This window comes from Ostrea edulis, chromosome 6, assembly GCF_947568905.1.
Source record: "Ostrea edulis chromosome 6, xbOstEdul1.1, whole genome shotgun sequence".
Classification (NCBI taxonomy): Eukaryota; Metazoa; Mollusca; class Bivalvia; order Ostreida; family Ostreidae; genus Ostrea; species Ostrea edulis.
This window is the reverse complement of record NC_079169.1, coordinates 35,878,752-35,950,840: the sequence shown is the minus strand read 5'-3', so window position 1 is coordinate 35,950,840 and position 72,089 is coordinate 35,878,752. Positions and strand designations below refer to the sequence as shown.

General features: G+C 35.6%; 2 protein-coding genes and 1 long non-coding RNA gene across 23 annotated transcripts in view; 1 reads left to right on the top strand and 2 right to left on the bottom strand.

Moving 5' to 3' along the window:
- The window catches only part of LOC125646905 (prefoldin subunit 5-like), a 29,518-nt gene extending 27,843 nt beyond the window's left edge, over nt 1–1,675 (bottom strand). Inside the window, exon 1 of one of the 5 annotated variants that reach the window (XM_048873504.2) lies at nt 1,479–1,675. The gene's annotated coding sequence lies outside the window, so the exon portion shown is untranslated. Of the gene's footprint in view, nt 1–841; nt 1,148–1,478 lie in introns of those variants that run through there. The other 4 variants (XM_048873506.2, XM_056139450.1, XM_056139449.1 and 1 more) reach the window with 4 other exon arrangements.
- A 12,514-nt stretch (nt 1,676–14,189) lies between these two features.
- Nucleotides 14,190–59,429, bottom strand: LOC125683572 (uncharacterized). 17 transcript variants are annotated; one of them, XM_056139444.1, is made up of 8 exons: nt 59,129–59,385; nt 46,734–46,800; nt 46,518–46,637; nt 21,728–21,788; nt 21,430–21,622; nt 19,239–19,300; nt 18,536–18,772; nt 14,190–14,575 (listed from the first exon to the last, which is right to left on the bottom strand). In XM_056139444.1, exons 4-8 carry the CDS (start codon nt 21,764–21,766, stop codon nt 14,561–14,563), a joined length of 546 nt encoding a protein of 181 aa, XP_055995419.1. In that variant the 5' UTR covers nt 21,767–21,788; nt 46,518–46,637; nt 46,734–46,800; nt 59,129–59,385; the 3' UTR covers nt 14,190–14,560. The 17 variants fall into 17 exon arrangements, 16 of the variants coding, with proteins under 16 accessions (XP_055995419.1, XP_048780817.2, XP_048780819.2 ...); XM_048924860.2 differs by lacking the exon at nt 46,734–46,800 and adding an exon at nt 16,179–16,287 and having other exon boundaries at nt 21,728–21,791; nt 59,129–59,382; XM_048924862.2 differs by lacking the exon at nt 46,734–46,800 and adding an exon at nt 16,179–16,287 and having other exon boundaries at nt 59,129–59,382.
- On the top strand, nt 51,508–52,708 carry LOC125683584 (uncharacterized). The gene is made up of 2 exons (XR_008795739.1): nt 51,508–51,912; nt 52,250–52,708. It is a non-coding gene; the product is annotated as an uncharacterized LOC125683584 (long non-coding RNA).
- Nucleotides 59,430–72,089: the final 12,660 nt, after the last annotated feature.

Sequence of the window (72,089 nt, the reverse complement as noted above, 5' to 3'; positions counted from 1 at the left end):
TCCCATATTTATGTAGCAATATTCGTACAAAAGTTTACTCTGTTCCATTCAAAGTTCTACATACGTTATTTCAAGAAGCCACAGCTAGTTTAAACTTGGATTTTTCAACACCTGAATATAGACTGATCTCTATGATTATGGATGTTGCCAATCACAGGCTCTTTAAACCACAACGGGTCATTGATGATATTCCTTCCAAATCATGCCGCCAGTTCCTTAAGCTCAAACAAATGACTAGATACCGTCAACATAAGCAACATTCTTCGTCAAAAAAGGGTTCAGTCGTGTATTCCAACTTATTTTAAGTTTAAGTCTACACCCTGTATTTCCTACAAATATACTTCTACTATTGCGTCCAAACTTTTCAATTATAAAAAAAAAACTTTGCAGTGCCTATATATAGACCATCTTATACGTAATCCGCCTACATGTTCTTCATCATCTTTAACAATAGTCCAGCTGGACATGGCATTGCTGGTGATGTTGATTTAGTTGAAAATTAGAACCTCAAATCACTTATTCCAAAAGGTCCTAAATACAGAAAACCTCGGTCTTTTAATTGACGACAGAACTTCATCTCTATTATGAATTCTGTCGAAGATTATATCCCAGACGATGGGCAAAATATGAAAAAGAATATCTTGATACATTAAGAACGTACCATCTATTCTTCTGTATTAAATAAACCAAAAGTGATAAAAGAATTAGATAAGTGACATGAAGAATATGTTTTGGTTCCAGCTGACAAAGCAAGTACATGTAACAACATTGTATTTGTTTGTAAGGCTCATTAATGCATCATGACTTTCTTGACTACATGTTAAAATGTTGGAAACCTTACTTGAAAACAGATTGTTGAAACCCCATTACGTCAACGTATTTAACAGTAGCCTGTCGTGGACGTAGAACAGATGTTCACTAACATTAAACGAGCCCCATGCACCTTATTGTATCTTATTTTCGTACACACGTTTTCACATGCACTATACTATGACACTTAAGGAGCATACTTTGATATCTAACCAGTTTTACATTTTGCTTGATTCCCTGTCTGCGATATGTTGTGGTGATAAAAATCGATAAATTCAAAGTATGAAATAAGCGTCCAATCACTACAGATCAACGGCGAACTAGTTCAAACAACCAAGCGAATTTGTTGTTGCTCGTACCAACTTTCTATTTTCTAATAGTATATTTGTTCTAACTAAAAACCAATGATTTGGCGAATATTTTGTTCATTCGAGGTTTTTTTTTTCCATATTCGTCATTAAATCTGACTTTTTTTTCTTTGCAAAACATCATTGTCCATGTCCTTAGAAACATAAAGTACAATGTACTCGTTCATCATAAGTAATCATTTCACTAATTATAAGCAACAATTCGGACTAAATGATTGATGGGAATTATTTCATTTAAGAAATAGTAAAAAAAAAAAAAAAAAGATTTAATTTTCCTCTTATCATTAATAAACCACTCACCTGCGTTTAGTTGTGACGGAAATTTTCAGATATTATCTTTCTAGTCTAACTTATCACACAAGGTAAACACAATGTGCAATGCTGTATCTCTCTATTATGTTCTTTAAATATTGATGTATACAACGCGTCAAGATAGAAGGCTGAATTGCAGGTGTAACCGGTCAACAACTCATACGTACACACACACCCCAGCCTAGCGATCCCACCTCATGTGTTTCTAGGGGTCCGTGTTTTCTCTACTCTTAATCTTGTATTTTTATTGGATTGATGAGATTGATCATTGTTCGTTATCTTCACGTCTCATCAGTGTAAAGTCAAAAATACAACCGAACAAATTTGATAATTGGAAATACCTTCCTGGGTAGAAAGCGTGCTTCATCTTACATGGTATGATTAAAAATCGTTATGGCACATTTAGCATACATGTGTGCCATTTAGAATATAATTAAATGGGGGCATGAAAATCCACCGTAGCACATTAGAAAAACAATTGAAAATAAGAAAAACCTATTTATCAGCTAGATAGGTTACACGAAAATGTCTTTCTCAGTTGGATGAATGCAATCACTTTTTTCACTGACTGCAATTAAAATTTCCTAGGATGAGCATATATGGTATGGAAAAAAAAACGAAGAACAAACTACATAGCTTTTCTTAACTTTTGAATGTGATGTCTCCATATGAGTGAAAAATTCTCGAGAGAGACGTTAAACAAGATACAATCAACAATCAATTGAATGTAGTTACATTTCTTTTCATCTATTCGACTATGTGGTTACTTTTATTTTCATCTATTGGGAGATGTTTTAGTCTGGATGACCACAAAATAAAGATGGCAAACACCTAACGTCGACGTTCAATGAAATATACAAGTAAGAAAGGTGAAGATAACGAACAGTGATCAATTTCATAACTCCTATAAGCAATACAAAATAAATAGTTGGGCAAACACGGACCCTGGACACACCAGAGGTGGGATCAGGTGCCTAGGAGGAGTAAGCACCCCCTATCGACCTGTTACACTCGCCTTGAGCCCTATATCTTAATCAGGTAAACGGAGTTATCCGTAGTCAAAATCAGTGTGCCAAGAACGGTCTAACAATTGATATGAAACACGTAAGACAGCATTTGGCACATTGATAGGTTGTATTGACGAACTAGATCGTTATAACGACCATAAAATTTGCAAAATGTTGACTTTAAAACGAGACTGTTGAAACCTCTGTACCATCAACTTGTTTGTCAGTAGCTTGCCACGATTTGAAAACTGAACATACGCAGAACAAACCCTTGTGTATCGAATAAGTTGAGAAATATAAACACAATATGCAGATGATGATGGAATATTGTGAAATGAAAGACGAAGATAACAAACCGTGATCAATCTCATAACTCCTATAAGCAATACAAAATAAATAGTTGGGCAAACACGGATCCCTGGACACACCAGTGGTGGAATCAGGTACCTTGGAGGAGTAAGCATCCCCTGTCGACCGGTCGACAGAACGACGGTGAACTCTGTATCTTGATCAGGTAAACGGAGTTATCCGTAGTTAAAATCAGTGTGCCAAGAACTGCCTAACGATCGGCATGAAACACGTCAGACAGCATTTCAGCCAATGATAGGTTGTATATAATAATGTATAATATAGGAGTATCTAAATAAATATGGGAAGTTGACGATGGAGAAACTGAAATCATACCATTTGTCATAAATTTGAGTTGTTAGCTTGCCGCTAATATCTACTTTCAACAAAATATCTAAGCATGAAGCAGAAGTGGACGACTCTGTGGTGTCTTTTATTTCGAACTCACAAGGATACATCAAATCGACATATGAATGAAAGTTATTATAGTTGATAGAAAAACACGTCGTCGATATATCAAAATGTCGAATTGAAGGCCAGAACAAGAGATTTTTCTTCTCACGTATACTTTTTTTAATAAATTCTACTTCATATGAATTTAAAAACAGATTAGCTAACAAAGAAGCACAATTCATGCTCATGGGATTTCCAACATACCATTGGAAGACTTGATCACCAAAGTCCACGAAGATTTTGTCAATGAGCAATTTTTTATTTCAACTTCAGAGAACTTGTGCGTGGCATCAGAGTGATATGTAACAGTAATTTCTTTGGACGATTGATCACTAGATATGAATATTTCCGTTTTCCATTTTTGCCTATGATGTCACAAAGTCTAGTTTAAATTTATCCTGAGGAATGGTCGTGTAAAGTATTGAAAAGTAATAAATTTTGATGTTGATTTGAGAAAAGTTTTGTAATTTCAAGTTTACTAAAAGTTCTTTAGAATTTTTTCGAATCCACATTTGATTTACACTTCTGGCATATGTAGTTGCACAGTATGTTTGAAGTTTCTCCTTCACAGCTGTTAATATTTTCGTGAGGAGCAAAGATAGGGGCTTGGTAGAGCACTTACTGAATCCAGTAATGTAACGTTCTTTGTAAGGGTTTTTATGTAGTTTAGGAATCCAGTATAGGTGAGGTAACTTATATTCATTCGACCCAGTGACTGGGATATCAAATGTGTCTAAAATTGAAGCATGGTTCTGATTGATTGATTGATTGATGTTTTCCGCAACACTCAACAATTTTTCAATTATATGGTGGCGCCCAGTTTTTTTTTTTCGGTAGAAGAGAGAACCCAGATACAATGTACCTGGGAAGAGACCACCGACCTTCCGAAAGTAAATTGGGACACTTTCTCACTTACCGGGGCGATCGGGATTCGAACCCGCTCCGACAGAGGTGAGAGGCCGTGTGATATTGAGCGCGATGCTCTAACAACTCGGCCACGGAGGCCCCAACATGGTTTCGAAGAATTTCATCTATTGAAAGAATAGTTAGAGTATAAATACAATTACCAAACGTGGAATTAATTTCGTTTAAACTACAGTTGTAATAATTAGCCTTACAAACAAAGACAATGTTGTTACAAGTTTTGTCGGCTGGAATCCTTATGTAACCTATCTAATTCTTTTATCACTTCTGGTTTGCTTAGCACAGAATGATAAATTGTACGTACTTTTGTTTTAATGTCTAATGTGGAATTTTAATATTCCTCTTATACCATTATGACAATGTATTAAGTTCTTCTTTTGCATATTTAGCCTATCGTCTGGCATAATATTCGACAGAATTCATAATAAAGACGAAGTTCTGTCGCCAATTGAAAGACTGGGGTTCTGTGTATGCAAGGTGAAGATAACGAACAGTGATCAATCTCATAACTCCTATAAGCAATACAAAATAGATAGTTGGGCAAACACGGACCCCTGGACACACCAGAGGTGGGATCAGTTGTCTAGGAGGAGTAAGCATCCCCTGTTGACCGGTCACACCCGCCGTGAGCCCTATATTCTGATCAGGAAAACGGAGTTATCCGCAGTCAAAATCAGTGTGCCAAGAACGGCTTAACAATCGGTATGAAACATGTCAGACAGCATTTGACCCAATGCGAGGTTGTATTGACGAACTAGATCGTTATAACGACCATGGAATTTCCGAAATGCTGACTTCAATCGAGACTGTTGAAACCCCTGTACCATCAACTTGTTTGTCAATAGCTCGATTAAAAAACTTACTATACGCAGAACAAGCTCTTGCGTATCGAATCAGTTGAGATATATAAACACCATATGCAGATGATAATGGAATATTGCTACATAAATATGGGAAGTTGACGATGGAGAAGCTGAAATCATCCCGTTTGTCATACAGTTGAGTTGTCAGGTCTGCCGTTAATGTCTACTTTCAATAAAATATCTAAGTATGAAGCAGAACTGGACGACTCTGTGGCGTTCTTTATTTCGATCTCACAGAGATATATCACATCGACATATGAATGAAAGCTATTATTGTTAATACACAAAACGTCATCGATATATCTAAATGTCGAATTGAAGGCCACAGCGATAGATTTTTTCTTCTTGCGTAGAAGTTTTTGAATAAATTCTGCTTCATATGAATATAGAAACAGGTCAGCTAACAAAGGAGCACAATTCGTGCCCATGGGAATTCCAACAGACTGTTGGAAGACCTGATCACGAAAGACCACGAAGATATTGTCAATGAGGAACTCTAGCATATTTTTTATTTCAACTTAAGAGTACTTGTGCGTGGAATCAGAGTGGTGTTTAACAAAGTAAGTTTTTGAATGACTGATCACTACATATGAATATTTCCGTTTTTTGTTTTTGAAGAAGCAACTGTCTATGATGTCAAAAAATCTAGGTTTTAATGTTATTGATTTGGGAAAAATTCTGCGATTTCAAGTTTACTAAAAGTTCTTTAGAATTTTTTAGAATCCATATTTGATTAACACCACTTCTGGCATATGTAGTCGCACAGTATGTTTGAAGTTTCTCCTTCACAGCTGTTAATATTTTCGTGAGGAGCAAAGATAGGGGCTTGGTAGAGCACTTACTGGATCCAGCAATGTATCTTTGTTTGTAAGGGTTTTTATGTAGTTTAGGAATCAAGTATAGGTACGGTAACTCATATTTATTCGACCCATTGACTGGGATATTAAATGTGTCTAAAACTGAAGCATGGTTTTGAAGAATTTCATGTTTTGAAAGGGCAGTTGGAGTATAAGTATGATTACCAAAAGTGGAATTAATGCCAAGTTCGTTTAAAATACAGTTGTAATAATGAGCCTTACAAACAAAGACAATGTTGTTACTAGCTTTGTCAGCTGGAACCAAAACATATTCCTCATGTAACCTATTTAATTCTTTTATCACTTCTGGTTTACTAAACACAGAAGGATAGATGGTACGTACTTTTGTTTTCATGTATCTAATGCGGGATTTTAACATCCCTCTTATGCTTTTTAACCCATTCTGACACATGTATCAAGTTCTTCTTTTTCATATTTAGCCCATCGTCTGGGATATAATCTTCGACAGAATTCATAATAGAGATGAAGTTCTGTCGCCAATTAAAAGACCAAGATTCTCTGTATTTAGGACCTTTTAGAATAAGTGATTTGAGGATCTCATTTTCAACTATATCAACATCAACAGTAATGTCATGTCCAGCTGGACTATAGTTGAAAGAAGATGAAGAACATGTTGGTGGATTACGTATAAGATGGTCTATATCTAGGCACTGCAAAGTTTTTTATAATTAAAAAGTTTGGATGCAATAGTAGAAGTATAGCTGTAGGAAATACAGGGTGTAGACTTGAACTTGAAATAAGTTTGTATACACGACTGAACCCTTTTATGACGAAGAATGTTGCTTATGTTGACGGCATCTATTCCTTTGTTTGTAAATTTGAGCTTTTAGAACTGGCGGCATGATTTGGAAGGAATATCATCCATGGTCCGTGCTGGTTTATAGAGCCTATGATAGGCAACATCCATAATCATAGAGTTCAGTCTATATTCAGGTGTTGAAAAATCCAAGTATAGACTAGCCATTGCTTCTTCAATTAACGTGTGTAAAACTCTCAATGGAATAGAGTAAAGTTTTGTACGAATATGATGTGGACCTAATTGTCTGTTGACGTAAGGCAAAAGTGAATCAAACGTGACATCATTTATACTTGGTCTTTTATATGAACGATGTCCATGACTGCGTTTCCGTCTTTGGGTATTGGTAAAGAGTCCCATCACATTCACGTTAATTCCTTGTGGACTAGTCAAATTTCCCACATCATATACATTATCATTGGATCCATATGGAAATGCAGTGCCTAGGGTCCTGATCCAGTGATCTTCTCGTTGTCTACGAAAAGGGGTGCTTAATGTAGGATTGTTTGTGTGATGGTAATTTTTTTTCTAAAATCCTTACTCTCATGGACAAGATGGAGTGGTCCGGTGCATTAAAATGCTTGTAAAGAAGTTGGTTACCACCATTATTAATTTGACATTTGTGCCCCGATATTTTTTAATTAAGTGAATCCTTGGTTTCTCCTACATAAATTAAGCCACACAAGTTACACTCAATGGCGTAGACAACGTTAGAAGATTTACAAGTCAGATTATCAAAAGTTTTGGTACAGAAACTACGTCCTGTTAGATTACTACTAAATGAATTACTTGTGATCAGTATATCACAAGTTTTGCAATATCTGAGACCTTTTAGAATAAGTGATTTGAGGTCCTCATTTTCAACTATATCATGATCACCAGTAATAACCTGTCCAGCTGGACTATAGTTGAGAGAAGATGAAGAACAAGAACATGTAGGTAGATTAAGTATAAGATGGTTTATATCTAGGCACTGCAAAATTTGTTTGTAATTAAAAAGTGTGGATGCAATATTGGATGTATATTTGTAGGAAATACAGAGTGTAGACTTGAACTTGGAATATGTTGGAATACAAGACTGAACTCATTTATGACGAAGAATGTTGTTTATGTTACGACATATATTCCTTTGTTTGTAAATTTTAGCTTAAGGAACTGGCGGCATGATGTGTGGTGGTGTAAAGAGTCTGTGATTGGCAGCATCCATAATCATAGTGTTCAGTCTACATTCAAGTGTTGAAAAGTTCAAGTATAGACTTGCTGTGGCCTCTTCAAATAACGTATGTAAAACTCTCAATAGAACAGAGTAAAGTTTTGTACAAATATGAAGTGGACTAGTAAACTTACCCATATCATATACATTATCATTGCATCCATATGGAAATGCAGTACCTAGGGTCCTGATCCAGTGATCTTCTCGATGAAACAGATGTAGAAGAATCTTTTTTGCCTTTTATTTCATTAGGTTGAATGTTGTCTGGGGTGTTTCATATCAACTATTAGGCCGTTCTTTACATACTGATTTTGACTACGGAATACCTCATTTACCTGATGAAGATATAAAGCCCACAGTGCCTGTGACCGGTCATAGGGAATGATTACACCTTTTAGGCACTTGATCCCACATTTCATATGTCCGAGGATCTGTATTTCCCTTTCTCTTAATTGTGTATTCTTTTCTGGTAATTATGAGATTAATCACTGTTCGTAATCTTCATTAAGGTTGTTATTTTGTCATCAACGCCTGGGGATCCGGGTTAGAAGAGGTCCTCAGTTCCCTTTACTTGTCGAAAGAGGCGACTAAATGGGGCGGGCCTTCGGATGAGAACGCAAATCCGAGGTCCCATGTCAGAGCAGGTTTGGCACGATAAAGATCCCTTCCTCTTTAAAGGCTGTAAGCGCTGAGCATAGGCCTAGATTTTGCAGCAATGGTGATGTATCCATATGAGTGAAAAATTCTCAATGGGGACGGTAAACCATATCCAACCAACCTAGTTCAATGAAGTTATATCCTTATAAAGACCATATAATGACTTTGAATAAGACTTATGAAGCCCTTGTAAAACTACAATATTTATCTGTAGTCCACCTCGATGTCATCATACGCAGAACATTCTCTTTCGTATATGCGAGACATAAGCAAAGTGTACAGGTGATAATGGAATATTGGTACATAAAGATGGGAAGTTGACAATTGAGAAATTGAAGAGTTGCTACTTTGCCATTAACGGTCCAATAAAATACCCGAATATGATTAAGATATGGAAGACTTTGGCGTCTTTTATGTAGAGTTCACCGGTATATATGTAAGACTTTAAAGTGCGATTGTCGCTCCAAAGTGCGATGGTCACGCCAAAGTGTGATGGTCTGCGCCAAAGTGCGATGGTTTGTTAACGTTACGGACGCCAAAGTGCGATGGCCACGCCAAAGTCCGATGGTGCGGAGTTCAGTAACGTTTGTGACGTCACGTCATTGTGACGTCATTCTTAACGTCTATCAAAATGAAACCGAAGAAATGCAACACGGACGACAGCAACGGCAAAGTACATGGTTGAGGATAGTGAGAACGGCAAAGTAGATTTGTTGTCGAACTATCTACTTCGCCCAAACATTCTTTAATTCATGATCATTTATTACTTGTGACGTACACATAATAAAATCCTGGGGATATGCTATAACGCAAAACATTCTACATTTTGTATACGATTTCGCGTTGGAAAATTTTGTGTTTAATACACGACAACTAGATAAAATTGAAATAAGTTGAACTTCTTATTTTTCATGCATGGATTTTGGACTGATATTTTAGTGAAACAACACATGATTGGTACAGTCTGTACCAAAACACTGTGTCGTTTACAAACCAATGGGTTTCGGCGTGTCACACCATCGCACTTTGGCGTGTCAGACCATCGCACTTTGGCGCATGAGTGTGGACCATCGAACTTTGGCGTGTCACACCATCGGGGTTTGGCGCAGACAATCGGGGTTTGGCATGACCATCGCACTTTGGAGTCCAATGGCACTTTGGAGTCTTACATATATATAATCAACATATGAATCAAAAAGAGTATTTGATAGATTAAATGTCGTCCCTATATCTAAATGTCGAGTGGGGGCACAACATAGTCAGTTTATAAAGGTAGACATACCGTGAACAAGGACATTATAACATGTTTGAATACTTTCAGTGTAGTTAAAATTTTCGCGAGGAATAAAGATGGAACCTTGGTAAAACATTACTGAATTATGCAATTCACTTCCATACTGGTTTCTATGAAGTTCTGAATGTATATGTATTAGTACGTCATTTCAAATTCAATTGTCCCATTTAATACCATACTAGATGAAAGATGGGGACACATGGATGAAAGGCGAAAACAACTATCAATGATCAATCTCATAACTCCTATAAGAAATACAAATTAGAGAGTTGCGCAAACGCGGACCCCTGGATATACCAGAGATGGGATTATCTGCCTATGAGGAGTAAGCATACCCTATCGACCAGTCACACCCGCCGTAAACCCAATATCTCGATTAGGCAAAAGGAGTAATCCATACTCAAACTTAGTGTGCCAAGAATGACCTTAAAATCGGTATGAAACAAACAAACAGGATTTGTTCCAATGATAGGTTTCATTTGTAAAGTATCAATTCAGGGTAACAAAAAAGATTCTTAGAGGAGAAAATTTTCTAGAACAAGTAAAATTGTTATATATAAACTTTCTTTAGTTATTTTTCTGTCGTACACATAGAATTTTGGAAAGGCTGACTTTAAACGAGACTGTTGAAATCCCTGCAAAATGCTGACTTTAAACGAGATTGTTTACCAATGCAATATCAACTTGTTTGTCAGTAACCTGCCTCGATTTAAAACTTATCATACAGAAAACAATGTATTGTGTATCGAACCAGTTGAGAGATATAGATATCATTTCCAGGTGATAATGAAAAATTGCAACATAAATATGGGACGTTCACGATCAAAAAGCATCCCGTTTTTATAAAGTTGAATTATTAGTTTTCCGTTGATATTTACAATAAAATATTTAAATACAAAGCAGATGTAGAGGACTATGTTGTGTGAAAGGTAAAGATAACGTACAGTGATCAATTTCATAACTCCTATAAGCAATACAAAATAGATAATTGGGTAAACACGGATCCCTGGACACAATGGAGGTGGAATCAGGTGCCTGGGAGGAGTAAGCACTCCTTGTCGACCGGTCACACCCACCGTGAGCCCTATATCCTGATCAGGTATCCGTAGACAAAATCAGTGTGCCAAGAACAGTCTAACAATCGGTATGAAACACGTTAGAAAGCATTTGTCCCAATGATAGGTTGTATTGGCAAACTAGATCGTTATAGCGACCATAGAATTTACGACATGCTGATTTTAATCGACTATTGAAACACCTGTACCATCAACCTGTTTGTCAGTAGCTTGCCTCGTTTTAAAAACTTACCATACGCAGAACAAACTCTTGCGTATCGAATTAGTTGAGAGATATAAACTGCATATGCAGGTGATAATGGAATACCTGTATTGCTACATAAATATGGGATGTTGACGATGGGGAAATTGAAATCATCCCGTTTGTCATGCAGTTGAGTTGTCAGTTTGCCGTTAATATCTACTTTCAATAAAATATCTGAATATGAAGCTGACGTGTCTTTTATTTCTAGTTCACTGGGATATATCGAATCGACATATTAATTAGTACTGTTAATAGATAAAACATCGTCAATTTATTTAAATTTTAAGTTGAAGGTCACAGCAAGAGATACTATTGTCTCATGTTGAAGCTTCATAAGAATATAAAAACCGGTTAACTAACAAAGAAGCACAATTCGTGCTCATGGGAATTCAAACAAACTGTTGGAAGATCTGATCACCAAAGACTACGACGATATTGTCAATGAGGAATTCTAGCATATTTGTTATTTCAGAGTACTTGTGCGTGGAATCAGAGTTGTGTTTAACAAAGTAATTTTCCATATTTGTCAACAAGCAACTGTCTATGATATTAAAAATCTACTCTTTTAATTTATCGTGAGGACTGGTCCTGTAAAGTGTTGAATAGTCGTGGGTTTTGATATTGTTGATTTGAGAAAAGTTTTCCAATTTCAAATTACTAAAAGTTCTTTAATTTTTTTTTAGAATCCACATTTGTTTTACACAACTTCTGGCATATGTTGTGGCTCAGTACGTTTGAGGTTTTTCCTTCACACTGTTAATATTTTCGTGAGGAGCAAAGATAGGGACTCAGTAAAGCATTTACGGGATCCAGCAATGTATCTTTCTTTAAAAGGGTTTTTGTGAAGATTAGGAATCCAGTATAGGTACGGTAACTTGTATTCATCTACCCCATATACTGGGATATAAAATGTGTCCAAAGCCGAAGCATGATTTTGAAGAATATCATCTTTTGAAAGTGCAGTTGGGGTATAAGTACGAGTACCAACTGTGATAATGAGCCTTACAAACAAAGACAATGTTGCTACCAAAACATATTCCTCGTGTAACCTATTTAATTCTTTGATCATTTTGGTTTACTAAACATAGAAGGATATATGGTACGTATTTTGTTGTCATGTGTCTAATACGGGATTTTAATATTCCTCTTATACTTTTAATCCATTCAGACAATGTATCAAGTTCCTCTTTTTCATATTTAGCTTATTGTCTGGCATACTCGTCGAACGAATTCATAATAGAGATGAAGTTTTGTCGGCAATTGAAAGACCGACGCACCTTGAATTGAGAACCTTTTGAAATGAGGGATTTCAGGTCCTGATTTTCAACTACACCAGCATCATCAGTAATGACATGTCCAGCTGGACTATAGTTGAAGGAAGACAAAGAAAAGAACACGTACGTGGATTAAGCGGGGGATGGGCTATATCTAGGCACTGACAAATTTTGTTTGTAATTAAAAATTTGGATGCAATAGTAGAAGTACATTGGTAAAAAATATAGGGTGTAAACTAGAACTTGAAATATGTTGGAATACAAAACTGAACTTTTTTTATGACGAAGAATGTTGATTATGCTGAGGGATGCATATATTCCTTTGTTAGTAAATTTGAGATTAAGGAACTGGCGGAATGATGCGGAAGGATTATCATTTATATATCGCGATGATTTGAAGAGGTGTTGGTGGTCAACATCCATAATCATAGAATTCAGTATATATTCTGGTGTTGAAAACACAAAGTATGAAATAGCTTTGGCTTCGTCAAATAACGTATTCAAAACTCTCAATGGAATAGAGTAAAGTTTTGTGCGAACATGATATGGACCTAATTGTCTGTTGACGTAAGGTAAATGTAAATCAAGTGTGACGTCAAGTATAATTGGAATATAATATGGACGATGTCAGTGACTGCGTTTACGTCTTTGTACATATGGTCCCATCACATTCACGTTATTTCCTTGTGGACAAGTCAAATTTCCTACATTGTATACATTATCATTGCATCCATATGGAAACACAGTACATGCAGTCTCAGTCTTTATCAATGTTTAAATGTGTTTATAAATAAAACGTGCTTTTGAAGAATTTCGTCTTTTAAATGAAACTAGGATAATAACACTATTCTGATTCATCACAGAAGTATTTTCAAGGTGATCTTGAAAATCGTTGGAGTATTCCTTACAGGAGTTGTGATATTGATCATTGTTCGTTATCTTCACCTTTCATTGGCAACACTTACAAAGTTTCTGTTGAAATGTGCGAACCATATTTTGTATTCTCGTAAGACATATTTTATTTGAAACCTTGCACGTTTTCATGAGTTTCAACAGTCTTGTCTCCATATCATTGAAAGATTCTCAAGCGGGACGTTAAATAATATACAACTAACAGTCTCATGCAAAGTGTGTATTTTGCACATTATTTGGTTGTTATAATGTTCTTGGTTTGTTGAAATTCGTAGCCAAAATCAACATGTAAAGAGCGTTCTAAAAATTGTACGAGACATGTCAAACACCATTTAACCTAGAGTTGTTGTTTTTTTAAAAAAAAACAACATTCTACTGAATAATAACGGTGGTATAAGTAGTCAACATTACCTATACAAGAATCCTCATATAACTTACATTAAATATACATGTACAAAGACCTACATGTAGTTTGCATTACTAAATATACTTGTATAGGGATATGCATGTAGTTTACATTAAATATGCAGGCAAGGCAATTCATGGGACACCATAGTTCATTTTGGGGCAATAAAAGAGTGACGGTTCAAAGTTGTACAAAAATTATAAAGAAATTAACTTTGAAAATAAATTTCTCAATATTCTTCATGTGATATCAACGATTAGAACGTATAATTATGTCAGAAATATCGGCATTCTTCATACCTTTTATTGTAAGTACAGTATAGCAATCTGTAGGATATCTGCAGTGAAACGTTGAAATAGAATATCTTGTTTATTAATCACATGTTTGATAGAGCAACACTTAGAAAGCTATATAAGATATAAACGAGTAAAAATGATTATTTATAAAAACATTACAAGCATGCTAACCATTTTGAGTATGATGACCGTCCAAAAGTAAAAGAGACATCTTTAATCATTGCCAGCCTATGGATCAGAATTAAGAATATTCCTTACAAAGCTTCTGCAGATGATGTATTTGAAACTTTGAAAGTTCTTTGTCGGTACTGATCACACAGTCTTCCTTTGATAATTTCCTTAGTATCGGGTGGTAGTTTATACATGTTAATTTCTTTGAGTAGAGGCATCCATCTTTGAGGTCTCTGGAGTCGCCATGTAACATGTAAATCACCACTGCTTTTCCTATGGAATCAAAGATATGTGTTTATTTTGCTACAAATTTTCTTTTGAGTGACTTTAAAGGGGCATGGACACGATTTGAGCTGGAAAATTTTCAAAGATCAAAGATCGGAGGCATATTGTTTTTGTCCTGTCTGTCATTCTGTAATTCTGTCATTCTGTCTGAAATTTTAATCTTGCTAATAACTTTCCACCAGTAAGTGCTAGAGCTTTGATATTTCACATGAGTATTCCTTGTGACAAGACCTTTCCGTGGGACCTTGGCCTTGGAGTTTGACCTTCGTTTTTAAAAAATAACTTTCACCTTGTTAATAACTTTTTAACAGTAAGTGCTTTTATAGAACTTTAGAACTAAAGAAGCCATAACATTCTAGAGTTTTCATATTTCACATGAGTATTTCCTGTGATAAGATCTTTCTGATAGTACTAAAGCTTTTGACTTATTTTATTTTCTTTTTTTTTTTCTTTTTTACATTTGTCATAACTTCTAAATGGTAAGTTTAGAGCTTTCGTATTGCACATGAGCATTTCTTGTGACACGATCTTTCTAATGGTACCAAGATATTTTTCATTGTGACCTTGGCCATCTTTGGAACTGGCCATTAGAGGGGGCATTTGTGTTTCACAAACACATCTTGTTATTGTCTACAATGCTTAATTAAATTATTTCTGATGGTCAACCAAAATTTGAACATCAGTTGAGGTACAAGTGAAATACAGCACTCACAACTCTTTGTTATGTAAACAAGGACCCTGCCATATTTTTGTTTACAGGTGGATTGCTTAATAGAAATAGCATGTTGAAAACAAAATGAAAATTGTCAAACACTAGAAACTATTTCATTGTGTTCAGAATTAACTTGTAAATTGAAAAAAAGTTATTTAAGCAAAACATTTATTAGTGTAAACAGAAACGTGTCATGGGCCTTGTTTACATAACAAAGAATTGTGAGCTCTGTATCTCAAATTTACTTCAACAACTGACAGTCAATTTTTTACTGACCATTAGAATTGTCTTAGTTGAGCTTCTAAACATTAAAAAGCGAAAAATAAAATTTGAAAATTTTCAGCTCTAATAGTGTCCATGCCCTTTTAAAGTATCATAAGTTCAGAACATACACAACTCCACTAAAGTTCCTGCCATTTAATTTAAACTTTTTCAAGGACTTCAATTGTATCTCACCAACCCTGAAAAAGGTGAAGATAATGCTCACTGATCGATGGCAAAATGACGAAGAAACATTGATAAACCTCTATACAAAATTCAGAGTAGGGCAAATACGGAAACCTGGAAACACCTGAGGTGAAATCAGGTATGTGGGAGGAATAAGAATGTGCTGCTGATCGCTCACACAGAAAGGGAGTCCTATATCTTGATTTACAATTAGAAAGCTTTGTGTATATATAGACTGTAATCGTATTATTTAAGAAACAAAATGACTTATTTTGAAATTTTGATGATTAACATAATCTGGTAGCGTACAAAATGAAAACAATAACCTGAATTTTCATCGGAATTACTAATTATTATTCATATCGTATCACAGATCGGAAATATGTTACAATTTCTCAACAACATTTACAATTTGATTTTGAAGAGATTTACCTCCTGTACTTTCTACAACCTCGACTATCCTTTTTCTTAACTGACTTCTATCGTCGGCGTCTTCCATAATAATGTGACGTTCGTTGCATTTCACAAATAGGAAAACAAGCTATATATAGTAAATGACAAATATACTCCACGACATGAGCAATGAAAATTAAATTTCTTTCAGCTTGCAAAAATACATATAGAACTTATGCATCTGGAAGATCTTGCATGATATAGGAAAAAGTGAAGATAACGAACAGTGATCAATCTCATAATTTCTATAAGGAATACAGAATAGAGAGTTAGGTAAACACGGACCCTTGGATATATCAGAGGTGGGGTCAGATTTATTGGAGAGGTAAACATCCCCTGTCGACCGGTCACACCCACCTGTGGTCGCTATATTGTGATCAGGAAAACGGAGTAATATGTAGTCAGATCAGTGTGCCGAGACAGGCCGAACAATTGGTATGAAATACGACAGCCAACATTTTACCGAATGACAGGTTGTATTTGCAAACTAGATCGTTAGATCGACCATAAAATTTGCGAAATGCTGACTGTTGAAACTCCTGTAACATCAACTTGTTTTTCAGTAGCCCGTATCCATCTAAAAACCTATCATACGCAGAACAAGCTCTTGTGCATCGATTCAGTTGAGTGATATAACCACCATATCAGGTGATAATGGAATATTGCTACATAAATATATGTTGACGACGGAGAAGCTGATATCATTTCGTTTGTCATAAAGTTGAGTTGTTATATGGACTATTTTTCCCGTGGGAATCCGGGTCAGAATAGATGCTCAGTAACCCCTTGCTTGTCGTAAGAGGCGACTAAATGGAGTGGTTCTTCAGATAAGACCTCAAAAACTGAGGTCCCTTTATCGTGCCACGCCTGCTGTGACACGATAAAAATACCTCCCTGCTCAATGGCCTTAGCGCCGAGCATAGGCCTAGATTTTGTAGCCCTTCATCGGCAGTGGTGACGTTTCCATGTGAGTGAAATATTCTCGAGAGGGACGTTAAACAATATTCAATCAATCAATCTTTTATGTCTTACATTGTTTCTAGATCGATACCTGCAACGTTGTCGTATATGAAAATTGATGAATGACTATATGATTGATAGTTTAAATGATATAATTAGAAGATTTGGACAGAGGAAATTCGAGTCAACATGTATGTCCAATGAATTGTCTGTGTCAAAAAGACTTTCACAATCCAAACGACTATACTTTTAGGTCTCACAAAGATACAATTCGTTTACCTGAGATCCGAGGTTATGAACATACGAGGATTAACTCAATTTCATGTCATTGCAATATGTAAGGTATTGATTGGACATGAGTATATATAAAGATATACCGGTATACCATTGCCTGGGCAAAACTCTGATGTGACATCACGATGTTTCAGAATGTAGTGTTAGATCTGATTGAGGTGATTTTTAAGTACATTAGACTCCCCCACGTTTTCTCGACTCACAATGAGTGTTCAGTTTAAACTCCTTAATAAACATGGTAATGCGAAACATAGTGACGGTGTCCAGTGGTGACTGTAGGGTAAATTCATCGAGAAACCACTTTTAAAATTCTAACAGTGAAATCATATTTATGTCTATGAAAATATGCACCTGTTTGCGTCATATCTTATGACCATGACCTGTTTGATTAATGCTTAACTTTTGAATACAAAAAGAGGGGGGATGAGGACCACGGAAGTGACCGGTCAATAGTGATGTTCATCCCTCCCAGGCGCATGATCCCACCTCTGGTGTTTAGGGGTCTGTATTTGTCTCGTTCTCATTATTGCATTCCTCATTAGATTGATGACTATTTGTTATCTTTTGTAGCAAACGTGATTTACATTCACCTACAACAGGTTACCGCTGGTATTTTTAATCCTTGAAACTCTTTTAACAATGCGATATCGTTCTAAATTATTTTTTTGCAAAAATATATAAATAATACAACATTAGGATTATCACATAGAATTTCAGCATATCGCCTACTTGTTATCAAATAAAGATTTCGGGTTTTTCTTATAATTCAATCTTACATCACACTACATATTGTTTTCTTCGTTGTCAGGTGAATACAGAGAGAGGGCCGACGATCCGAATGTTCTTCCCAGAGTTTGAGAGACATCCAATTTATCTTGTCATTCTGAAATACTTCCAGTTGTAAAATTCTTTGTGTCAGTCCTAAGATTGTACCCCATGGAAAATTATATGGGATGGAATCCCTTATCTTTAATACAGGTCTTAATACAGGCAGGTATATGTAGCTTCACTCGCCCTAACTATAGTACCCTCAGTACATTGGTATATTGTAACATACAGTGATCATTGTTATTTTCGATTACCTTCGCATTGATGTCATATATATCGTTTTCCTCACTTATTAGCTTGTGGGAAATCTGACGACCAGTTAGGAAGGATTTGGCAAGATTCTCATCAACAGATGACCAAGTACTTGTAAATCGAGCGATGACTGATTTTCTTCTTGGTATTATACTAAGTCGATGCATTGCATGAGAAGCCCGCTGTGAGGTACTTGAAATGTTGTTGGAAGTACTCGAAGTTCCCTTATTGTTGTCATCCTGTATAAGAGTCGCCATTCTTATAACATTTTGATAAAGTTAAAGTTCAATGACATTAATATATTTATGTCATCAATTACTGTATTGAAATGTACTGCCTACACACTTGTGATTACATGCTTCATTTCCTCTCATATTGTCTGAGTATCATTTTTCCTTTTCATTTAAGGTTTTGCGGTTCGTAGTAATTGTTTATACATTGCCCTAAACAATGTTCAATACTCGATTTCAAAAACTCATGATCACACTTAATTTTCATTTTGAAATTCCAATCTCTAGTAATCAAGGCACTTAATGAAGAAATTGTAAAGAAATTCATATGATTGATCTGTCAAAGCGAAAGAGAAAAGGTGAATCATATTTTTATCTCTCATAAGTGATTCATAATGATCCGTATATCTCATATTTTTTTCTTAATTTCAAAAGGAAACATCCTAAATCTGATTTAAAGTCATTTATATATTACCTTGAATTTCAGCCACAGAAACAAAAAAATTATTACGATGATAGCCGCCAGAAGACTCTGCACTGAAAGACAAAATAATCATATATTTTATATAACGTATCCTTATCAAGTTATGTATATTCATACATCGTAAAATTGTTCAGTTAATTGAATACTTTGTAACATTGATCTGATCTTTACAAAATAATAGAAGGGAGAGTCGCAAAATCCTTTTCTTTGTTCTTTGTCTTCATTGTATCAAAAGAACATATATGAGAAAGGGACAGGTCGTCCCGAAAATTTGACAATTCACTGCACTGTTGTTCGTGTCGTTTTAGTATATATATATATATATATATATATATATATGGATATATATATAATCCAAAATATAAGTAAATATCCACACAAGTAATAGTATAATAAAGAAAAATTAGAACTCCGAAAATAATAGTTATTTTCGGCGTTCTAATTTTTCTTTCTTATATATATATATATATTATATATATATACGTCATTTCAACGTGTCAAATTGATTGATACCAAAAAGTTAATTTTAACACCGATTTTCATGATAGAGGACCTTATAGATCATTAATAAATGTATAAAGCATTTGTTTTTGTCTTATGAATGTTAAACTTACAGTCTAGACTAAACGTGTTGCATGGTGACATTGCCTAGACAGGATAATCATGCTTATGAAAAAGGTAAGCATGAGTCAATTGATCAAGGTCAACAGGGAATATTTTCTTCTCCTAGGCTCCTGACTCCACATCTGGTATATTCAGGGTTCTGTGTTTGCCCTACTCTCAATTTTGTATTCTTAATCAAAAGTAACGATATCGAACAGTGATCAATCTCACAAACCCTATAAAGAATACAAAATTAAGAGAACGGCTATTATGGACCCTTGAATATGCCAGAGGAGGGATCAGGTGCCTGGGAGGAATACGCATCTACTTCAGAAATTTAACGGTAGGCATCCTAGAATCTGCAGAAAACAAGTGGATACTCATCCAAATTCCTCTAAAAATCAGTATCACTTTCAGTGGATACGTCAACAAATCAATAGCATATCATATGACTGCAACTTAACTTCAGTCTACAACAGTATCAGCTATTCCATCATACTTAGACATTGTCTGAATTATCATTTTTTATGTTCTGTAAGGCATGTTCAATATTGAACCTGCGTCATCTCGAGGGTCCTCTATATCCCATCATTATTAAGAGGCTGCACAGGTTTTTATCTTATCTTAGGTATATTGAAGACGTTTTATCCATTAACTACAATAAACCCTACATCTTTATCAGACAAAGGGATAAATCCGTAATCAAAATCGGTATATTTTTAATCAATGGTCTATTGATTGTTTTGAAACATGTCAGACAGTATTCGACCTAATGAGAGGTTGTGTTTGCAAATTAGATCATTAAATATTCTTGGATCATATCAGGCCAAATTTATGACATTGACCATTGTTAGCTATTTTCATTTCATCATTATAACGACAATATTTTGTATAATGTTTGAATTAGATGGTATATTTAATACCCCTGTGACATTGTAAGTGGCCTGCCTCGATTGATCATACGTAGGAAATGCTTAAGGGTATCATATCAGTAATTCGTGTGGAAATTCAATTACTTCCATGAAAGGTGAAGATAACGAACAGTGATCAATCTCATAACTCCTATAAGCAATACAAAATAGACAGCTGGGCAAACACGGACCCCTGGACACACCAGAGGTGGAATCAGGTACCTAGGAGGAGTAAGCATCCCCTGTCGACCGGTCACATTCGCTGTGAGCCTCATATCCTGATCAGGTAAACGGAGCTATCTGCAGTCAAAATCAGTGTGTCAAGAACGGCCTAACAATCGGTATGAAACATGCATTTGACCCAATGATAGGTTGTATTGACGAACTAGATCGTTATAACGACCATAGAATTTGCGAAATGCTTACTTCCATCGAGACTGTTGAAACCCCTGTACCATCATCTATAACGTTGATTAATATTCATTGTTTTATTTGTTTGATTATGCCTTATATGTCGGTGATGCGTGTTTCATTTTCACAACCTGTCGATGTTAGCTGTATCATTAAAGCATAAGATGATGAAGATAGATACAGTACGAGACCTTAAATATATTCTAACGTTTACTATTCAAATTGAAAAATATAATTAGTCCAATAATAGTATTTACATAGAGAAATGTTGTGTTGTTGTTTTTCGACTTCATCACCCTTCAATTGCTGGTTGTTGAAACGTTGACTATTCAATCGTGATTCAAGGTGTTGTTTGTTTTCATTCCTTTTAACTATTGCCTTAAGCCATCGTATATCCAACTGCAGTCTATTGTGCTCGCGAGCAGGTATGACTTTTTCACATGGTCTTTTCTGTGAATTGTGCATGATTATAAAATACGAGTTAATAATTGTCATGATCGTGACAATGAGAAGCGTGATCTTATCTTTCTTTGTCCAAATTCCATTGTCACTCACAGGTCCACTTTCCTCACTTTTCTCCGTCATATTTTTCATAGTATCCAACTTCTAATCTAAGCTGCTGCAGAAAAAATGCATTGTTTAAATCTATTTTATCAAACAAATTCAGTGGTGGGCATATATAATGAAATATGGACGATATATTACACATGTAAACTGCATAGTTTTATCCTTGTGTGGTTAATGAAGCAGAAGAGATGAAAAAATTAAGGTATATGTATTGGTTTCAGCTGGCAAAGCTTATAACAACTTTGTCTTCGTTTGGTTAGAAAACAAGAGGCCCATGGGACTTATCGATCACCTGAGTATTAATTAAGAGTATCGCTAGCCTCACGGGTTACGAAATGTATGATTTTCCTCTTCTGTGTATATGAGCTAAATTATTATATTCACTAGCAGTATAGAAGAAGGTGCGTTCATAAAATACAAATGACGCCGAAGATGCCCACTCTAATAAATTTTTTACATACTATACGTTATAAAAACACTATATACAGTCCCTGAAACGTTCTACTTTCCCACTTGAACGGTGAACGCAAAATGGTCTATTCATTGGGTATATTTCGGATTTTTCCCTTGGATTGTACTTCTTGATAATCAGGTAGAGAATATAGATATGAATACATCTTTTTGTTCATTTTTGTGCAAATACTGGATGTATACCTCTTATGAAAACAATCGTAAATTTCACATCAATGCACGTAACAATGATGGACAAACAAACAAAATTTCATATGTTCATTGTTTACAGTATTGCATATTCTGTACAGATGCATGTATACATGAGTATTTTCACATCAATGCACGTAACAATGATGGACAAACAAACAAAATTCCATATGTTCATTGTTTACAGTATTGCATATTCTGTACAGATGCATGTATACATGAATATTTCATAACATTTAGAATTCTTGACATTTTCATAAATCATGAATAACGGTGCTTTATCTCAGTATGCTACATGTAATTATATATTTTGACTTAAGATGCATAGTATTATATTTCTTAATACAAGAGTATAAATGATGCATGTGAATTAAAGATAGTCTAGTAATTAGCGCCAAGAATTTACAGATACACATGCATTACTTCAAAATTTACGAGCGCGGTCGTTTGGATTACACGCAATTAAAAAAAATCCCCGAAAGGAGTCGAGATAAATTTATTGAACAACCAGCACGGGTAGAACAGGTACATCATGTACCTCGTGTTGACACCTGAACTCTTCTAAATAGTATAAAAGGTTTATTCCCACGTAGATTTTGCGTAATTCACTTTACTGTAAATACAGATATAGTATATCGAACTGAGGAAATAATCTCCCAGAATTAATGCACAAGTTCCTTTTTTCATTTTTGCCTTGCTATGAAAATCGATCCTTTGACTTTGGTGTTCCGAATGAAAGTGAACGATGAACGCTTTGTGAACGGTGAACGCACGATGAGCGCAAAAATGTAAACGGAGAGCGCACGGTGAACGCACGGAGAGCGAACGGTGAACGCACGGTGAACGAACGGAGAGCGAACGGAAAAATGGTAAAGTAGAACGTTTCAGGAACTGTAACCGTGCAAGAGTTAGAACCATGCGGTGTAAAATACACGATTTGCTACATTTCTTTCTGTTTTTCCAAAATATGCATTTAATATTGGATAAATTAAGCTTTTCCATTATCAACTTCTAATATTTATGTAGCAGTGTTCTGTGTACAATCAATGTTTAAAATAAGGCAGGGTACTGACCAATAAGTTGATGTTATAAGAGTTTCAACAGCCTCGTTTAAATTCAGTCTTTTGCAAATTTTATGGTCGTAATAACGAGCTAATTTAGAAATACAATCTGCCATTTGGTCCAATGCTGTCTGGCATTTTTCATAACAATTGTATGTCCATTCTTACACACTGATTTTGACTATAGACTACTCCGTTTATCTGATCCAGATATAAGGTTCATAGTGGGCGTGATCGGTCAATAGAGGATGCTTACTTCTTCTAGATAGTTGATCCCTCTACTTGTATACCCAGGGGTCAGAGTTTGTCAAACTTTTAATTTTTTTTATTCTTTATAGCAGTTATGAGATTGATTGCCTCGGAGGAGTAAAAGGATGAGCGTGATCCGATTGACGCAGAACATACATTGCGTATTGAATCCGCTGGTCGTAATGAAATTTTGTTATATAGATATAGGGACGATGGAGAGGCTGAAGTTATCCCATTTGTCATAACGTTAACTTGTGAGTTTGTTGTTAACGTCTACATTCAGTAAAATGTCCAAACATAAAACAGATGTGGATATTTTATTTTATTTTATATTCTTTAACGTCTGTTACACCCCAAATCGTCGCCCGTCGAATTGGGATGGGCGACGATTTGGGGTTTCTTATGTAACACCCCAATAAAATTTATTCTGTGTAATATGTCCACATTTTGTAATCCAACTGATACAACAAATTTCCTTTAAACATCACGCTCTAGTTTTAAACACATTTAATATCCCGGTCAATGGAACGAATATATGAGAGTTACTATTTTTCAAGGGAGTGTAACCGGAACCACACATATTATTTTATTTGAATTCATTTTCAGTAATGTTGTGATCCTTTGAGACTACATGTAGGCTGGGGCCACAATATGGGATCAACATTTTTCATGTGAATAAAGAGTGAAATCTTTTTAAAATCACAACAGTTGTACAATGGTAGGGCCAAGGTGACTCCGGTGAGCTCTTTAACCTTTTGTACTGTTTTTAAAAAGATGCATGTATTTAACATTTATTATGGGATATATTTGCATTCATTTTTACAGAAATGTTGCATGTCCATGTCTTGGAAGGTGAGTAGATGGGAAGTCAATAGATGCTTACCAGATCAGATGATTGCAGAGGATACTGGGGATAAAGTGGCAGAAAATGATGAAAAACAGGGAAGTGGCAGACAGGGCTGACATGAATGCAATAAACAATGAGCTGAGGGCTGAGGAGACGGTGATGGAATTTGATAGGACAGGTGCTATGAAGGGGAGGTGACAATGACAGTGAGATGGCGTTAGGTTGAACACGAGAAGGAAAGAGGGCATTAAAGAGACTGAAAACAACCTGGAGAGGAACAGTAGAAGCAGAAGGAAAGATTGCAGAATGGGGAAACTGGAATGAGATCAAGATGGTAGCAATAGAAGAGTGGATTGGAGAGAGTCCTGGCCCTGTGTGTTTTGGCATGGAGAGAACTAAGTAATGTCTAGATTGTTGGAGATAGAATGACCAGGAATATGAATGGATGTGCTGGAAACTGTACTAAGACCCTATATATTTGAATAGATTTACATACCATCGTGATTTTGCTATGAAAAACTTGAGAGAAAAATCCTCAACTCGTACTGTAGCTGACATTGTACTTATTAGTATCTCAAATGAACATAAAGAGAAAAAAATTGTGTAACAGTGTGATGTTTGGTTAATTGATAATGTTGCATTAAATATATACTTGACAATGTATATATATTTAAAAGTGTTTGATTTCAAACTTTGATACACCACTATTATTCTCTAGTCTGTACATATCTTTGAAAATGTAAGTAATCACCTTAAGGATGGAGTCTTCTTATATTCACTGAAAAGTAATGTTGTGATTCCTGCTTTTGTGTCAATGTTAGCTCAAGGTTACTCTATCAAGTGATATTGTGTTTTATGCTCACAGTTATAGTGCCTGGTATATGATTAATTTGTTCAAAGGGAGCAAATGAGTCTGATTTATTAGAATGGTATTTTTAGACATACAATATCTATACTATGGAGTCCGTGTACATTTCCACATTGGATAATAGGTTATGATGTGTGTGGAATATTTTCCTATGGTATATGCACATGTTAACACATTAGTTTAAATGATGATGTATATCTTATGACTATGGAAGAAAATGTGTTCAGAACAGAATATGTGTCTAGAAGAGTTGCCCTTGAATGTAATTCATTAAAACATGGAGTTGAAAAATAATCCTTCACAAGATATAGTACTTAATGCATTATGTTGATGGAATATACATTTATGAATGGTATAAGTGATACTGTCAATTACTGATTAATACACTTTGTGAAATCATATTATTGTTATCTTTAGTAAATTTCAAGGCTGCACATTTGTACATTTTACAATATAATATTCTGCACTGTGGTATCAAATTCCCTTAACCTAGAGTTACATAGTCATTTACAGCAAGTTAATTATGATATGCTATGTAGTTTGTCAAAGGGGCATTATAGCTGTGAAAGTGATGACAACCTTTTTATTCAAAATCTCTCAATGGCATAGGAATATATATTAATGCCTAATAAAGACATTTATGTTGTGCAAAAACAAGAGAAACCTAATAAAACAACGTTAGATAGCCACTTTTAGTGGACAGAAATACATAAGGAAGAATTATTGTCTTGCAAGACAATAATTATTTAGTTACCAAAATTCATGTGATATTCATACATATTCATGTGCCTGTTTTGAGGTTAAAGGGTGTTTGAAATAATTAAATACTGGTATTATTACTCATATATACATGTATGATATGGAGCAATTTTCATTCAATTCAATATTTTTGGTAACAAAATGACAGCTAATGCCCCTTTAAGAATAACTATCTTCAATGCATATCATAATAACCTTGTTTAGCTTGAAAGAATATTGGCTAAAAAGGAATCTTGATTATGAATATTAAAAATATTTTTAATTTCTCCCAAGGAGTTCCTTATAAACAAACATACAATCATGATTACAGTATATAGACTCTTGTGTGTTTCAATCTGTTAGACTTTCCTATTTTATTGCATTTCTTGAAAGTTGTGTTAAAAAGGCTGTTGTAGTGAACAGCAAAGGTCAACTGCTATTCAGAAGTCTGTGTACCTAGTCACCAAGGGTAAGGATAGAGGACATGTGGTTCTGCATTTCACAGGGCCAGTTAAGGGGCTGAAAGAATACAGTGTTAATGACAATTATTTCCATGAATAATGAGAGACATCTGCCATCTCTTGTTAAAGTGTTCCTTTTTAAAGATTTTGTAGGAGATGAGAAATACTTTATTTGATGCACAAAGGCACCAAATTAAAAGTGGAGCTTGTTAATCCTTAGTGACATCCCTGCCATTATCTTCCATGCGGTCTTTCATGTGTCTTATAAAGCTGTACAAACACTAGTGGTTGCATAATGCACAGACACTGTATGCTTCCCAGGAAGCTGAGAAAGCTCTACATTGATATAAGGTCTGCCGGGGTAATAATGCATTGTAAAGCGCTTTGAGCAGCTGGAGAAAGCTATATATAAAACCAATTATTAAGTGTGGATAGCGTGTACAGATCTTGTGTACATACCCCCACCCCTCCACTGTCTACAAAATATATACTCGCCGTGTAGAACCAGTAATATCACCAAAATATGTTATTTCCCCACCGATCACCTACATAAGTCATTCTGAAATCAGTTCTACTTTCTGTGAGCTCTGGTGAGATATTGATACATACCATACCACCGGTCTTAAAAGTAAGCCATTTTACCACCGTCTCATTCCAATTTGATATCCTTTACTCTCAGGCGCGTTAAATCAGACACGGGACACTTTTGATTTTTATAAAATTGATTTTCCGTTATATTCACATGCATAGTAAGTTATCATTCCATGCAAATTAAGATATACTGGCTGACACCCCCCCCCTCTTATATTGCATTGTAGGACAAAGCCGCCCCCTTATTTACATGTATGCTGTTGAAGTTTGGAATAGAGAACATCTTTTATGGATTTTCTGGTCCCATTTATATTTTCGTTTGATTGTAAAGAAATTTAGACGAGTTATCCTCTGACCCCTTCCCTTCAGAAAAAAACCCACGTTATGTGTCTAATGCTCTTATCATTCTTATGTGCAATACAAATAAAGTTCAGTCAAATTTCTGGCAACTTTCCTGCATATTGTCATGAAAAAATTATTTTGATTTAGTCAATATTAGCGGTCCTAGATTGAAGAAATAATATATATGTTTCTGATATAGCCTACCAAAATACCGTGTAATTTCATTTCAATTGTACCTAGCAAAATTCGTCATGTAATTGGATATGTAAGGTATTTTATATCTATTAGAAAACATTTTATTAAGACTAATTTTTCGAATTTGAATTATTCTGGAAATATATTATCGTTTGACATTTCATCCAAGTATGTATAATCTCGCGAGAATACCGCTTGTTTTCATCTGCCCGTGTAGCACATTCGTTTTCATCTGCCCGTGTAGCACATTCTAGCCTTAGTACGTAAGTCCTCGAAGCTCGCGCTTCATACTTCACCGCATATCGATATAGCCTACGTCACATGAACACTGACATGACGTCACAATAGATGAAAATATAAAATTATGTCACCACCTAATATCGATTTTATGGGTACTTTAATCACATAAACAGCCTCATGAAAACATTTTAACAAACTGTCGAGCTGTTTTGAGTCACGTGACTCGTTCGCTCAAATGACAGCGAAAATTCGGTTGACTACAATTGCGTGCTTCTGTTATCGAATTCTGAAGTGATATTTTCTTTTAATGGATATTAGTAAGTACAAGAAGCATCATTTTATTGATTAATTATGAGTTTAACATTAAATTCGGCTCGCAAGTATTTAAAATCGGCCTGATTGGTGGCGGCAAATTTCCAGTTTACGTAATGGCGCCGGTTCTGACGTTTTCCTGGCACGGTAAATATCAAAATCATTAAAAAAGCCAGGAAAACGTCAGATTTTTCGGACTACCATGCGATGTGAGTGTTAACGACATGTACGTGTACACTGTAACTACGTACATTCCGAAACGTTTTAATCAAAACATCAGTGAAGGTCATGTCCGGACAGAAAAAGAAAATTACATTACAATACCCATGATCCATACTGTATGGAGCGCCAAATTAACATAAACTACAAAAATTGAAGATATCTTCAATTCATTTGATGCGCGCAACAATTGGATTAAAGATCTCTTCAAATAATTAATGATATCTTTAATTCTGAATTATTGCGAGCATTAATTGAATTGATGATAGCATTAAGTCTTCAGCTGAAATGATCCGCGCTTTAATTGAATTAATTATCTCTTCAAATGAATTAATGATATCAACAATTGAATTGATGCGCGCTACAATTCAATTGAAGAGAGCAATAATTGATATAATGCGCGCATTAAATCAATTGATGAGAGCAATAATTGAATTGATGCGCACATTAATTCATTTGATGAGAACAATAATTGATTTAATGCGCGCATTAATTCAATTATTGCTCTCTTCAATTGAATTAATGATATCTTTAATTCATTTGAAGAGAGCAATAATTCTTTTAGAGAGAGCAACTATATAATTAAAGTTATCTTCAATTCAACATATCCACAATTGAATTAATGATCTCTTTAATTGAATTGTTGCTCTCTTTAAAAGAATTGATGCGCGCATTAATTCCTTATACAAAAGCATTGTAAATGATTTAAAGATATCTTCAATTGAATTAAAGAGATCATCAAATTATTTATACTGAGCTCTAAATTAATTATTGCGAGCAATATTTCTACTAAATTGATGATCTCATCAAATGAATTGAAGAGAGCAATGATTGAATTAATGCGCGCATCAAATCTATTACTGCTCTCATTAATTGAATTAATACGCGCATCAATTGAATTGAAGAGAGCAATAATTGAATTAATGCGCGCATTAAATCAATTATTGCTCTCATTAATTCAATTGATGCGCGCATTAATTCAATTGATGAGAGCAATAATTGAATTGAAGCGCGCATTAATTCATTTGATGAGAGCAATAATTGATTTAATGCGCACATTAATTCAATTAAAGAGAGCAATAATTGAATTGATGATATCTTCAAATAATTGAAGATATCTTCAATTATTTGAGTTTATGTTAATTTGGCGCTCCATATTACTGTACGTACAAAAACAAAGTTTTCCCGCGTTTCGCAGAATAGCGGGAAAACATTGTATGATAGAAGCGTGTTCGAATGTATTGGTGTAATGATACGCAGTGTGATCATAGGACGACCAATCTGATAGAGTTATGGAGATATCAAGGTAGAGTAGGTTAACAATAGTCATTCTAAGTCAGCGCTTTCACGGTGTCAGACGCACCTTATTTTCGGGCAACATGGCTTTATCTCCTGAAGACTTGGTTAAACAAATGTCTGAAATTATAGACTCCAAAATTCAATCTTTCGAAGAGAAGATAACGAAGCAGCAAAAAGTTCAGCACGAGCAGCAGCTTTCCAAACCACTCACAGCGAACGACAGTTCTTTGGTTTTCAAGAAAAAAGGGAATGAGGCCCAATTTAAATTCAACAATTCTGTTAAAGACAAAATGACGAGCGCAAAAAACAACATTACAGAAGGGGAAGCAAAAGCAGCATTTGGCTCTGTTACAGATGTAGACAAGTGCAAATTGATTATTTTTATATTAATTTCCAATTTTGTCAGAACGTGATTGTCTTGGTACTTTTCGGATGTAGTTATAGTGCAGACGAGGGCTGACGTCATCCTTACTTTACGCTGCAGCATAGACCACACCGCTACTCTGCCTTTTTCTTTATACCATGTTATACTATTAAGAACCTTTGCTGTTATACAGGTGTGTATATTATGTACATTTGCTACTTGTTACTTAGTCTGCAATAATGTAAATTATGATAATTGTATGTGCATTTAATTGAATTCCATGATTTCGTCCCGAGTTGTGTATTCGGTGAACTAATTTCCCGAAATATTATTTATGTTGACAGAATTGATAGGACAATGAAGTAGGCAATTATATAATTTACCTTTCAGCTATAGTTATGCATAACGATATGAATGTCAATGTCACAACTTTATTTTGAGTTGCAATGTAATGGAAACAACCTCGTGGAATTTTGTATGTAGTATTCCGGAACGATTGTTTCCTCAGTTCGGAATTAGGTCGAGGTTCTGATTTTAGTGGGCGATATCAGTTACCTGTTTGTTTGTTTACCGATTAGTTGTTTTCATTTGAACACCATAAGAGGTAATTGAATGCATTAACTGCATGAATAAGACTTCACAAAATGTAAATACTTATGATCTTCATTACATTTTTATGTAATCTTTGTTCTTAATAAGGGAGTAACTTGTCTTGTAAACATTGACTTGTGACCCCCATATGATATATCAGTTTGATGGTGATTATGTTGATGGATAAGTCTATTACTTTTCTTGGCTGTATACATGTAGAGGTCTGCTTGTTGGTAGCGACTATGTATAATATGTTTTACGGCGTGACCGTGTTTGAGGGCGAAGCAAACAAATTTTGGCATTAGTATCTATATCCAAAACAGAACGAAAACAACCCGAAGTTAGCACGAGGACGGAGCTGTATCAAAGCATCCAAATTTTGGATATTTGATCCGCCTATATATATATTGAACGCGGGAAATATAATGCAATTGATGTAAACAGTACATTGTGACGTCATATTCAGCGTCGTTATTTAACAAATTTACAAACATAGCGTTTGAACAACAACAAAAAACATGGCGTTAATCGTGGAGTGATTATATATGATTAAGAAAATAAGATTTACATGCTTTTACGAATTTTATGTGCAACATCTCAGAACGACGTGAACTAGGGTAGACGAGATACAAAATGGAGGAATACATGTCCACGCGCTAATATTCTAATCGACGCCATTGGTACCAAACTTTTCAAGTTCCATAGGTATGGTTTAATTTTTCATTGTTTTCCTATATTTTCCTTTTAAACATGTATATACGTGTTACCTATAGGGAGAGCTCCGCTCTCACAGCCCCTCGGGCCGTGAGAGGGCTTCGCCCTCTATTATTGATTTGAAACAGTCAAGTTAGGTCTTAGGACGATTGTATATCATAAGAGTCAGTATCTGTGTCATGTTAAAGCTGACATGAATTAATAAATATAGTATAATTCTTTATGTCCGCCATATTTCTTTGCTAATCCGCCATATTAGTTGGATATTCTATTGTTATATGTATCAGGGTTCGCATGGTATATAAGGGGACGAGTTTTGCTACGCTTCATTTCACATCAGTGTCTTCGATTTACCTGTGCGGGTAGCTTCGACAGGTAACACGTACATCTCCGATACTAATTTATAGGACATCAAGAAGAAATGAAATCACGTTTTGAAACACCATGCAGTGCTCAAAATTACAATAAACATATCGTACAGTAGTAAATCATTCTAAAAGCTTTGGATAAATAAATATAGAATGCCTTTTCTTTACGTGAATGTGCGTACATTTGCAATAAATATGTCAAAACTATACAAAAACGAAGAGAAATATTTCATCTATTATCTAGATCTATTGATGAAACGGAATAAGCAAAGGGTATAAAATCTATACCATTCACACTTACTTCAAGCTAAATGCAAATACATAAATGCTACTGTACGTATAAAGAAGACATGGTCATGTACGCTCGTCATGAAAAAGCATCGAATGCGGATGACTATTTACCTGGGTCTACTCGTAATATCTGTAAAGGACCGAGGATGTACGTGTACACTTGTCGAAATACTCAAAGTAGTAGTAAAACTCCCTTTATTAGCATAATCCATGAAACAAAACGATACACTCCATTTGTATTCCAACAGTAAACAACATTGTCCATTGTACAGACTGCGACACACTTAGCCCGTGCCCATCAGCTATCTTCAATCAGGGGAAGTATCAGAGTAGAATAGTTACCCTGTATTGTGCATGAATCCTTATACTGTATGATTTACTTATCAGAGTATTGCAGATTTATAAATCAGGATATCATTTAGGTACATAAATCCTTTGTGCATAGATAATTTGCATATACAACACTGCATGAGTGTATGGAGAGAGAGAGAGAGAGAGAGAGAGAGAGAGAGATTCAAACGATGATCTTGTAATAATCGCGCTCTTATTAAAGGTCGTAGGAGACGGTCTTTAACAATACGTTTTCTCTCCATAATTATCAACTTTGTTTCATAGACTCCTCATAAAAATACTTTTTTAAGATTAAAAACAATATTAACTCGAAGAAATTGAAGTGCAAAGGTAGTCGGAATAGAAAATTGTTACCCGATTATCGTTCCTGATTTCCTGAATTTGTGACGTCATAAGAGACCACACTCAGATTTGCGAATCAAAACAAAGGCACATCCATAGACGATTTATTCGCAACTGGAGGAGTTTTTGAATGGGGAACCATAGTTTGTTATACAAGGATATCACTTTGAACTCATAATTAATGCAAATGCCAGCCACATCTACGATTTTTCATCGGAGGACGAACAAGAAGATCGATCAAGATCCTATTTATTTCGAATCGGTTGAAACAATACTGACTGGTTAATGATAAATGTATGATAATTTCAGAGTACATTCTCTGATGACAATAAGAGAAATACATGTATAGATAGTTATTCTTGCGCTTTCTAACCCCATGCAGACACAGCGACGCATCATCTTTTTTTTTCCAAGGGGGGGGGGGGGTGAAGGTTGACTGACAAAAAAGGTGGGCACCCTCTCATCCCCCTTTGGTTTTATGTGCCCAAGTTCCACCCTGACTCGGATATATTTTATAGCCAGATCGAAATTTCCTTTACACACATCGTGAGCGTCGTTTTTTTAATTTATTTTCATAGGAGTTTTATACAAGTATCGTGTACAGCTATTTAGTTTAACAGGTGAATCTAACAAATATAAATGGCTTCAACATTCTTTTACAATAAAATTTGCGACATTAGGGCCTATATGAAGAATAATTTACCATCACATTAGCCGCTATAAGGGCTCTTTCTTGCGTATAATGGTTGGAACTGGAAGCCAGAGGAAGAACGATTTCTTCGTCTGGACCAGTTATTGAAGGAACTGTCGAAAAACCGAATGTCCTGATTGTTTTTGTAGGCCATGCGTTATGGACGAGTCACACAGACAACTTTAGGTAGCCAAAGAATTTCTGGTGTGCAGTCCAGAAAAACTAATTCAAACAGAATAAAACTTTCTAAACAATTTTGGAATATGTTGAGTCATCGTGGGGTGTGGGACGATGATCGGTTCATAAGTTGTACATAGCCAGAAAATCTGCACAGTATGCAGGAACTCCCGTCGGAAACTGTATGTTTGGCTGTCATACATCGTCGGACACAGGATATCCGACGAAGGCAGTCAAATGGATACAAGAAAACGTAGAAAAAAGAATAATCTGCCTAATTTATCAATGACTCACGTTCTCATTTATACAAAATAAATTTATCGAGCTTTAATTCTTACATGTTGATTCATTCAACCGACCGGTTGTTCAAAATCGTCGGCCTTTAACGTTATTTTTTGTTTAAATTTTTTACCCTAATAAGGAAACCAACGTGCAAATTAGTGCTTCATTTAAAGAAAAAAAATCATCCCCCAACTCTTGCATGACCGTAAAAATTGGTTTATTTCACCTGGTATAAAAACTTGTAATTTCAATATGCTCCACCATTTGCTTTGAACATTCTTTTTCAAACAGAAAAGAGGGGGGGGGGGGGGGGGGGGTGTCTGATAATGCAACTTTCAACATATAAAGTTAGACCTATTCACCTTCAATTTATTTACTTATGTATTCAGAGAGAAAAATTCTGATCAGAAAAGCTTCATATAACTATTTCATAGTCAAATTTCATTTCTAAACAAATCAGATCATGTTTATACTAAATTATGAATATCTGTACTACAGTGTACATGTAGTCTACCGTCATTATATAGGCCTACAGTACAGTCAACGTTTTGCACGATTTTCTCGTCTTGCTTGCCGTTGGTTTGTAGCCTAGTCGAAAATAGTAAGAACTGCATCTGGTCGAAGATTTAATTTCATAAACCCATTAGTTTTTGCCAAAGTAGAATGAATACAATAACGAAACTGATCCTCATCAACCCATGTAATCGCGTAAAATGATTGTCAAACAACTTCGAGTTCTGTGTTCTCGGTGTAGATTTCACACCCAAGTCTTTCTGAACGTTGGATCATTTAGACAAAAGTATATAGAAATACCTGACTTGCTACATTACAGTTGAATGTAAGCACATTGAACATTTTGACGGCTAAAACCCGCAGTTGTTAGTATAAACAAATACACATTTGCGTCAGGCTGGTCTCTTTTGACGTCATCAAGCAAGGGAGATAAGTCATCTTACTATTTTGATACTTCACACCACGGCAACATTTGACGGTCTGTAGCGCCTGTTACCTTACGATTTTTTCTTAATGACTTCTTTATATATGTTAAGCAATTAAAGAAGAACACATTTTCGTGCAAAACAAATTTTTTTTGAAAATCGTCTCCTATGACCTTTAAGACAAATGATATCGTTAATTCAATATAAGAGAACAGTAACTCAATATTGCTCTCATTAATTGATAATACAGATTTATTTGATTCATTTAAAGCACGCAATAATTAAAAATTAAACATATCTTTAAATAATGTTATTTTCAATTACTTCATTTTATGCTAATTCGGCGCTCAATAGATCTTATATATCTATGCCATTTTGCTTTATTACATTCTGCGTTGAACTCGACGCAAATTGTAGTAATGTAAAATGTAATAATTGAGAGTTTATCATATGCGTAGTTATCAAGCACATAGAATTTTTTTTTATTTAAACATATTTTATTGAGAAGCTCAACAGGATTGGGCAACAGGCATAGCCTATGTAGGCCCTCTCCCAAATACAAAGGTCAAGTACAAAGTACTTAGAATCAAGGGGAGGGGACAAGAGTGTCTGTCCCCCACTTTTGATAACAATATCCATTTTTCCCCCTAATGTTTTCCGCCACACTCAACAATTTTTCAGTTATCTGGTGGCACCCAGTTTTTGTTGGTGGAAGAGAGAAACCAGATACAATGTACCTGGGAAGAGACCACCGACCTTCCGAAAGTAAACTGGAAAACTTTCTCACTTACCGGCGCGAGCGGGTTTCGAACCCGCGCCGACAGAAGTGAGAGGCCGTTATTTTGTAATGCAAGTAAAAAATATATTGGGTGATAACCCCCCCCCCCCCCCCCCCCAAACTTGACCCCAGCTTGAAAGTTCTGATATAATAGTAGAAGACACACACCACCACCAATTAAGAAAATGAAGATATTATGAGGCACTCATAGTAGAGGACTCTAACCACCCCATCCCACCCCCAACGATGGAAGAAAATGAAGTGTAGGGGGGAATTATTGAGGCAGTCAAAGTAAAAGACTCTTTTAACCCTTCACCCCCACTTTAGGACTTTGAACATCGGATTTGTTTTATTTTATTGCTGTTTTCGTTCATCTTTTTTAATTATTATTTTGAATGGCAAGAAATTTTGAAGAATCCAATTTTTCATTTTTTTCATCCTGTTGTACCCCCCCCCCCCCCCCCCCCATGAAAAATGACGATACATGTCTGGTTATTACATGTACATTTTACTCTTCAACACATGCATGCATACTAATTGTATGGTGTAGAATTGCACCCTTTACCAAGTTTTCCTTCATTTACACAGTGTAAGGAATGGTAAACCAAAATCACAAAACAAAATGCATAAAGGCCAAGATAGTTTTAAGCTAGGAACTTCATTCACGAATACATAAATACATGTATTCACAAAAATCGCATGCATGCATTGCAGGACTATAGCATGTGTGCTTTAACTTTTCTGTAACATGCCATAATGATTATTTTCATTTCATAAATCTGGCGCAATGGATATATTCTGAAAATAGACATACCGCTGTACGTCGAAATTTCATATCCAAATGTATTCGATAAGATGTTAGTATTCATAAATCAGTAAAATTCGTGTTGAGGTTTTATTTGATATGATACAGTGTCAATCTACTGTAATGCATTAGTAGGATATGCAAAAGGCAAGAGTATAAACATTTTCTAGTATCGATATCTATATGATCACGAAAAAACATAATTTGTATCCGGATTCATATGCCGATTTAGATATCAATAAAAACAAAGCTGCATAGTTTGGGGGAGGGGGTTCTAATGAGTCTGATGAAATTAAAAGAAGGAACCCCACATTTGCATTCAAACTAGGTGTACTTCAAAATTAATTCATTTCTGCTCTGACTGAAAGCATGATTCTAAATTCGGGAACGAATCTTTCATACAAAATAATTAATAGGGGAACACATAAATTCGAGCTCCTTTGGAATTTAATGAAATGCAGATATGCTCCTTTCTTTCAACACGAATTGATGTGTTGTTTCAGGCACGTATACAAGGGGTTGGGGTGGGCAGGGAGGCTGGGCTGGTCTGCTCTCCCCACTTTTTTGATAATTTACTTTTTCCCGTTATTCTAACATACAAAGTCAGTATTTTCTACATGCAGTTTAAACTGGTATATATATATATATATATATATATATATATATATATATATATATATATATATTAAATTTGTAATGAATTCAATTATAAGCATCAACTCCTGTAAGTTTTTAATATATTGTCAATAAAATTTTTTTATATAGCTGGACTTTTTTTATGCTTGTAAGCTTACCATTATATCAGTGATCAATTTTCTTTTCTTCTGTGAAATGATATTGTACATCGAAGTAGGACAGTCTCTCTCTCTCTCTCTCTCTCTCTCTCTCTCTCTCTCTCTCTCTCTCTCTCTCCTGTTCAATCAATGAATATGGACATACAGAGACCGTAAATAATTATGTGGTTCCCAATGAAACAATAAAACTATATTTTCGTTTATACATTTCCTTTTATATGTGTCTTTGTGTAATCAACTGTTTATTATGGATTGAAAATGTAATACCCGCATTTTTAAACAGATGTATATTTTCGATCATAATTCCCTTATTTGTATATCCAAATTTGTATATGATCATCGATAAATTTTGAATTGAGCAGGCAATATATCCAACCAGATGCTCAGTGTATATGATTAGATTCCCGATTTCTATAAACTGCAAAACCTCGACCAGACAAGCATTCAATAAAGGAAAAATTTTCGACTCTGACATCTCCCCTGATTGAAGACACCCTATTTGGCACGGGTGAAGTGTGTCGCAGTCTGCATAATGGAATGACAACGTGTTGTAAAGTTCTAACGAGATACAAATGGAGTTTATCATTTTGTTTCGTGGATTTATCAGAATAAAGAGAATCTAATATTTTCGGTAAGTGCACATCTCCGATACCTGTTGAATAGACGTCCGTATTTGATACGGTGTTTTTTGTGGCGAATATGCCATGTGCATTACATATTATGCATATGGCATGGACCTGTATTTTGCAAGAATTGATATAAATAATATATTTTATGCTCTTTGCTTATTCCATTCTATCAGTATGTAATTGGCAAATGATTTCTCCGCATTTATTTCATAAGAAACTGCAAATACTTGCTTACACTTGCAAGTATGCAAGAAAAGCTTTTTTTTTTTTTTTTTGCATTTTTTTTTTCTAAATTATCTAAACTTTCGGAATGTTGCATTGGTATACAATAAATATTTTGTAATTTTGAGCAAAGTATAATGTTTTCAAATGTGATTTTATTTGTTTCGCATTTCCCTATATATTACTATCGGAGGTGTGCACTGGTCGAGTCCACCTAGAAAAATCACTCAGGTGTGACAATCCCATTTGGGGTATATACGGGTAGAGTAAATTAGGCTACCTGAGAGAAATATGGCGGATAAGATGAAAAAGGTGTACGTATTTATCAATTCATGTCAGCTTTAAGTTGACTAGTTTGAGTGTATTGGTGTTTACACTTTATCATGAGTACATAATAGTAGCATGTGTTATATTTAGTGTTACTCTCGCTATATATACTTGCATATGACTCTAGTGTTGAGTGGTTTGACCAAAGGTTGTGTGCACACATTACTTAAATATACTACATGTATTAGGTTACTTTATTACATCACCAACCAACCATCATTCGATATACCTTTGTACATAATTATGTTCCCCAAACAAAGTTTGGGAACATATTGTTTTTACTCTGTTTCTTCTTCTTATTATTATTATGTTCCCCAAACAAAGTTTGGGAACATATTGTTTTTACTCTGTTTCTTATTATTAGGGCTTTCCACCTTTCTGTGGAAAGTCCTATTGTTATTGTTCTGTTTATTATTATTATTATTATTTTCCTGCCGTCAAAAAAAATTTTCGTCTTAAGACTTATCGAAAAACTTTAGAGTCCATCCTAGAACACTTCTTGAGAAACGAATACATTTCACCCTGCGTCATGGAACTTTGACCCCTTACAGAGTTATCGGACCTGTTAGCAGAAATCATTGTTATCGCTACTCCTTTTTAACCGTAAAGGATAGGAGGATGAAACCTTTGCTGAAGCATAGAGGTCAATGAGTAGAAGCGAAGAATTTCAAATGAAGGGATTCGGTGTCCCCTAAAGGGAGTTAATGCCCCCTCATGTTTTGCGATTTGTCCCCTACAAATTGACGACTCCTAAAGTCTTCGTCGTAGAGAGACGGAACCCACTGGGACGGGTTGGGTGACCTTGACCTTGAAAAAGTAGGTCAAGGTCAAAGGTCAAGGTCATCCAGAATGGCCAGAAAATGGCACTTTTTATACGCTCTTTCCCGCTTCAGATAGCATCGAAATATCACATGGGTCAGCATGGAATTCTGGACCGGTCTCGGAATCCTGAATTACAACTCTGAACTTTGACCGCTCTGCGAAAGGCGGCGACTTAACGTCGAAAACCCCGTTATCGCTACTCCCACTAGACCGCAAGTCGTGGAGAGGCGAGACCTTCGCCGACGAATTCCAGATGAAACACTCTCGCACAGAGAAGTTGACCGGGGGAAACCGAGAACCCCGAAGCACGGTTCTCGCCCCCGAAAGTCTCCGACGTCGTCGTTCGAGCCCACAACTTCTTCACGGATGTAGATAGGGATGCGGGACCACTTAAACGAAGCCCCGTGACCTCTCTGACCTTCAAAATGAGGTCAAGGTCAAAGGTCAAGGTCACACTTTCTCCCCCCCATGGGTTTTTGAGGTTTGACCTTGAAAGTGGGTCAAGGTCAAATGTCAAGGTCACGCATCCAGGGGCCAGTCTCCACGAGTAAGGCCAACCCACCCATCACGCCTGTCGTCCCCAAGGAAGAAATCCCCCACCCTTCAAGTGATCTGATTGTGATCAGCTGTTTCAATACACTATTTTGACCGGTCTCATGCCATGCAACAATTACAGGATTCTAGCTAATCTGACCTACACCTACACATCTGACCTACACCCACTTCTTCCATTTCTTGACTGTCTTGTCAATCAAACATGAATTCCATTTACATTCATGAAAAGACATAGGCCAGATTCAATTGTCTGCCTGCATCAACATAAAGACTAAGTTTGTTTTTTTTATAATGATGATGCAACTTTACTTGACAGTTGAACTCATTGACATTCCACCCTGACTGTCATTGTAAACAAATAAACACTTACCTGCAGGATCAGATGGGATGCAGTACTCCTATTCTCCGTTCAGATATCCTACATGCACTCAGACACTTTCTAATTCACCGGCCGCCATTTTGGTTGTTTGTTGTCAAAGCCTATAAATCCGTATATACGCATGCCTCCTTGGGTGAAATGACTGAAAGACATTGTCTCCGTGAATTAGAACACATAGGATGAGCCATTACAAACTGTATATTCAATTCCACAATCCACAACACACACGGTCAAATCCAGTGCATCTTCACAACATCTGACAACATGAGGCTTTTATAGACTCCCAGCATGCACCAGCAGTTACTACAATCTAGGAAAATGGCACATCCGGTTTCTTTGCACCTCCAAATATCCTATCTAACAGGTCTAAAGTCACCCCAAACACCTGCACAAGTCCTATTACACTTTTACCTGATATGTGCATATGTGCTGGCTACCCAACACCCACACCCCTTTTCTCCCTCAAATTTGACGGGTACTTAATGCGAAACCAAGCATTGAACACACCTCAACACTCAAATTTAGGCGGCAAATTTGAATTTCTTTTCTAGCCAAATCCATTTTTTTTTTTTTTTTTTTTTTGGTGAGGGTGGGGTGGGGTAGGGGGGGGGGGCTTTTAGCATTTCAACACTACTGAAAAACCGCTAGAAGGTGGGAAGCCCTCTAATTGTTCGCGAACAATTAGGATCACTAGTTATTATTATTATTCTTTTTCTCCGGTACTTTTTTGTCCGGTAGTGTTCTCAGAAACTACAAAAGGGATCGATATGAAACTTTCCAGGATGATAGTATAGCGTTTGTAGATGTGCATAGTGATAGTCATTTTGTTTGCACGTGCATGCACGCGCGCGCACGTGCACTGCAATTTTGGTACAAAAAATGGAAAATCAGAATATTAAAGGGATCGATATGAAACCTAAATATGATGGTAGTATATCATTTGTAGATATCAAAAATGATATTTATTTTGTCTGCACGCGCACGCATGCGCGTACACGTGCATTACAAAATTTGTACTCTAACTTTGGAATCAGTCTAACTTTTTTGTTCTTCATTGAAATGGCTTGATATTCATATCATAAGTAGATATTGAGACCCTTAACTGATTTGCATGGTCAAAATTACCAATTTGCACGCGCATGCACGTGAGCTTCATTTTGATTGGATAGTACTAAAACGTCTGTAACTATCTTATTTATGAAGCGAATGAGATGATATTCACAGCATACGTAGATAATATGTGTATCTATATTTTGGTGTAACAAAAAATGCCAACGCACACGCGCATGCGCGTGCAAAGTTTTTCAAATGTTCAATATTTAAAGAACGATAACGTTTTTGTTTTTCATAAAATTCTATTGATATTAGGGATTTAGATGTGTCTTGGTACTCCTTACAAATTGCTGTGGTTAGAATTACTGCTCAGCACGTGTATGCACGTGTGCTGAATTCTGATTGGACGATTTTAAAATCGCTATAACTTCCTTATATGTGGTGGAAAGGTTACGAAATTCATACTGTGGGTATATGATACAAATGCCTGTTGAACGACATCAACAAAAATTCGGAATCGTACACGCATGCGCGTGTATGCGCGTGCAACGCTTTCTTTCATTTTTTGGTACTGAAATTACCATTTTGAACGTACTACTTGTAATTAAAGGCTAAAATAAAATGATTTTTTGCTATAGATTCACAAGGACATCACTTTTTAATTGGGGGATGTTTGGGGAACATATGTAACGGTCCCCGTTACAATTAGAACTAGTTATTATTCTTTTTCTCCGGTACTTTTTTGTCCGGTAGTGTTCTCAGAAACTACAAAAGGGATCGATATGAAACTTTCCAGGATGATAGTATAGCGTTTGTAGATGTGCATAGTGATAGTGATTTTGTTTGCACGTGCATGCACGCGCGTGCACGTGCATTGCAATTTTGGTACAAAAATTGGAAAATCAGAATATTGAAGGAAGCGATATAAAACCTAAATAGGATGATAGTACATCATTTGTACATATGAAAAATAATAGTTATTTTGCCAGCACGCGCACGCATGCGCGTGCACGCGCATTACAAAATTTGTACGCTAACTTTGGAATCAGTCTAACTTTTTTGTTGTTCATTGAAATGGCTTGAAATTCATATCATAGGTAGATATTGAGACCCTTAACTGATTTACATGGTCAAAATTACCAATTTGCACGCGCATGCACGTGCGCTTCATTTTGATTGGATAATGCTAAAACGTTTGTAACTATCTTATTTATGAAGCGAATGAGATGATATTCACAGCATATGTAGACAATATGTGTATCTATATGTTGGTGTAACAAAAAATGCCAACGCACACGCGCATGCGCGTGCAACGTTTTTTAAATGTTCAATTTTTAAAGGACGATAACGTTTTTGTTTTTCATCAAATTCTATTCATATTAGGGGTTTAGATGTATCTTGGTACTCCTTACAAATTGCTGTGGTTAGAATTACTGCTCATCACGTGCATGCACGTGTGCTGATTTCTGATTGGACGATTTTAAAATCGCTATAACTTCCTTATATGTGGTGGAAACGTTATGAAATTCATACTGTGGGTATATGATACAAATGCCTGTTGAACGACATCAACAAAAATTGGGAATCATACACGCGTGCGCGTGTATGTACGTGCAACGCTTTCTTTCATTTCTTGGTACTGAAATGACCATATTGAACGTACTACATGTAATTAAAGGCTAAAATAAAATGATTTTTTGCTATAGATTCACAAGGACATCACTTTTTAATTGGGGGAGGTTTGGGGAACATCTGTAACGGTCCCCGTTACAATTAGAACTAGTTCATAATTGTTGTTTACTGATTTGTACTTTGTTCTATTTAGATCACTGCTGCCTTTTGGCATAATAAATTAAAGAAACGGACAAAAGTCTTGTCACTTGGCTACACAGAAGGTATAGAACTATTAAACAATCGACAAAAACTCATAAAGTTAGCCGACTCTTCCAAGGCCGGTTGGCGCACGGTGCAAGAATACACTCAACACGAGTTGGCGTCCGATAAAGAGGATGAAAAAAGAATAATGAAAGCAGAGTTCAGAGCGGAAAAAGGATGAAAGAAGAAAAGAAAGCGAGAAGCAGCAGACGGAGCACACCATATCCACCCATCCACGAGTTAGCACGTGTTTCGGAGACAACAACCAGGCCGAGCGTGACAGAGTCCAATAAAAAGCCGGACACTTGCTTCCGATTGCAGATTTGCAGGACATTGGGCCAAGGAATGCCCCAATAAAGATATAGGATCAAAGTTAAGTCATAATTACTTAGAGAGTAATGTTTTCAAATCAGAGAAAACGGAACAAATATTATAAACAAAATCAGAGGAAAGTTACGTAGACGAAAGTGTAAGTCCAGTTGGACGATTGAAAAGTCATTTGACTAAATGGCATGACATAAATGCAAATAAATATATTTTAGATGTCATTGAGAACGGGTATAAGATACCTTTCAAAAATTTACCTGAAAGTGTTCATCTGAACAACAATAGATCAGCCAGGGACAATTGTCACATAGTTTCTTTAGAAATACAAAAGCTCATTGAGAAGGTCTGCGTGACAGAAGTCAGCGATAAACCTTTTGTAGTAAATCCTCTGACAGTAGCGTTCAACGCTTTGAATAAACCTAGATTGGTCTTAGATGTAATGGTTATCTTCTAGCATCCAAATAATATTCACATTATCAAATAGATGGGCGGTCTTTCTGTCACGCGTGTGCCTCCGCGCACGAGTGAGAGAAGGACCGCCCATCTCTCTGGTAATGTGAATTTTACGAGGATGCTAGAAGATAACCAACTTGTCACATATTTCAAAAGCTTCTCATTTTACATTTATTGAACCATACATTCAATATAATGGTTGACTGCCATATACCATCGTCGGACGATGCATGTGTATATAAAATTTACTACGCTTTACCCGTAAAACAGCAAAACTAACTTAACGAAAATTGATTATCCCTGTCAGTATCAATCACATATTGGTGGCTTCATAAATAATTTTTCAGGAATTTAATTAGGCCTTTCCACCTTTCTGTGGAAAGTCCTATTGTTATTGTTCTGTTTATTATTTTCCTGCCGTCAAAAAAAAATGTTCGTCTTAAGACTTATCGAAAAACTTTATAGTCCATCATATAGTACTTCTTGAGAAACGAATACAGTTCACCCAACTTAATTGAACTTTGACCCCTTACGGAGTTATTGGACCTTTCACAGAAATCATTGTTATCGCTTCTACTTTTTAACCGTAAATGATAGGAAGATGAAACCTTTTCTAAAGCATAGAGGGTAATTAGTAGAAGCGAAGAATTTCAAATGAAGGGATTCGGTGTCCCCTATAGGGAGTTAATGCCTCTTTATGTTTTGCGATTTATTCGTAAATCATGTCGAACTTCAGAACGGTTTGTCGTAGACACAAGGGACCAACTGGAATAGGATACTTGACATTTGATCTTGAAAATGAGGTCAAGGTCAAGGTCATCAGAAAAGAGGAAAAAATAGCACTTTTTATACTCTCTTTCCTGCTTAAGATAGGGTTGAAATTATATATGGGTAAGTATTGACTTCTTGATTGGTTTTGATAGTATGCATTATAACTTTGAACTTTGACCCTTCTGTGAATTTCGAAGACTCGCATTGAAAACCTTGTTATCGCTACTCCTACTTAACGGAAAGTCGTAGAGACATGAAACCTTCGCTAATGAATTCACAGTAAAACCCTCTTGTAAAGAAAAAATAATCAAAGGGATACGAAACCCCTTAAGCATAGTTATTGCCCTGAAAGTTTCCAATATCATTATCTAAGCCTGTAACTTTTATATTAATATAGATAGAGACATGGGACCACTTGCATTGAGACCGATGACCTTTGACCTTCAAAATGAGGTCAATGTCAAAGGTCAAGGTCATCATCAAAATTATTGGTTTTTTTTTCATTTTCAAGGTCTTTCATAGTACTTTTAGCATTGAGAAGCTAACCGAAAGGAACCGAAAACCGCTAAACAAAGTTGTTGCCCCTGAATGTCTTGATTAACTTTTTTTTAACCTTATAGCTTTTATATTAATATAGATAGAGACATGGGATCATTTGCATGAAGACCGATGACCTTTGACCTTCAAAATGAGGTCAATGTCAAAGGTCAAGATCATCGTGAAAACTATTATTTTTATTTTCAAGGTCGTTTTGAGTTTTTAACATCATCGTAAATATTCTTAAATATCTCTTTTTAAATCATCTTAGGTGGAAAGCCCTCTAATTGTTCGCGAACAATTAGGATTACTAGTTCTATACATGTATTTGTACAAATGTTTTAAGAAAACATGTATAACACAAATATTAAAGTAGGAAAAGGATTAAAGACTTGCATTAGCAAACTCTTTATAAAATGAGAGAGAGAGAGAGAGAGAGAGAGAGAGAGAGAGAGAGAGAACTATTTAACATTACTGACTGGAAAAAAACCGGTCACAGGTATGTGTATATCTATTACTTAACACTTCCTGTCTGCTTCAAAGCCCATCATCAATCGACGCACGCTTTACCCGTAAAACAGCAAAACTAACTTAACGAAAACTGATTATCCCTGGCGGTATCTATCACATATTGGTGGCTGTATAACACAAATATTAAAGTGGTAAAAGGATTAAAGACTTGCATTAGCAAACTCTTTATAAAATGAAAGAGAGAGCTAGAGAACTATTTAACATTACTGACTGCAAAAACGGTCACAGGTATGTGTATACATGTTTTTGTTAGATAACACTTCTCGTCTGTTTCAAGACCCCAGACATCGATCGGCGCACGCTTTAATACCCGTGAAACAGCAAAAGTAACTTCACGAAAACTGAATTATCCCTGTCTTGTTTCTATTGTGTAATTCTGATGTTAGTACCGCCCATGCAATAACAAGGTGGGAGGAGCTCGTTTTATCACACATGCGATAAAAAACACTGTTGATGATAACCAGATACAATTCCTGAACAACAAAAGAAAATCACTGTAAATATGTGACAATGTAGACATATTAACGGTCATATTCATAATTTTGTATTCAGAATGGAAGATGTCAAGGTCGCCAGAGAAATGTTCAAAAGGGGGCGATTTTCTCTTCAGTTTTGATTTAAAATCAGCATACCATCATATTGAAGTTTCTGATCACCACAAAACATTTATAGGTTTTGAATGGAAAAATGAATGGCAAAACAAAATATTTTCGTATTTTAATATTCTACCTTTTGGTATTTCTTTGGCAGCATTTATATTTACCAAACTTATGAGAAGTGTGGTTCAATATTGGAGATCGTTGGGAATTACCATTCTCATGTATTTGGACGCCGGTCTAGAAGGGGCATCTGAAATAAATCAATCTTTTTCTTTTAGCCAGTTGGTTTAAAAAAATCTTATAGAATTGGGTTTCATTATTGCAGAGTCAAAATGTGTCTGGGTACCTCAAAGAAATATCATATGGCTACTGGCTAGGTTACATTTGGGACACAGAACAAGGTGTCTTGAAAGCTACAGCAAATAGGATTGACAAGCTTTTTAAAAGTATCAAAGAGGTTCTGTTACAAGTTCAACAAGGGTGCACATGTTTTCATGTCAAACGCATATCAAGTATAGTAGGTCAAATCATTTCAATGGAAGCCACTATAGGAAATGCGGTGCGTTTTCACACGCGATTCCTATACCAAGATATTATGGATAGAATCAGCTGGAATTTTATTATTATTTTTACATTCTCATGCCCTACAAGAGCTAAATATTTGGGTTAAAAACGTAACAAGTTTAAACTGTCAAGTTATCAGAAAAGGCCAACATTCGGCAGATGTAAATTTGTTTAGTGATGCCTCAGATTCAGGTTTTGGTGCATTTGCAAATAATCTGGAAATACCAGATGTTTTGGGTTGGTGGGCTAGTGAGGAATCTAGTCAAAGCTCAAGGTGGAGGGAATTAGAGGCGGTCAATAGGAGTTTGTATACCATAGGACAACGTATTCAAGGTCAACAAGTGACCTGGCATACAGACAGCAAAAATGTTAGTAGAATCCTAGAAGTGGGTAGCAAAAAACTCGACTTACAAAAAATTGCATTGGAAATAGAAAAGAAGTGCGAAAGCAAACACATTCAGTTGAATACGGTTTGGATTCCTAAAAAGAGCAATATAAAAGCAGATTTTTTAAGTAGATGTTTTGATAGTGACGATTGGAGCGTAAAAATCAGAGTTTTTAACGAAATGGACAAAATTTGGGGAAAACGCACATGTGACAGATTTGCCACAAATTACAACGCAAAATGTTCACAATTCAATTCTAGATGGCGGTGTCCTAATACAGCAGTCATAGATGCGTTCAAACAATTTTGGGGCAAAGAAAAAATTTGGCTGGTTCCGCCTCCAAGCAAAACAATCAATAAATTACAGAATGATAAGGCTAGGGGTACATTGGTTATTCCACAATCGGCACCATCCTGGCCGGCCTTGAGGAAAGGCAATGATTGGAAAGATTGGGTGAAAGGGGTGATAAATATATATTATTACTACAGTAACTGCAGAGTTGTGGAAAACATTTTTAGATAGCCAGTCATTCGGACTGACAAGAAGGCAACATAAGCCAGTCCGAAATAATTTAAGCCAGTTCGAAATCTAAAGTCACAAAATTAAAAAACAAAACAAAAAGTACACAACATTTATTTCCTTTATTAAACATCGATATACTTCATAATTACATTTACTCAGTTTCCATTTCTATGCTTGTGAAATCTCCACAGCCCCTCGGTTAAGAACAGAATTTTCATGATCTCTTATAGAAGAGTACCTGTATTTTAATGAGGTGACGATAAAATTTTGTAAGCGGTTATTTGGTACGCAGCCGGCAGTCTGTCAATGCAAATACGGTATGCCTCGATCTTGTTTACCAGTAAGGAAAAAAGTATTACGCAATCGCATTTTAGTTTTACAAGATAATTGCGCTGAAAAATGCGCCGATGCTTGCAGGAAACAAAACAAAAACAAAAAACCAGGTCGGTCATTTGGACCGACATCAATGGCTTTTATACCGGTCGCAAGCATTTTTAATCGGTTTTGCCGGCATGACCGGCAGTTTTCCACAACTCTGTGAGTAACTTGATCCGAACAGTCGGATCACGTCGAGTTGACAGGCGCGGATCATCAGATCACACGAGACGCGAAGCGTCGAGTTTGATCTGATGATCCCCGCCTGTCAACGAGACGTGATCCAACTCTTCGGATCAAGTTACTGTAGTAATGATAAATTTATTATATACCCCCTTCTGCATTTTAAATCCACATTTATAAGATAATAAATGTAATCCAAATTATCAAAAACACAGACATACTATGAAATTATGTTTTGTGTACGCAGTTTTGTTTTGTGACGGGGTCAACATTTTCCACAAATAACGTTGCGTTTATGCATTGTGACGTCATTGTGACGGCATCAGTTTCAGCAAACTCCGTACAGCGTCAAATTCTCCGGGACTACTTTCCCCTACGAATAATGGAGTTGTACAATCGGATCCCGCGCTCGTCCTTTTCCGTAACCGGTTACGGAAATAGCCAAGCAGTTACGATTGGGAGTTGTAACGTAACGGAATATACTGAGCTGACCGGAGCTTGCAGTTTCAGAGGATACTGATACGGAATCAGAAAACCACAGTGTGGTGATCCGGAAAAGCGGATCACACGCTGTGCAATCCACAGTATCAACGAACGATACATTGATGGGTATATAATAAAAGTAAATTCTAGTATCACAGAAAGGGGTAGAGGACAGAACGGAATATTCGGGGGAAGTAAATTATTTGACATGGTCATAATTCGTATATAATGTTAGAGATCAATATTTCATTTGAATCTTTTTGTTCCAGAGTTAAATATTGAACAGACGATCAGAGAGAAACTTTCATCAGCCGGACTGGATCTCGATAGAGTTGACAATGCAGAATTGGCATCCAAAATGAGTGATTATCAACTAAAGTCAAGAAGTATTAAGTGCTATTCCACGTAAGAATAATGCAAAATTGAATTTCCGCGGCACATCCAATGTTACGAAATTGGGCCAAACTTTTAGAAAAAAATTAGTTGGGTGCATAATATATGACAATCTGTTTATTTTCATTTTTTGTCACCCAGTATAATTTTTATTTAAAAAATCGAAAAGTTGTTACCATGTACTAATTCATACAAAATGTCGGGAATATCAAATAGAAATTCTCAAAACAGCAACACTGAAATAAAGAGCCATTTACACATATCTCAAGATAAAATCTTGAATCACCATTTTAAATCCTCAAAAGTGTGGAAAATTTTAATTCCTGTTTTATAAATAATAAATAATCGCTGAATAATCGTGAGTTTAGTTATCGTTCGTGGAAGTTTCATAAACACCGCTAGATGGCACAGCGTAACTAAGAACGCTGGTGCGTGAAAATTGCGGCAATCCAAAAATTAAATAGAGCCTTGCAATGAGATGTGTAGTGTCGGTCACTACGCTGGCAGTTTATGCGCGCCATATGGTGCATACCCCAAAGAAAAGGGATTGACTTTACTTGGGGAGTGTAGATCTACCAGAGATATTAAACACCATCTGAAGTCGCTGAAACTTAGAACTGGACACCAGACGAACGTCAAAGCAGCAGCCGACGCGACACTGAGGGACATCTCATAGGGTCTGTAAGTCTCGTCATGTGATTGCCGAGAATTAGCGAGATTATTAACTTCCGGGTACATCAACATCTCAGATTGCACTGTGTAGAGAGTGGTATACATAGATATAGCGTTATCAATCGAGTATGTGGAGGTTTTAACGAGATAAACGTGGGAATTGAAGCTTTAGTGGAGTGGTCGAGGATTCTTCGCTTCGTGTTTGACGAATTACGTGTAATAACTGCCAGTGTACAAGCATCGACGAGGGTACGTCTTGCAGATAAAGAGCAGGTTGGTAAAAGCGTAATGAGATGTACGATACGTTTTTATATTCTCAAATCATTCCAATTGAAAATAAAAACGGATTATGCATAAAACTTGCTTTGTGTTTATACGAATGTACGATCAGAAAGGGGGGGGGGGGGGGGGGGGGGGGGGGGGGGGGGGGGGCAACGATACTACTTGTACGTACCTGCAGTGTACAGTTGTATACATATTCAATAAACAAAGCTCATTAAATGTAAATATCTATATCAGTTACATCACAGATGGGTTGATTGTTTAAGATTTGAAAATTATTTTATAGATATGCCTTGAATCTGAGGATAAAGGTGTTGTGTATTGTGCAGTCATCATTAATGTGGATGTCTGATGCCAGTATGCCCATAGTGGGGCAGTATAAGTGTCGATCTTCATATGGCAGCAAATTTTCAAAGGCAGGTTCACAATTTAAAGATAAAATAATGTCAATACATGTTTGGATCTATATTTATTATGATTATAATAATTATAAGATTATATGTTGTAAACTTTCTTTCTTTTTAGAAATTTCTTTCTTTAATATGTATACGGTGTGACCGTTGGGCCGAGCGAAGCATGTACGTAACTCCGTGTCCCGAGTGGTAATCATAATTCCGTTAAGTACGGTAGATTATGATTCTTTTATAAATATATATTTTGAATGAAATTTCCTTGCGCTAAACACCCAGTAACATCTCAATATTAAAGGAGTTTATATGGGGACAACAGTTTTACATGATCCGCAAGGCGACGTAAACTGTGCATTGTGACGTCACATTTAACCTCGACTTTTTTCTCTTTTTCAAAGCAAACAATTATAAACAACAATAATACATTCCGTATGCAACGAAAAAGGCAGTTAAAACCAAACAAAATTAACCAATAAATTCAAAATGGTTAAAAAGTAACCGTAATTTTATCGTATCTTCTTATTTAAAGAAACTCATGAACTCGTTCATCTATTTAGTCGTATTACGGTTTTATATGTATTTATGTGCTAAAACCTCTTACAATGATAATTATACTATTCACTTTGAACAAACTGAGTGTTTAAATTACGAATTGCACGTTAGAGTCTTCTATTATTGGCATTCAAAATAAAACACGAATAACTGTTGAAACAGGTAATGAAAAAATAAATGGCGGCGCCCATATGGATCACGAAAATTTCAGTGAACGTATATAGAGATGATCTCTTTTTCTTTTGCTGATTTTGACTTTTTTCTTTTATATACGTGTTACCTTTAGAGCCTTGCTTCGCGGACGGGCCTTCGGCCCGTCCGAGCTTCGCTCGGTATAAACTGTCTTGCTGTTATGCCCTCTGGGCTCAAATTGGAATAAACTTATCTATACCCAAAGTAAGTAATAAATGGGTTCAAACTGTGAAAATAAAATTTTTACATGTAGATATATTGGAATTTTTCAGATATAAGAAGGCAAATATAACTGTTCAATGTAAAATACGCCAGTAGTTGGATAAAACATCCAAAGTCGGCACAGTCAAAGGTCACAACAACAATGGAGGAATTAACTGCATCCTCATTCCGAAGGGCAGTAGGCCATTTTCAGCAACCCCTGAAATTCTTAATTGAGGCTAAGTGCCCATTTTCAGCTCGAACAATGACAATTAAAGAGGCCTGTGCAAATGTTGGGATTTCCCTCTTGGTAAGTCAGCATTATAGATTGAACAATTATGTGTACCTAATACATGTACATTAGCTGTACATATATGTATTCATATATATTATTATGGATGTATCCAAGTTTATTATAACTTTAAAGTAACATTTTATGAATGAAATACAAATACTACTTAGACTTCATTGTGATATTGAACTGCTAATGTTCTTTATAAACTTTACTTGCATCAAGTTTTGAATACTGCAGTACATCTATGTCAAAAGAAGTATGCATATTGCAGTATAATACTTTCACCACTAATCCGACCACTTGTAAATCATGTATATTTTATCAATACATGTAATGACAATTGCCATTTTAGAATGTGATGTAAGAGATGGTTTGCTGCCCATTAAAACAAAATATGAATATTGGCATCAGATTCAAGGACAACAACACCTGAAAGACACCCAATGCTGTGATTTGCTAGTGTGGATTCCTAGTGACACTCAAATACATTGACAAAGATGTATTATGGTCAACTTTTTAAGCGTGATAGAGTTTAATTATAATAATAAAGTATTTTTGCAGTCTAGAACACACACACATAACCACATGTACATATACTTTATTATGATATCAGTGGTGCATCTATCAAAGTTATGTAATTACATGTATATTTATTGAATAAACATTATAGACAGAGTTTTTCTTATTTTAGATGAACCAAAATTTGTATAGACACAGTGTCCAGCTTTACGAAAATCATTGAATTACATGCATTCACTAAAAACAATGGATTTTACTTCTTTTTTAATAATGCAGATTTGAAAACCTTCAGGAGAACAAAAGGCTTTATGTTTGATTGTAAATTGTTTAACGTCCCTCTCGAGAATATTTCATTCTGATGGAGACGTTCCAAAAGGCTTCATATGAATATAAAAGGCTTTATATTTATATAAATATGTAGAAAAGTTATATTGCATATATATGGTATTCATTACTTTTAACTTTAAAAATTCAATGTGGCAGGTATGAGCATATATATACATGCAATTAATCTAATAAATTTGTAGGATTTATCTGCAATCTCCTTCAAAAGGGGAACCTACAAAACCACATGGGTCACACAAAGCTGAAATATTTTGTCAGATCAATATCTATACTATGACAGAATATGGCTGAGGAATTTAAAAAAAAAAAAATATTCTCTCATTTTCCCATTCAACATGGATTCTGCATCTGGAAATTTTATAGCAAAGTTGTGATCCTCTTTTGAGAAGTGGGATTTATTTGTAAGAAAGAATGGGATATTAAATGTCATGTCATTTGGAAGTTTGTCAAATATACAAAATCCTTTGTCCGCCAGGAATATATCACCAACTTGCAACTTCTCTCAAATGCCACAATGGTTCACAATTGCCAAATCAGATTTGTATCCAGCATACACAATTGGAAATGAGCTGCATTAGGTGTAATACACATTAAAGTCTTTCCTTTGTGGCGACTCTTGTAATTACTGTAAGCGAAAGACTGACTATTCAATTTGCTCATATTAGGTCTCTTCTGTTGCATCCATTGCAATCTTCAATTCTTCTGGCTTTGATATTTCAGTTGAATGGACACTCCCAACAGTGTTCATGATCCCTTCAAACAAAATTTCATGAATATATTAAAAAATATTCACAGAAAATGGTGTATACAGCAACATTTATACCCCCCCCCCCCCCCCAAAAAAAAATTACTAGGTAATTGAATATTGTGAAATCTGATAACTAGTCAGTGTATAGAAAGTGCATTGTTCATTTTTCCTTAAAGAACCGCTAAAACATGCCTTTCCAGGGTTTTTCAATTATGATGTTCCCAATTGTCATGGATGGTTTCCTTTAATTATGCAGGTTTCTCACTGCAAGTTACAACATCCTAGTCTTCAAGGGAAGCTGTCAGAACAAAAACAATACCATTATAAAATTTGGTGTGCATATAAATTTAGATAACACTGAAATGAGAATGAAGAAAATACAGAAAACCACCTGACACTAAACTTAACCACTGTAACTTCCTGGTTTGATGTACTAATATCTGGTATTGACAATACTTGTATCGTACACTGTACCTTTTTAAATGTTGAGGGTTTGATGCTGTATCATTGTTGTCTGGTACAGATATATTGGTAGCAGTATCAACTTCGGTTCCTACATGTTCGTTTGAAGCAAATGATTCTGCTTCAGCAGGTTTCGTAACTTTGTATCTATGAAAAAAAGTAATATACCATAAATTGATGTTTTTATTGACTTAAAATGGCTCACTACACAACAAATGTAAGTTATAGTTTCTGAAATAAGCACAGGATATGAGTGTTACAATCATTCTTATCAAGGCCATGTGTCACTTTTATATAATTATACAATAAAGATATATACCAGTTCTCTTGAAACACAATACAATATTTAATCATGCAGGAACCTATATAAAGGCAAGTAGTATCAAGGATATCCTGTCAACCTTTTCCTAGCAAGGTTATTTTTTCTATATTGATACAATAAATTAGTGTCCCTTCCCCTTTTCAGGCAAAAGGGAATTATGTAGTAAAAGATGTTAATAAATGTTGAAATCAATAAACGAAGAAAAACTTTACCCCCCCCCCCCCATTTATGAAATCTTAGTACATGTAATTTCTTTTCCCATTATTTTATTTTTATCAGTTCGTCTGTCAACATCTTTTGTAGGCCTACTCCCCCTCTGATTTATCTAAATAACACGTCCAGTATATTCTGTCAGTTTATACACACGTGTGTTAATTTGACATGATTATTCGTTGAATTATGATAATATTACGTACCTACATCTTTGTATCCACCGCTTCCTTACTGTAGCATCAACTAGGAACTTAAATAAACTACATGGCAGAGTTTTCCCAGTCTCATGTATGCAGCCGATCGCTTAACAATACACCAAATTACATATTAGCACCGACTCTCTGTTACAACAAATTAACACGGCAGGGTCTATAAGCCCGTGAACTGATACAATCGGAAGTTCCGTGAACTCAAACACACACAAATTGCATACGTCATACAATTTACTTTCGTTTTTACTAAAGGTCTAGTATTAATATTAAAAATCTTTTGTAAGTGGAGGTACAGAATCAACACTAATAAAGATTTGATTGAGTTCACTGGGTTCTAATTAGGATGTGATTGAGTTCATGGGCTTCTAATTAGGATATGGTCCACTTCACGGGCCTGTCTCTAACACTAAATAGGATGTGATTGAGTTCACGGGCCTGACTCTAACACTAATTAGGATATGATCCAGTTCACATCCTAATTAGTGTTAGAGTCAGGCCCGTGAACTGGATCATATCCTAATTAGAAGCCCGTGAACTGAATCTTATCCTAATTAGTATTAAAGTCAGGCCCGGAAACTGGATCACATTTTAATTCGTGTTAGAATCAGGCCCGTGAACAGAGTACAGCATCATATATAGGAAAACGAAAGTAGAAGGTATGACGTATGCAATTTGTGTGTGTTTGAGTGCACAGAGTTTCCGGTCGGATCAGTTCACGGGCTTATAGCCTTTCCCGTATATTATTCCACACGTTGTTGTACCCGGAAGTAGTAAAACCGAAAGTGAAACCAAACGAGACTTACAGACCCTATTGCGGGACGTATTGGGTTATTTCGGTAAATTGATATAAAAATATACAGAATGGAAATCATATTGTTTTTTTTAAAGACGGATGAAATGTATGAAGCAATCTTGATATTTATATTATGAATACATTGAAACACGCACACCTGATATACATACACTGATCAATGCAGTGCCCCAAGAAATAGAAACAAATGAGTACATGTACAGTATAACAGCGGATCTAAATACATCGAGATCACACGAGTCGCCAGTTTTACATGTAAAGATCTGCAATGTACACAACAATCACTGAGCTTAGCGAAATCTCAGAGATTGTTGTTTACATTGTAAACCTTTTCAGAAAAATTTCCGACTCCTGTAGTTGAACTACAAGTAGAATTCAATTTGATTTAGACGGAGTTTATGAATGTGATAAAAATGTTAAACACTTGTGCGCCACACGCTTGCACTTCGCTAAAAGCCATTTAACACATTGAATTAAGCTTTGTGATATAAAATTGTAACTTTCCGAAGGTTTTAACGAAATTAAATTAATTTTTTCATCAAATAATTAATGAATGCATATTCATTTCTATGCGAATGTTTAAAAATATAGCATAAACTTAATAGTAAGTAATTTGATTTAATTTAATTAATATAAAAACTCATTAGCTAATTTTATATAAATATATGCACTAGGAAGGATAGGTAACCCAAGATAAAAAGGAAAGATAACTCACACTACAGTGAAGTTTAAAAAAAAATATACCTGTTTACCTCATCAAAATATTTTTATTATTATTATTATTTACTCTCTCTCTCTCTCTCTCTCTCTCTCTCTCTCTCTCTCTCTCTCTCTCTCTCTCTCTCTCTCTCTCTCTCTCTCGTGTAAGAAACTATAAATTTTTCAGATTTCAGAGGTGTTCAACCTCATCTTTCTCCTTGTCCATAGCTATGATCTGAAAATTATGTTTGTCACAAATAACATTTCTTTCTCTGCCCTTTTTGGTTTTAATTCTTTCCTTTTTAAAGTTGTTCTTTTCTTTCCAATATTTTGTGTTCACCTTTTCTTGCATTTCCTTTTCAATTTCAACCTTTTCTTTCTCTCAAGATTTCTTTCTGTCTGTATTTTTTTTTATTCATGTAATCTCTTTTTTCCAAGTGTGGCAAGAAATTGGGGATTGTTTTTTAATACCTCCCCCCTCTCTCTCTCTTTCTCCTTTTCCTTATTTTGTCTTTCTTTAGCTTCACTTTTTTTTTAATTTCACCCTATTTCTTCTATCTTCTCCCTTCATTTCATTAACCTCTCTGGGTTATATGTATACACTAGATGTTATGGGTGTAAATTCTGAGTTTGAACATATATTTTCACAATATTTTAATCCATTACATGTTTAAAGTAAATACTTGAATAGTTATAGTTAGCATAAAGATAAATCATAATACATTTTCTTGAAAAAATCTATGAAATCAAAAAGCCATTGCGGACTCTACAGGGTTGCGGACTCTACAAAACACAATATATCTGCCAGAAAACTTAGCAATAATGAACTAGAGTCTGTTTCTTTGGTAGATACATTAGTAACTGTATTGCCTCTTACCAGTTAGAGTATAGAAGTATAAGTCATCAGGCATTCCAAAATATGACCATGCACTGTGATCTACTTCTCTAAAGAGATTAAAGAATACCTGAATGCTGAGACTGAGCCCCCGTGGTAAAGAGATAGCCTATAGGCCCTACCTTGTTTACATGGTGCTTCATATGAAATTTAACCGATCGTTAGCGTTGATAAACCACACATCTTTACATGTAACAGTAACATAACCTCTTCACTAAAACTTACAAAGGTAAGCTTAAAAACAACTCCCAATTCCAAATTGAAATTCGTCTGTACAACTCATAGTGGAAACAAATGGGTTAGGTATAATGGGAATTTCGATCCCGACCTAAATTTCTTAGAAATCTTGTTTTAACTATTCGGTAGGATCATATATCATATTTCGATAGTTTAAGAAACAAAAATGAAAATACATTGATATAATCATTAGCTAAAATAATTAAAGATGATAAGTTAATGCACAATTATTATATTTCAATGATTTCAATATATTTCGTTTTTTTTCATTTTCCCGGAATTTTTCACCATTTTAAAGGAGGCATTTCTGGAAAAAAAAAAATGAATTTTCCACACTTTTGAAAATGAAAAGTTATTAAACAAAATCCCCTTTTCCCTTTTATAAATCTCATACGATTGTAAGTGTTTGCTGTTTTAAGAAAAGTAATTTTAAAAATTGGATGGTTTTTTTCAAGAAAACCATATTCATCAAATAAAATCAACCGTTGTCATGGAGACAAGTGAGATATTGTCACTATGGCAATGCATAAAGGAAAAGGGGACTTTATTTGCCATAGTATATTTTTATTGACCAAAATATATTGGTATTTTCCTCTCGATATTGATTATACAATTTATTGCCTATTTTTAGCTATTTTGTGTTGATTGTGGGGGTAATCTATTTTTAGTAACATATCTCTGCAGGTATGCATCAGATGAAAAAAATAGTACCACATATAGTGTTCTTATGTATAGTGCTAAAGTATATATAAGTATCGATTCAATCCCTGACGGTCGATGTGCCACCCTTTGCATGATTCTTACGTGGAACAGCACTTAACACTAGCAAATAGTATGTTTCGTCTTTCAAACGATGGTGCAATTTCATCAACTCAAGAGGAAAACAACCTATTCCAGCGAACTCGTTACATGTCGCATTATACATAACACACCTTCTTAATTCAGGATGTTCTTACCACGTTGTTGTAAGTGTTATTTACTCGATAAAATGGGCGCATTCTATTTTAGGACGTCCAGATCCCACAGATTATACTTTTGTTACAAATTTGTTAGAATCTTCGAAAAGACACAACAAATCTAAAACAGTGGGGGAAAAAAGTGGTTTCAACTGGTGATCTAATTCAGCTGTGCGACAAGTATAAAGATAGCACAGATTGATCGGACGTGCGAGATTTGTGTATGGTTCTTCTATCATTCGCAGGATTCCTTCGCTTTGACGAATTCAGTTCCCTACCTTGTTCAGATATCTTTTACAGAGAAGGTTACATTCAAATAAATATACAGAAAAGCAAATCAGATCAATACAGATAAGGAAACGAAATACTTATTATCGCGGAAGGTTCGACTTCAGCATGCCCAGTTAAAATGTTGAAGCGTTACACAGACTTGGGGAAAGTAGACATTTAATCTAATGATTTTCTTTTCAAGGCAGTGTTCAAATCAAAATATGGGCTGCAACTCATTCACAAAATTAAAACTGAGTTATACCCGCGCAAAAGAGTGTATGGTATCCAAGTTAAAATCAGTCATGGGAATCGTAAATATAGGTCTTCATTCGTTGCGTTCAGGAGGCGCTACAACAGCTGCTCAGTCAGATGTAAACGACAGGTGTTGGAAAAGGCATGGAAGATGAGTCTCAAAAGCGTCCAAAGACAGTTATGTTAAAGACAGTGTCGAAAAAAGGCTGTCAGTATCAAAACATTTAAAATTATAAGATATACAATTATCAACAAGTTTTAGGGATTACGTAATACAAAGCATTACTTACTATGCTGGAGGAAAAGGGAATTCAAGTGGTGTTCGTCCCCACTGCGTGTACGAACAACCTGCAGCCTCTTGATATTCAGATTAACGGACGATTTAAAACGCGTTTACATCCAAATTCCAGACATGCTATGCAAATGAAATAAAAACTTCTCTAGAAAAGGTGTCGACATTGAGGATGTTGAAATCGACTTGCGGTTGTGGAAATAAAACCGACCCACGCTAAATGATTGATATACTGGGTCAAGACAAGGAAGTAATAACAAGGGCTTTTGATAAGGCCCGTATATTATTCAATGCGACCTGCAGTGTAAAAGCAGTTAAGAGTATACAAGTACATGTATACTAAAATGTCATATTGTGTGTATGCATTCATATGTTAAATGATGTAACTATTCAATAATTTTCCCAAGCTGATCATAGTATCCGGTTCACAAAAATAAAAGTTATCTCTCTTTGTTTTTAATTATAGCCGCATTCAAATATTTTTACTTCATTATTCACTATGGGTTTAATTTCACGAAGAAAAGATAAATCGTGAACATAGTGAAATTAAAACCATCGTGATTATTTCCCAATCTACAGTATATGTACACTGTACAAAATACCATGGGGTATGATTATTCTAAATTTTCCACCTGGGTAATTATTCATTTTGCAGTCATTTGATATGCTTCTATCAGAGGACATTTAGAAAATTTGTCGTATTTCTTATTGCACTGTAACTGAATTTCACCAAAAACTCTATCCTTTTAACAGGTACTGGATCCAGTGTTGCAATCCGTGGATTTTGAAAGTAGGAATGAATCTATATTCCGAAAAATCCAGAAAAGGTTTTATAAAAAACCAGATAAAAATGACAACAGCACATGGTTTTACATCATGACAACAATTCTTGTGTTTCTGGTCGCAATAATAATCATGTTGTTATTCCAAAAGTAAGGGACCTTGACTTGAATAATTGTCGTTGGTTTCTAAATGCATAGTATCATGACATTTTGATTAACTAGTTATAATCGCTTTCTAACATATCTTATCGTGCATATTAAGAACATTGTGTGTGTGTGTTTGTGTATGTGTGTGTGTGTGTGTGTGTGTGTGTGTTTGGCTGCGTACGTGTTCGTGTGTGGCTGCGTACGTGCATGCGTGCCTGCAATTTGTTGATATGTTTAAAATTCATAATTGTGTTTTATTTCATCAAGCTTGGATTTTTTGTATGAGTGAATTGTCTTATGATTAAAAGCCTCATGCTGAATCATTTTGTTCTTGTTGTTGTCGTGAGTTCATGGAATTGAATTCCTCAATCTATTCTTTCATGGTTAAATGTGATCTAAATATAATATATTGTGTAACGTGGCTTACTTGTGATGAACACTATAATGGTAAACGCTCGCAAAAGAGTTCAAACGCAGCATATAAATTTGATTAGAAGGTGTGTAGCACCCCAAGTTGCAAAAATGTCCCTATTGTTGTGAAAGGAAATTTAAAAAAAAAATCCTTAAAATATTTACTTTCATTAAATTGACAAATGCAACAAAGGACAAATACTTTTAGAGATTGTTTAATGCTAAATACAATGCCTCATAGTTGGTTTAATTGAAACGTTTCATAATTAATTACTATTGTGTGTTACTTCATATACGGTAACTCTTTATCGTTTACACCTCTGTGGAGATGTCACAAAACCAATGAAAATGGCATACATGTGCCACAACATATGCGAGAAGTGGTGTAAAGGGCATTTCGTTTCTAGAAAATTCCAAAAGAACATCTAGTAAACTTGAAATCAAAATACATTTCCCAAATCAACATGATCGAAACGCATGACCTTTCAACAATTTCCCCTTAGCGCCAACATCCGTGCAAGTCGGTAAATAGCAATATTTTCCGCCCGAGCCAATTTCCCAGGGTATCGGTGCTGTATGTAAAACGCAACTGGGCCCAAGCGGGACAGGGTCAACAGGTAACCCTGTTATCAACTTTGACAGTGATGATTCTATGTATCAGTCAGGCAAAAATCATGAAACATTAATATACTTGCCGTTTGGTGAATTGGTTAAGGTCAGTCGGCCAAATGCCGAGTTAAGCATATTTGACTCAGTGGGATTTCATGTACCTCAGGCCATTAAATCTAAACTTTGGGCAGGGCAGTAAATTGATTTGCCCTTCCGTTTGAAGCAAGCCCGCGACTTGCGCACTGACCCCTATGTTACTGGGGAGCTTGTTATCAAGGATGGGCAAATCATGATTGTAAAGCTGCAGCTTAAAACTATAACCAGCATTCATACTTGGACAACAGCCTTTATTATTTGCATGTCTATTTATTTAGAGAAGTTCCCGGACAGTGGTCAGGAACTGTTAAAATATATGCATAACATTCGCCTTGCAGCAAGCAGAGTGGATCATACTGGTTGGTCCAAGTATGGCGAGCTATATCGCCTTAAAAAATAGCGGTACCCATTCTCATCATGGGGGGGGGGTCGTCGTCGTGGACTCAGAATTATGGGCCATGTACATATCAGCCCCATGGCTTGAGCAGTCAACTCAGGTTATTGACAGGGATATGGTCAACAATGGAAATAATTTTCCCTTTCATAGCAATTTTAGACAAAAACAACAAAGCACACAGGGACATAACACCCAGGGAGGGGGACACGGGGTCAAATATAACCAAGTCCCCAACTAAATTTCAAAGCCAATGGGTATCTGCTACGCCTTCAACAGGGACTCTTGTTCTTTCAACCCCTGTAAGTTTCGACATCGATGCTCAGCCTGTGGCGGATCACACCCTCAAGCAAACTGTCCCCAATAGTGGAATTCGCCTGTACAGCTTAGTGTATACGTCCACCAAATATCTTGAATTATGTAATGCACTTTCATCACACCCTGTTATACCGGATAGAATTCAGATCATGCATGGTTTCAAATTTAGTTCCCTCCTCCATTATGCAGGCCCAAGGACACATGAGGAAGCTATAAAATTGAAGTCGGCACGCTTAACACCTAAGGTGGTACAACAAAAGTTAGATAAGGAAGTTAGCTTGGGTAGAATGGCAGGTCCTTTTGAGGCCATTCCTTTTCCTACTTTAAAAGTTTCACCAGTCGGACTTGTAACCCAAAAAGATGGTGACCAACATTTAATTCATCATCTATCATATCCAGAATTCGAGTCTGTCAATTACTTTATTGACCCAGATATGTGTACTGTCAAATATAGTAATGTAGATGAAGCAGTTCTTATGATCCAAAATTTAGATTGGGGCATTTTAGCTAAAGCTGACCTCAAAAGTGCTTTCCGTTTACTGCCCATCAACCCAGGTGACTTCGATCTACTTAAAGTCCTGTTTCTAGATGTTGAATTCGACACCTTATCCAAGCAGATGCGATTGCCTCAAGATAAATTGACAGAGTTGGTTCAGATAATACAGGACTGCATTGGTGTTAAGAAAATTACTCTACATGATCTGCAATCTATTATTGGGTAATTAAACTTTGCTTGTCAGGTCGTAGTCGCAGGTCAAGCTTTCATTGGGAGGCTGATAGATGCAACTATTGGAGTTAAGAGGCCTAATTTCAAAATTAGGGTATCTACTGCCATGAAGTTATATTTGGAGATGTGGTTACAATTCTTTAGTCAATACAATGGGGTTACTATATTTCCTGATAGATTTTGAGTTGCTAATGAAACTATTAATTTTACACGATTAGTGCTGATGGTAAGTCAGGTGGTTTTGGTATTTTGTTTTAGAGCAAATTAGCTGAGCTGGGTAGTCTTCAGGATTTGACGTTCTTGCAAATGTTTCCGATGGCTGCTGCTCTATCATGAATAAACAAACCTCCAAATCTCCAGATATCATGGTTTGGGTCAGGCGATTTGTGCTTCAAACCCCAACCTTTAATATCATATTCAGAGCAGAGTATACAGTTACTAAATCAAATGTCATAGCAGATTCAATTTCTCGTTGTCAGTGGTCTCGATTTCGGACATTAGAACCTCGGGCAAATCCAGTGCCTACCCCACTTCCCCTAGAAATATGGCAGGTTTAAGGGAAAAGGCTAGCAGACTAATGTAGGCATATGTGGCCGACAAAACTTGGCAGACCAATAATACAGCGTGTGCAAGCTTTAATCAGTTCAGGTATCAATTCCAACTACCAGTTGTATGAAAACTCATATACTACAGTTGTATGGCCAGTACCAATGAATTACATTGTGCAATTTTTAGCATACTTGTCTCTCAAAGGTCGGCCACCCTCTTGTATGAGAACTCATATATCTGGTTTGTCTTACATGTTCAAAATTCAAGGTCTGGTGGACAATACCAAATCCTTCTTGGTCGATAAAATTTTGGAGGGAGCAAAGAGGCTAACACAGACTCAAGACACTCGAGCTCCAATTACATATAACATCCTTGTTAAGATCATGCAGGCACTGGGCAGCATTTATACATCAAGCCTACGAAATTTGCCTATTTCAGGCTGCATTTAGCTAGGCGTTTTTTGGATTCCTGCGCGTAGGCGAATTAACAACTACATCACTTAAGAGTTCTGACTTAAGACCATTGCGACGTAGTGACATCGACATTGTTAGATCCAATGGCCGTCGCTTAATTAAACTTACAATTCGACAATCCAAAACTGACCAGTTAGTTAGATCATGTACTTTGTTTCTTTCAGAAACAGGGAATGTTGCCTGTCCGGTATCCGCACGTAACCAGTATTTATCAGTCGGGAACACCACATTACCATCCAATAGTCCGCTGCTAGTGCAGTTTGACAGTAATCCCCTCACGCGTTATCAGTTTGCTGCTCTCTTGTCTAAATCTTTGAGCTTTTTGTCATATTAGCACTGAACGTTTTAAATCACATTCTTTTCGCATTGGAGCTGCCACCGAGGCAGTAATGAGGATCATTCCAGATCAAACAATCAAGCATTGGGGAAGGTGCAAGTCGAGCGCTTACATCACATCATCACATATATTAGATTTCTCTAACTCCATTTTATTAGCATTTGCTTATTTCATATGTACCAACAAACCTCAAGTTTTATAAGTAGAAAGAAAATCATTTGGGTGTTTGGTTCTTCAATTGTCTACTGGGCTATATGCAGCGTCATCAAACGTCCAGGAAGGAAGCACATGGACTTGCAACTGAGCAACGTCAGCATACTGTGGTTTGGAACAAGGGGAATGAAATGGGAAGACTTTGACTCTTTGTTTGAACAAAAGTTAAAAACATATCCCCCAGACTACCTAGATGTACGTCTGGGTTCCTATGATATAGGAATTGTTCCTGCATTGGAACTATTCCATTGCATCAAATGTTCGTTTTTAAGATGCAAATTGTTAGCCCCCAACTTGGCAATCATACGGTCTGACATGCTACCACGTTTGTATTGGCGCAGTGCCAAAGATGCATCTAAGGTTAAGGCCGTGCGCAAGAATGTCAACCGCAAGGTCAAACAGTTTTTAGAACAAGAGGAAGCCTGGTAATTCGATACCCTTCAATCCCATTTGCCAACAAACAGCTGTTCAGGTACGATGGTACCTATCTTAATGAGTTGGGTAACTGTGTATTCCTCAACAATCTACAAGGGGGACTGGAAACCTTTCTGCTGTCTAAGCAGGATATCAAGGTCTATCCCGATGAAATATAGATTTGTTACCTCTCCCTCGTGGCTTAAACTATATGTCTTCTCTTAAAAGTTGGGATTTCAAATTAGCTTATTAGCAAACTAATTATCATGGTTATAGCTGATAACGCTTGGTGGCGGGTGTGCTTGTATAGACAAGCCCATTTGGCGGAACTCGGGGATTACCATAAATGAGGATTTCTCTTATGTCTGGCTCAAAACTTTGGATAATCTATCCTCAGCACTGGGGAGGATTTGGGTCCACCTCAGTGGTACCTGAGGGACCGGCTTGATCCTTGCTGTACCAAGGACAAGTTTTTGGGTTTACCCCTGGGGGTCTTAACCAAGATTTTCACCGGTGGAGACAGGATAGAGTTAGGACTCGAGTCAGAACTGAAATTCCTCATTGTATGTGGCATTCACTCTTGAAAGGGGGTACCAAGAGGTCTGTTCCCATCACAGTTACCTGTGGGGGCGCTTACTGCCAGTGTCAAAGGGAGGTAATCCCTGGGTGCTTAGTGAATCCTCGGGTTGGCCGCAGGGGTAGATTGTAATTTTAAATGGATTGTGCCAAATACTCGCCACCAAATGTTGCAGTTTGTTTAAAAAAAAATTCAAGTTTTACTATTTCTCATCCTTTCTGCATCATGGATTAATCGCAAGTATCCATAGATTTATATTAAAAAGATGCTGAAGTTCCTCATTTACAATGTTTTCGTAGTCTTTGGTGATCAGTCTGTTGGTATCCCAATGAGAACGAAATATGCTTCTGGTTTTTGTATTCTTATGACGCAGAATTTATTAAAAAGCATCTATGTGAAAAGTGTATCTTGTGTCCTTCAGCTCGACATTAAGAGATATCGACGACGCTTTACCTATCAACAATAACCATCATTATTCCTATATTGATTCGATATATCCGAAATCAAAGACATCACAAAAACTTCGATATCTGCTTCATATTTTCTTAAACATACATGTCAAGTCAGCCTTATGACAAACCGGATAATTTCCGTTTATCCATCGTCAAAATCATATGTTTATCTACCAATGTTCCATTGTCAACTGCGTATGGTGTTTATGTCTTTCCTCTTTTTATATTCATCTGAATAAATTTTTGGATGACTGATTACAATATATCTAAATGTTGAGTTGAAAGCCAAAGCAAGATATTTTTCTTCTCATGTAGAAGCTTATGAAGAAATTCTACCTCGTAAGAATATAAAATCAGGTCACCTAATAAAGGAGCACAATTCGTGCCCATTGGAATTTCAACAGACGTTTGGAAGACCTGGTCACCAAAAACAATGTAAATATTGTCAATGAGGAACTTCATCGTCTTTTTAATGAAAAAGTGAAAATAAATAACAGTGATCAACCTCATAATTCCTATAAAGAATATAAAATTACGGACCCTGGACACGCCAGACGTGGGATCATGTGCCTACGAGAAATAAACAAAAGCTTGAACGAAATGGCTTTTGTGAATAATAATCACAAGAATATGAATATTCCCGTGATACAATTTTATTGAAGACGCAGATGTTTATGATGTCAAAAAGCTTGGTCTTCAATTTCTCCGGAGGAATTGTCTTGTAAAGTAGAAAAATTTCAAGTAATGTGTTTTAATGTTGTTGATTTTTGTAAAGGGTTTGTGATTTCAAATTTACCGAAAGTTCTTTGGACTTTTTAAAAATCCACATTTGATCTACAACCCATCTCACAGGTGTTGTGGTACAATACATTTGAATTTTTTCCTCACAGCAATCAATATTTCTATGAGGAGCAAAGATAGGGGCTTAGTAGAACGTTTATGGGATCCAGCAATGCATCTCTGTTTGTAAAGGGTTTTATGAATTTTTAGAATCCAGTATAGGTACGGCATTTCATATCCATTCATCCCATTCACCGATATATTGAATGTATTTCAAACTGAAGCATGGTTTTGAAGTAGTTCATCTTTTGAAAAGGAACTCGAAGTATAAGTAGGGTTACCAAATGTGTAATTAAAGCCGGGTTTGTTTAAAATACAGTTGTAATGAGCTTTACAAAGACAATGTTGTTTCATATTCTTCATGCACTTTATCTAATTTTTTAATCTAGTTTATTAAACACATGGTTGATGATACGCAATTTCGTTTTCGTATGTCTAATATTATTACACGATTTTGATATTCCTTTTATACTTTTTATCCATTCTGACAAGGTATCAAGTTTTTCCTTTTCATACTTAGCTCATCGTCTGGTATAATCTTTGATATAATTCATAATGGATATGAAGTTCTGTCGTCAATTGAAAGATCGGGACTCTCTCTGAATTTATGACCTTTTAAAACAAGCCGTCATTTTTAACTTTATCGACATCAATAGTACTGACATGTCCAGTTGAACTATAGTTGAGAAAAGAAGAACATATTGGAGGATTATGTATAAGATGCTCTCTATCATGAAATATTACTACCACACAAAATATTGCACTCGAAAAATTACATTTATGATTGGGAGGTGCAACGTTATAACACGTTTGTATTATTGATGGATATGTATTACGTGATGATGATTAAATTGCACTATGAGTAGATGTACTCGTATATACACGTTAATTTACACCTAGTCTGATTAGAAACAAATTTCTGCACTAAGAATAAACATATTCGTGTAGAAATATTATTTTACATCCGTGTACATGCGCCAGAATACATCCAAGTGCAAAAGGGAATATGTAAAATTATCAAAGGATTACATACATATGTCCATATACACATACACTTTATTTTGGTTATTACAAAAATATGAAATATCATATTGAAATAAATACCTAGAGTGTGTATCATGCTGCATTATAGCAAGAGATTTATTAAAAGTTTCTTCCTATATCTACATTCTAATGGCATGACGATGTGTGAAAAACAACTTGTTGGCTTATAGTCATGAATTGAACGAACATGGATGAGTGTTTTGAAAAGACTAAAACGAAATCCTGACCAGTTGATTCCTTTCCAATGTTACCCTCACTTGATCCTTTCTATCTAATTTTTTCAGTCAACAGGCTCTTTAATTTCATAAAAGCATGAATTTTGAACTTTTAAGTTACTATGCGGTGGATATAGTTCCTTAATGCAGATTTGTGCTTGTTCAGGATTGGGCGATAATTTCAGATTTTACCTTGATGTAAATTTATATTAGGAAATATCTTTGAAAATTCCAGAAAACCAAACCAAAAATCAAATTGATATAAAGGTTTCCTGATATAATGCAGATTTACTTCTATTACTTGCTTGCATGGTGTTGTATTTTCTAGATTAATATACTTTGTAAAAGAACAGAAAATAAAACTTCTGAACATAAACACAGTCAAATATTTTCTAGAATATCTTCAATGATTCACATGCACGCTTTTAATCTTCATGGGATCAGTAGTTAAGATTTTCTTCATTCTTTTTCATTGTCTCAGATGAACAAAGTATTCTATTCAATGACATGGTGTAACGTAACCGTAACCCGATCACTGGACTGAAGCAATTAAGGTGGCTCATTGCACCAAGTTTTAATTTCAAGGCTCGTCTCAGGATCTCGTAAGAAGTATCGAAAGAGTGGTACAAGATCATAGTTATTAACGTCTATCAAATGAAGTTTGCCATCACTTCACAACTAATGCCCTTTTGAAAGATATCTAAAAAATGCGTCATATGTTTGAAATAGTTCTCAATTATTTTATGAATCTCATATAGCAAAATTTTATCGCATATTCTAATTGATGACGTATCACAGTTCTCAAACATAAAATCTTATAAATCATTAATGAAATGCTAAAGATTTTAGAAGATATCTTGACTCTGTCAGAGTGTGTTAGTCGTGTTTGTTCCTGTATATTTTCATTTTCAAATTATCTCAAATATACATCTGTACATGTAATGTCAACTTCTCAATCATCTAACATTTCGGTCATGTAATCTCAATAAAGCTTTACCAAACTCTCAATAGGTCTCGTATGTTCAAATAATTCCCAAATTGTTCTAATTTGTTCAATAATTTCCATTGCTAAAGTCTCTTGTTATAGAGAAACCTCAAAACTGGTAAAAAAAAATCTTAAATATAAAGGTAATAGAATGTTCAAGTTCATATGAGAATATTTTAAACACATGATGAATGACTCGTTTAAAATATTTTTTGACAAACAGTATGTAAATGTTATATTCTTTAGTCTAACCTATACATACCTGTACATAATACAATCCTACTTATTATCAGGTATCGTGAAATTAAACAAAGTTCATTATCTTGATCTGTAATAAGAAAAATAATATCTATGTCTCTTCTCAGTTTGATACTCATTCTTTCTTTTAATGAAATATATAGCTGTTTCAAAATGGATACGTCATAGACTTAAATGAAAAGGTGAAGATAACGTACAGTGATCAATCTCATAACTCCTATGAGATATACAAATAAAGCATTGCACAAAGACGGACCCATGGATATACCAGAGGTGGGGCCATGTGCCCAGGAGGAGCAAGCATTCCCTGTCGACCGGTCACACCTGCCATGGGCCCTCTATCTTGATCAGCTAAACGGAGTAATCCGCAGTCAAATGGCCTAACAATTGGTATTTTGTATTGCTCATAGGAGTTGTGAGATTGATCACTGTTCGTTATCTTCACCTTTCTTGAAATACATCAGACAACATATGACCCATTGACAGTTTGTTTATTATAAGGTGATTGTTCTCAAAGTACTGAAATGTATTCCTATATCATCAAGAGAATAACAGTGCAGGGATATGGGTTTCATGTTCCTTTTATTCTCTCATGAGAAAAGAAATTGCTCATTTACAAGGCATTGTCTTCATTGATTTTTGGGAACTGAATTTTTAAACCATATGTACATGTTTCTCTTGGATTTGATAAACTCTCTGTGAACTGGTTTATCTTGATTCACAGCGGGGTTAAGGTGTCTCGAGTAAAATAACAAGTAATAACAGCATATTCATAGAAAAGTAAAATTACTTCAAGCGTCGCATATTTTTAGAAAAATCGTTTGTCAATACATTAACAAAAATCGTATCACGTGGGGGGAATCCTTTGCTTAACTATTTCGTCGTCATACAAGTGACGTAGAGCTATTTTTATCCGCTAGACTTTTATTTGTTTATCACCTCGGTACAGGTGAAAGATGCACTCAAATCATATGTAGTTTGGGCTTGATATGTCGACATTGATATGGTAAATTTAAAGAGTGATACGGATCAGTACAATATCCTCTCAAATATACAATTTCCATAATCTCAACTCAAATGTTGGGCATTTTCCACATTCACATTCAAATCGTATCTAAACGAGGCAAAATATTGTACCTTCCGTATCAAAATCCTAAATCTGCAACTAGTTACCTTTCTGAATATGCCTAGGTCGAAATAAAATATCGTCATCTTTCACTTGTAACGAGTCGATATGTACATGCGTTGGTTTTCATTATTCCAAATGACTATACACATCGGGGGCGATATCAAGGTCACAAAGTGATGTAAAGATTACTTTACAGTCTTTCGTGCACATATTATATATAAATGTATGAGACTTATATATTATCGAAGAAATTGGGGGGAGGGGGGGGGGGTATCTGACAAACAGATTAAAACACATACAGCTTGAACACTAGATAGCGGCAATAAATAGCGAGAAAATATTATGACATTTTCCCCGAGATACAACTATAGACCTGTACGTCGTGACGTACTTTTATATTATGACGTCATATAGTATGAAGTGCACCGAGGTACATTTTGAGATGTTTGTTTTATTTTTACTCGGGACACCTTAACCCTGCTGTGTTTACTATAACTGAATTATTATTACAAAATGAACCACCATTAATGATTGCTCATTCAGGCACTTACTGTTTTAAGGTCATGTTAGGTAAGCAAAAGTGCGCAACACTGGGGTTACAAGAGTTGCACAAGTGAAGCATAATTTTCGTAACTTCTTTTTATGAAGAGTTCAAAAATTTGTTAGTTCTGATCTCCCGTAATATTTATACAAACTAGTTTACATTGTGATCCTGTCTTTAACATACACTGTATACAAATATATACATATTGAGAACATATATCATAAAACATGAAAATATCAGAGTCTATATACATACATATAAGAACTACCTAGAAGAGATCATAAACAAACGAGTATTATTGAAAATCAAAATAATGTTTAAGATAGGCTGATTTAAAAGATGTCGTACATGTATTTGTGCATTTTCTGATAAAATCTGGTGGTGACTTCCATAAAATTGCTGCTGAAATGAGAACAGATCTTCTTAAATATTTTGTTTTGGCTCTTGCAACATGAATAATATTATTAGAGCTCTATCTTGTATTTCTTGTGTTTACCTCATTCACATATGTAGAAACATTTAAATACTCTGGAGTCATATGATGTAATCTTTAAACACGAATAATTTTTCGATATATAAAATAGTCAGACAAAGACATGACCTCAAATTTGATAGCATACAAGATGTTGACACCGCATGAGGTACTTTGATGTGTAACTTATCCTTACTGTTCTCTTCTGTAATTCAAAAAGCCTCTCAATATTTGTCTTCTAATTGGCATCATGCCATACTGTACAACGATAATTAAAATTAGGAGAAACTATGGTATTGTAAATTTTCAGTCACTCTTTCTTTGACATTAAAGTACTCAATCTTAAAACACCTAGTTTTTTACTAATTGTTTTTTACAAAAGACATCTTGTGATAATACCACATGAGACATTCATCGATGTAAACACCTAAAAGTTTGGCACATTTGACATTTTCTATATGAATTTCTCCAACATTAATAAAAAGAATTGACCTGACCTAGGGTATGTTGAATTTAACTAGAGGAGTTCCTCTGCTAAAATTTAACTTTGATATACAGCACAACCAGCCACAAGACATTTGACCTACTGCCTGAATTGAATAGTTGACCTTGATCCAATATGCTGAATAAACCCAGCAGGTATGTCAAAGCTTAGCTGGCTGCCCTGTAATCCCCCAAAGGCTGCTTAGCAAATAGATTAACAAGAGTAATACAAGTTTGAATATTTATTAATTGTAATCAGAAACAGGATGCAGATTTACATATATGGTGGAAAGGGTTGCATGCAGATTTTTTGTGGGGAACTGCGGAGGCGGCAGTGTACCAGTCTGACTACCAAAGTAGGGGCAACACAGTGGCCTATGTGGACATAGGTGCCCGAACCTGAACGGGTAACAACGTTCTAAGGGGATAGAGATATCTGCGAATCTCACCTGTCTCCTGCGTGCTACCTGCTTTAAAGAGCAAGTTGACC

Excerpts from the sequence above, each read along its gene's own strand:
- LOC125683572 (XM_048924855.2), bottom strand. The coding sequence starts at position 21,766 with ATGAAAAATATGACGGAGAAAAGTGAGGAAAGTGGACCTGTGAGTGAC. Across the intron at positions 19,301-21,429 it reads ACAACACAACATTTCTCTAT|TGCAGAGTCTTCTGGCGGCT; the intron begins GTAAATACTATT and ends TTTGTCTTTCAG. Across the intron at positions 18,773-19,238 it reads TTCTGTGGCTGAAATTCAAG|GATGACAACAATAAGGGAAC; the intron begins GTAATATATAAA and ends ACTCTTATACAG.